Source organism: Neltuma alba, unplaced genomic scaffold (assembly GCF_004799145.2).
Source record: "Neltuma alba isolate B1F8T4 unplaced genomic scaffold, ASM479914v2 tig00011337_pilon, whole genome shotgun sequence".
In the NCBI taxonomy this organism is placed as follows: Eukaryota; Viridiplantae; Streptophyta; class Magnoliopsida; order Fabales; family Fabaceae; genus Neltuma; species Neltuma alba.
This window is the reverse complement of record NW_021636039.1, coordinates 228154-299116: the sequence shown is the minus strand read 5'-3', so window position 1 is coordinate 299116 and position 70963 is coordinate 228154. Positions and strand designations below refer to the sequence as shown.

At 34.1% G+C, this 70963-nt stretch overlaps 7 protein-coding genes and 2 pseudogenes across 8 annotated transcripts; 7 read left to right on the top strand and 2 right to left on the bottom strand.

Moving 5' to 3' along the window:
- LOC114712134 (probable LRR receptor-like serine/threonine-protein kinase At1g56140) overlaps positions 1–1548 on the top strand; it is a 6302-nt pseudogene extending 4754 nt beyond the window's left edge.
- A 672-nt stretch (positions 1549–2220) lies between these two features.
- LOC114712133 (multiple organellar RNA editing factor 2, chloroplastic-like) lies at positions 2221–7239 on the bottom strand. The gene is made up of 4 exons (XM_028896604.1): positions 7109–7239; positions 2573–2899; positions 2377–2474; positions 2221–2258 (listed from the first exon to the last, which is right to left on the bottom strand). Exons 1-4 carry the CDS (start codon positions 7237–7239, stop codon positions 2221–2223), a joined length of 594 nt encoding a protein of 197 aa, XP_028752437.1.
- Positions 7240–14093: 6854 nt separating this feature from the next.
- Positions 14094–27069, top strand: LOC114712131 (probable LRR receptor-like serine/threonine-protein kinase At1g56130). The gene is made up of 14 exons (XM_028896603.1): positions 14094–14154; positions 17582–17825; positions 17924–17995; positions 23244–23315; positions 23633–23704; positions 24045–24116; positions 24722–24793; positions 24882–24953; positions 25523–25594; positions 25666–25737; positions 25858–25929; positions 26684–26755; positions 26849–26914; positions 27030–27069. The coding sequence occupies exons 1-14, from the start codon at positions 14094–14096 to the stop codon at positions 27067–27069; spliced, it is 1131 nt and encodes a 376-aa protein (XP_028752436.1).
- A 4631-nt stretch (positions 27070–31700) lies between these two features.
- On the top strand, positions 31701–34516 carry LOC114712102 (metacaspase-4). The gene is made up of 4 exons (XM_028896570.1): positions 31701–32208; positions 33057–33581; positions 33816–33955; positions 34118–34516. Exons 1-4 carry the CDS (start codon positions 31947–31949, stop codon positions 34400–34402), a joined length of 1212 nt encoding a protein of 403 aa, XP_028752403.1. The 5' UTR covers positions 31701–31946; the 3' UTR covers positions 34403–34516.
- A 1721-nt stretch (positions 34517–36237) lies between these two features.
- LOC114712103 (protein EPIDERMAL PATTERNING FACTOR 2-like) lies at positions 36238–37285 on the bottom strand. Its single transcript, XM_028896571.1, has 3 exons — positions 37156–37285; positions 36904–36950; positions 36238–36526 (listed from the first exon to the last, which is right to left on the bottom strand). Exons 1-3 carry the CDS (start codon positions 37253–37255, stop codon positions 36353–36355), a joined length of 321 nt encoding a protein of 106 aa, XP_028752404.1. The 5' UTR covers positions 37256–37285; the 3' UTR covers positions 36238–36352.
- A 2967-nt stretch (positions 37286–40252) lies between these two features.
- LOC114712121 (cyclin-T1-3-like) lies at positions 40253–48895 on the top strand (annotated as a pseudogene).
- A 2181-nt stretch (positions 48896–51076) lies between these two features.
- On the top strand, positions 51077–53588 carry LOC114712125 (pre-rRNA-processing protein TSR2 homolog). The gene is made up of 4 exons (XM_028896597.1): positions 51077–51332; positions 51640–51728; positions 52367–52480; positions 53244–53588. Exons 1-4 carry the CDS (start codon positions 51155–51157, stop codon positions 53412–53414), a joined length of 552 nt encoding a protein of 183 aa, XP_028752430.1. The 5' UTR covers positions 51077–51154; the 3' UTR covers positions 53415–53588.
- Positions 53589–56386: 2798 nt separating this feature from the next.
- Positions 56387–61699, top strand: LOC114712097 (uncharacterized protein At4g15545). Of its 2 annotated transcripts, XR_003737196.1 has the most exons (11): positions 56387–56825; positions 57433–57501; positions 58144–58197; positions 58301–58361; positions 58474–58548; positions 58810–59067; positions 59857–59902; positions 59995–60073; positions 60204–60338; positions 60662–60730; positions 61123–61699. XR_003737196.1 is itself a non-coding variant. In XM_028896563.1 (10 exons), exons 1-9 carry the CDS (start codon positions 56535–56537, stop codon positions 60294–60296), a joined length of 1026 nt encoding a protein of 341 aa, XP_028752396.1. In that variant the 5' UTR covers positions 56387–56534; the 3' UTR covers positions 60297–60338; positions 61123–61699. The 2 variants fall into 2 exon arrangements, 1 of the variants encoding a protein (XP_028752396.1); XM_028896563.1 differs by lacking the exon at positions 60662–60730.
- A 7361-nt stretch (positions 61700–69060) lies between these two features.
- Positions 69061–70729, top strand: LOC114712130 (uncharacterized). Its single transcript, XM_028896602.1, has 4 exons — positions 69061–69492; positions 69787–69927; positions 70081–70239; positions 70386–70729. Exons 1-4 carry the CDS (start codon positions 69061–69063, stop codon positions 70473–70475), a joined length of 822 nt encoding a protein of 273 aa, XP_028752435.1. The 3' UTR covers positions 70476–70729.
- The last annotated feature ends 234 nt before the right edge of the window (positions 70730–70963 follow it).

Sequence of the window (70963 nt, the reverse complement as noted above, 5' to 3'; positions counted from 1 at the left end):
TTACCTGTGTGTTTCCTATAATTAGGATGGGTTTGGTTTCTATATCATTTCGAGTTTTCATTCTTTATTTACACATGCAAAATTTTATTGTTTGGAAATGTTTTGTTTAGTTAAAAATGTGCCTTATTACAAAATGCCACCACACATTTTATGGAAAATATTTTCTTCTAAATTCTACTCAGCACATTTTTATTCATGTTTTGGTGAACTTGTTTTATCACATGAAAATAGTGGAACCTAAAACATAGGCATGTAAAAAGAATGCAACGAACTTTGGCAATCAAATTCTGAGAATTGTTAAAGCTTGAATTAAAGTTAATGATGAAATATGAAGAAACTTATGGGTAGGTTTGGTTTCCTATTTCATCAATGTTTTTTATTTTAATTTAAAACCAAATAAAAAATGTGTTTTTGGTTATGTGTTCTAAAAAATTAAACAAAAGTTAATTTTTTTTATAAAACCAAAAATGCTCATGGTGTTTTGTTACTTTGTGTTCCACAAAATTAAGGAGAGGTGGAGAGCATTATATTTTTATTAATGATTATCATTTTAATAAAGAAAAAATTCTTTCAATCTTCTCTTCACCATTGTTTTCATGTTTTTCAAAATAATTATTCAAATAGATTTTTTAAATTTTTTGCTTCAATACTTATTCTGAAAAAATTACTCCACAAAATTTTTCTAAAAGCATAAAAATAGAGAATGAAATCAAACAAATCCTATTTTATCTTTTCTTCAAAAAAAAATCTTTTCTCATCATCAACCTAAAAAATTATCATTTATTTATGTATATATAAATAGAATCAATAGTTATTGATAGACTGTTGTTCATGTCATTTTTTTAACAAGTAATAAATTGCATAAAAATTCCCTTGCAATGCAGGAGGTGACTTCTAGTTATGTGTGTGTATATATATATATATAAACTATGAACATGTAACTATTTATTTACTATAATCTAGGTAGTGTTTTTGAAAAATAAATCCCCTTATGCACTGCCCAAAAGGACATTTTAGTCAGCTAAAATATAGAAAGCATAACTGAAAATATAAAATAAAAATAAATAGCTAATGTGGTCATGTTTAGATATATTGATTATTCCTTTTTGATTTTGAGCAAAACACACACACACACACATATGATTTTCGAGTCATCAACAGGTTTGGCAACTGCATGAAGAGAATCGTATAGTTGAAGTGGTAGATCCCAGACTATCATCATATTTCAATGAGAAAGAAATTAAGAGAATGGTGGGGATATCTCTTCTGTGCACTCAAGCATCACTATCTTTAAGGTTGGCAATGTCACGTGTGGCAGTAATGCTTTATGGAGATATGAAAGTGAGCACTGTAACTTCAAAGCCTGGATACGTGACAGACTTGAATTTCGATGATGTGAGCAGCTGCAGGACTAGTCAAGTGACAAAGCGATCAGAAGAAACTCAGTACGACTCAATAACAAGTGCTAGCATTGTCAGCCACCCAAACCAATCACCTGTAGATGCTTCTAAACCCATCCTTCATCAAACTCTCTCTCAAGGTTGTTAAGCATTGATTGATCATGTTTTGTTGTCTAATGGCAGCAAAGGCCCTCTAATGCCCTAACTGCCCAAATAAGTTTTTTTTATTGATTATTAAATTCTACATGTGAAGTTTTGATATTTTATGGACATGAAATGATGTCATTTTAGAGCTTAGACTGTGTTACGATATTATAAGAAAACCAATAGCATAATTTTAGAGTAACGCAATTCTTCTCTTGTCCATGGGTAAATTATAGTCCATGGTAGAGCATGGGGCCATTCAACTCATTTTCTTCCACCTCCCCACACCCCAAATGAGTTTTAAGCTCCTACATATAGGCTTTCTTTGGTCTTTAATATAGATAATTTGTTATTGTCCCATAGTCCAAAATATTCTCTCAGGGTCTTAAATGCAAGTCACATTTAATGACCTCACATATACCATATCCAAGGAAAGAAAACCAAATTGGGGTAAGATTCTACTCCCTTCCATCCAAAATATAGGAATTAGCTAGTTTGAGGATTTTGTTTTGGTATCATGTATAAGATATCAATTTATTTTATTTATTATACGTATTATTTTTCCTAGATTACCAGTCAGAGAAGAAAATGAACCAAATATAGAATTATGAAATTGAACATGACTATTATTCTTTTAGAACATTGGAAAGCTTTTCAATACTTGCCGCCATAATCCTTAGTCTCTTGGGAGGACAAATAGTATGCCGAGCAACCCTATTGACCCAAAAGAACAACAATACACACAAATGTGAGACATAAAGAAAAAAAATAAGGTCCTAAACATGCATGCATACAATGAAAACACAAGTATTGAAGCCAATTGGCAACAAACCTTCTAGCTTAAAAGATGTCTCCTCGTCTATCTCACACCCGAATCCGAAGTACCTCTCACAAGAAACATTATAAATCCTCTTCTTAGCTTCCTCTTCACTGAAAAGTGAGAATTGAAAATCAGGTGCAATGAATAACAAAAAGCCAGGAGGGAAGTTTCATTTTCTCAAGGAATGCAGCAAACAAAATTAGTATACATTCCGACAATCTTAGCAATAGTTTGTAGATAACAATCAATCATCCGTTGTTTGGTAGTACCCTCTCCCCCTGGCTTGTCCATGACAATGAGCCAGTGCTCATAGTCACAATCAGGAAATAGTGGGGCCATCTCTATGTGTGGTCGGCCACTGAAGTTGAAGCCTGAGTTGCCGAACCGATTGATGTGGCATTGGAAGATCGTGAAACAAACCAGAGCAAGCAAGCACAATGCTAGAGAAGGTGGGTTGATAGATCTGCGAGCGAGGAGGATGGTTGGGATAAGAGGGGATTGGGTAATGGACATGGAAGTGGTGGAGAGAAGGCGTCTAGGAAGGAAAATAGGGAAGCAGAAGAAGAGCAAGAAGTTGGAGCTTGGGCGAGTGCCATTCCTAGAGGAAGAGGATGATCAGAGAGGGTTTTGCAATCTTGCCCTTGTCCTGTCTCCTTTTCTCATCTTTATCAGCTATTCACTAGCACACTGAGATTACCAACCCAATCCCAAAATTTAAAAACAAAAAACAAACACGAAGAAAACACTGCTGCATAAATGCATCAAGGAATTAGGAACTAAAACAACATAGGTGCAGCGGGTTCTAGCATAAATGATGGTTAGTCCTCACAACATGGTGAATTACGACTCGAATCTCATTAAAAGAAATACTCATAGTGCCTGATAATATTTTGAATAAAATTGCTTTCCATAAGAAAATACTTATACGTAGCCAAAAAAAAATGAAAAGGGTGATTGCTCAAACACATATTGGTGTTCAGGATGTATCTCCACAAGTAAGGAAGCGGCTGATTCAATCGATCATTCAGCGAGGGAAAAAAAATTGATAGAGGGATGGTCCAGAGGCACAGAACCTCTCCTCTCCCTTACGGTCCTCTTACCATCATTTTCTCTAGTCCTCACCCTCCATTTCATTTTACAGTTATGAAACACTCAATAAAATATTGAGATTTGTAGTAAAATACCATCAAGACAGTGAATCTTCAATTTTAAATCTAACTGCCTTTTTTCCCCCTTTAAAAAAAGCCCATTTTCCCAATTACTCTATGTACTATGTGAGTAACACAACTTGCCTTGAGTTTAATTTAATATGCGAGAATAATTTTCATTCTAATATGAGAGTAAAATGTTGTATTTATATGTGCAAATCTCAATATTTTATTGAGTGTTTCATGAGTGTAGGATGAAATGGAGGGTGAGGATTAGAGAAGAGGATGGTAAGAGAACCACAAGGGAGAGGAGAGGTTCTGTGTCGATTGTCGGACTTTGGGAATTTGTAATTAAATCCCAAATAAATCTAATTAAAATAATCATAACCAAAATCAGGACTATACGTTTTTTCAATTTTCTTTTAGAAAAAACTTAAAGTTAAGTTCATTATATCCAGTATGTCAAGTTCTCTACTAGCACATGTTCATGTGTTTTTTTTTATTTCATGTGAATTTATAATTAAATACCTAATATTTCAAAAATAGGACAGATAATTATATGTTATTGAAAAACTTGATATAATCGATATAAAAAACTTGATTATTGTTCTTTTCCTTTTTAAATTATAGAGAATTATTTTGGTCTCTCAACAATATTCAAAATTTTTTGATGAGTCCTCTTGGCCTATTAAAAAATAGAGGCCTGAATTTGAATTTTGTTATTTCGGATCAATTTAATTAGCATTCACCATAAAAAAGCTTAATAAATAAAATTTATTTATTAATCATCATAAAAAATTATTGTAATAAAAAGGAAAAGGAGACAAAGACAAGCCTAACGCTCTTCTTTTTTGATACAAAAGTGGGCTACCTGGCCAAATTAAAAGAAGCAAACCCCATTACAACCATGATCCCCAAGAGTCTCTAAATTCTCTGGACAAGTGTCCATCAGCAAAGAACGAGGCCATAATTTGGAAGTCCCTTGATATATATTTTAAATCCACTTCCCAGTTGAAACGCAGCAGCTCCCATCTCCTAAGAAACGTGAGGCTATAATTTTCAGCAAATCTCCCAACGCTGCTATCTGCAAGTTTGAGAGTGAAATTTTATGGATTGGGCTTCCTAGCGGGCTGAGTTACAAATTCAAGATGACTGTGGCCCATAATATCTGGGCTTTGATATTCTCCATTTTTTGTTCATTTTGTCCTTTTTTTAAAAAAGAAAAACTAAGTAACCAACGGGGGTTGAATTTAGTAGAAAAAGCTAATTCCTCACAATATGGCAAACCAAGATTCGAATTGCCACTAGGAGAGATGCTTGACAGTGTTTTGAATAGGATTGCTTCTAATAGGAGGATACTTATACTTTAGCAAAAAAAAAAACTAGGTAACATTTGATTCCTTAAAATATTTTTCTATTGTCTTAAAGTACTTTTTGGTATATTTACTACCTTAAAATATTTTTTTTGGTAACACTCAGTATTCCAAATTTATTTCTTTTTGAATTCCAACAAAACTACTTATGCCAAAATACCATTATTGTTTGTCCAGTAAAATACTTTTTAGGAGATGTTTGGATGAAATCAAACCATGATTTGGAGAATAGCTTCTGGATAATAGATTTTGGGAGAATACATTTTGTGAAGAATAGATTTTGTGAAAAAGTTATTCTGATAAAGTGAGAGTGTTTGGATAGTTGTTATCTACAAATTACTAAAAAGGGCATAAGTTAATATGATAACTATATAAAAAAAGAGATGTTATAATATATTTTAGGAAAAATGACATTGAGGTCCCATGAAGAAGAAAATACATCAAATAGGTCCCCTGAAATCTCATAATTATTTTGAAGTCCCAAAGGGACTTAGATGCAATTTTCAGAATGCACAAATTACTCCCTTGCCCTACCCCTGCTATCAGAAAAAAAGACAGGAGAAGTTCATTTGGGTGAGGATTTCCCGTGCAAAATTATCATGGTGAAGCTTTTGTAAATGCGAGGATTTCCATGGGTGAAGAAGATGTTGAAGCTTCTGTAAATGCGAGTAATATGACAAATCTTCAAGTGTGGAACTTTCTTTTCTCTCCTCTCTTACCTTTCTTGACAGATTGTGTATTTGTTTGGGAATGGGAAATCAAAAAATCATTTTTGCCGTTAGTATTTCAAAGCTTTTGTTTTTGGTTTAGGATTCAGAAGTTAATGAATGGAAAAGCTTTGTTTTTGGTTGGTGTGTGTTGTGATTTAAGTTGGGTGTGTAGAATGATAATGGGTGCTTTGTTTTTGGGTGATTTTCCTCTGTTCTGATATTAGTTTAGTGGCAAAGGAAGAAAAAGATGAAGGTTAGTGAGGGTAGAAACCCTTAGCACAAAATGGGATTATGTTGTCAATCAGGCTGTGATTGTTGTCAATGTGTGCCGCAAAACTTGTCAATGTAGCTCCTTAAGTTGTCAATGACAGTCGCATGCTTCTTGATGCAGGTTTAAGTTACTGATGGCGAGTACGTCTGGAAAACATCTATTTTGCTTTGTTCACATAGGGGAAAAGTTTATAAATGATGGAGAAGATAATATGAGATATGTGGGAGGTAGTGTAAGAACAACCAATATAAAGGAGGGCACAAGTTATGAAGAATTGAAAGAAATTTTATCATCAATTACTGGAAAAGAAAGGAACTCATTTCTTCTGAAATTCTTAGTTGTGTTTGATAAAAAAAACTTTTGTGGAGTTGGTAGATGATGATGGGGTGGAACATTTGATAAAGTTCAATGAAGAAAGTGGTCATGTGTGTGTCGAAGAAAATGAAAATGAGGACCACATAGAAGCAACAAGGGATGATATAATGGAGGAGCAAGATGTGTAAGTATAGTTTAACAAAACTGTTATTGTGATTTTTTAGTATGTCAGTTGTTACTGTATTGCTACCAACTTGTCAATGCATGCACCCTGATTTGTCATTTTCTGCAGGAAGGTCAAATTTAGCTGCTTTAATTGTGATTGATGACTTAAGGTGCAATGTTGACAAGAGTCCTAATAAAATTAAAAAGGACTTGTATAAAGAATATGGAGTGCAATTGAACTATACTCAAGCATATAGGGTTAGGAAGAGAGCACTAATGGAATTACATGGTCGAGTAGAAGATTCTTATAAGGTAATCCCTTGGATGTGTGAGAGACTAATGGAAATTGATCCTGACATAGTTGCAAGATGGGAAGGCTCAGATAGCAACCGATTTGAGAGGCTATTCATTGCATATGGATGCTCAATTAAAGGCTTTGTGGACTGTTACATTGTACTGTCATTTTAGTTGTCATTACCTGCACCCTGAGTTGTCACTAGACCTGTTATGACTTGTCAATCATTGCACTACGACTTGTCAATGAATTTGCTGATGTAAGTTGTCAACAACATGAATTCAAGTAATATAACCTTTTTTACCATGAAATGATATTTAGAATCACTCTATCATATTATATTTTGGTTGTATGGTCATATATAATCATTATTAATGAAGTGTCAAAAACTCACCTCTCCCTTGTCCCCTGTCAGTGGTGGCTCTGTGACTTGTCAATGACAACACTGTGACATGTCAACAGAGCACTGTGGCTTGTCAATGACAACATTATCCCTTGTCAATGGTTTATCCGGTGACTTGTTAATGGAGCATTGTGACTTGTCAATACAGTACTGTAACTTGTTAATGGCAACACTGTCTCTTGTCAATGGTTGCATTATGACTTGTCAATGGGGCACTGTGACTTGTCAATATAGTACTGTGACTTGTTAATGGCAACACTGTCCCTTGTCAATGGTTGCACTATGCCTTGTTAATGGGGCATTGTGACTTGTCAATACAGCACTGTGACTTGTTAATGGCAACACTGTCTCTTGTCAATAGTTGCACTATGCCTTGTTAATGGGGCACTGTGACTTGTTTGTGAGAACACTGTCCCTTGTCAATGGTCACTGTCAAGAGAGCACTGTGACTTGTCAATGGAGTACCGTGACTTGTTAATGGCAACACTGTCCCTTGTCAATGGTTGCATATGACTTGTCAATAGGGCACTATGACTTGTCAATGGGGCACTGTGACTTGTCAATGGAGCACTGTGACTTGTTATGAAATTCTCGTATCACTTGTCATTAACTCCTGTTATATTAGTTGTTATTTTGGATAACTCAGGTTGTTAATTTAAACGCAAGGTAACCAACCATAATATCTCTGCACATATAAAATAGAAATATAATTAAAAATGTAATAAAACCCTAACAAATTAGTATTACAATATGTGATGACAAAGGTAATAATACTATAAACATAATCTGATCAGTTTGTTACAAAATGATGTATTTGCTAATCATCTTACAACACATATCATGGGCTAAGAGAACAAAAAATTTATAGACTACTCTATCTCCTCTTCTTGGTCTTGTTGTAGTCCGATGGCATCGACATCACTTCACTCCCATGTTCATTATTTGGATGGGTAACCAACCACCACAAACAGTCAACCTTCAGCTCTTGTAGTTCATCATTAGAGTATCGTGGCATTGTATATCCTGCATCATCTTGAACAGTGCCATCCCACTCTTGTAGCCAAGAGATAACATGAACTCCACATGAATCACTACCAAGTAAATTGAAAATGTTAGCACCTTGCAATTGTTATTGTGAACAAAAACAACATAACACAATCGAATAGAACAACTACACTTACGTATCATTCTGCACATAGACTTTAGCCCATTTCACTTCGTTGTCAATTTTGTCCTCATTGACAAACAATTTTGGCTTAACAGCACGTAGCATCGAATGGAAACAGTTTATCTGGGGAAAAAAACACACACATACATAATGAAAAGGCATCACTAACAACACAGCATCCAGTAACAAGGCACAGAGCATCCAGTAACAAGTAACACAGTATCCAGTGACAAGGGACAGAGCATCCAGTGACAACTAACAAAGCATCCAGTGACAACTACCAGAGCATGCAATGACAACTACCACAACATCTAGTGACAACTAACAGAGCATCCCATGACAACTAGCACAGCATCTAGTGACAACTACCACAGCATGTAGTGACAACGGACAGAGCATCTAATGACAACTAGCATAGCATCCAGTGACAACTAACAGAGCATCTGGTGACAACTAACAGAGCATCCAGTGGCAACTAATATATCATCCAGTGACAAGTAACAGATCATCCAGTGACAAGTAACAGATCATCCAGTGACAACGAGCACAACATCTAGTGACAACTACCAGAGCATGCAATGACAACTAGCACAGCATCCGGTGACAACTATCACAGCATGTAGTGATAAGGGACAGAGCATCCAGTGACAACTAGCATGGCATCCAGTGACAAGTAACAGATCATCCGGTGACAACTAGTACAGCATCCAGTGACAACTACCAGAGCATGCAATGACAACTATGTAGACTGCTAGTAACAATTATAATAGTCATTGACAAGTATAAAAGCTGTAAATAACTACTCACAGTTTGTGTTGCCATGAATTGCTTGGGGTCGAACTGCCCTTTATTTGTCCTCTTTTTCTTCTTCTTTGCATCATGTTGTTGCTCACCCCCTTCTTCTTTGCTTCTTCTTCCTCGGCTTGTAATCTCATGAATGTGATACTATCAACCAACAAGTTAAGGGCATGGAAGGTCATGGTCTTTGTCTAAAAAACATAACAAAACCAATTATCTTCAAATAAAGTAGGACCAAAAATGAAATCGCAATCCCCGATATTGTATCCATTATATTCAGGTAATATTTCTCTTTCATGGTCCTCCCATTTCCACCTTAAAGGATTCGCCACCATTTTCTGCATGAAATCTGCAGAAAATATATGGCGGTTGACTCGCCCATCTTTTTCCTTTTGATCTCCAACGAATGTCTTCCCCACCATAGTCATAAACTGAAATTGCAAATACAAAAAAATTACAACTCTTTAGCATGCAATAACTCATTCTGATATTAACTATCTACGTGTGACTCATCCTGTCGTTTATCTATCTTCTACGTTGGAGACATTGCAACTCACCACGGGTTAGGAAGTATCCATACATCGATACAAAGTATCTAACACAAATGAAACAATTATAAAGTTAGTAAATTCAGTAAATTCTGTAACATAATACAAAATTGGTCACCAAAACATAATACTTACTGCTCTTGCTCCTCTTGATTACACCTTACTATACACATGTCAAATAAAGCTTGCCTGTCATCAATTGTTCTCTTTTTCCCAGCCTTGCTTTTAAATTCCAGAAATGGAGACCTAAGAGCTTTCCCCTTACTTATCACCCTTGTTGATTTCCTCATATGTTCGTTCCCTTCCCCTTGGGTGGCCTCATCCACTTCTTTATCCTCTTCATCCTCTTCTTCTCTTTTATTTTCTTCTTCATCTTTGTTGTCCTCATTTCCCTTCTCTTTTTCCTCTTCATCTTCTTTTTCTTCGTTATGTGATTCTTGTCCACCCATCTCCTTTTCTGACTGAGTTTCTTGCTCTTCTTCTTCATTTCTATCATCTTGTGATTCAGATTCTTCTTCTTCATTTCTATCATCTTCTTCCTCATCCTCTGAATCACTTCCTTTCTCAACTTTTTCCTCTTTTGCTTTAGATTCTTCTTCCTCATCTTTGTCCTCTTCACTTACATTACCACTACCCTCCCTTAGTCTTGATTGAAGGGCCATCATTTCCTCCCCCAGCATAGACACTAATCGAGTATATGTCTTTTTGATCTCCTATACAAATAAAATTCAAAACAGTAAGCAAAAGTAGAAAAACAAAAACAAAAAAAACAAAAAATTAATCATTAAGCCTACAAGTCCACATACCGGGTGAGTTAAATTTTCAGAATCAAATTTGGTGGATGCAAGAGTCCTCGATTGCTTTCCTTCTCCTCTTTAACTCTTTGTTGCACTTTCTTTTCATCCCAATTTGCAACAGCATGCTTTACATGTGTAGTTTTTGTTTCTCCCAGTGAAAAATTTTGTAGACAATATAACTGCAAGTGACATGAATGATAAGTTAACAGCAGCCATTGACAACATTCTGACCATCAAATGACAACAGAAACATACAAATTATTATAGCACTTACGATTAGGAAGTATAGACAACCTGACACATTCTTCTTCTTCTTAGTCAACTTGCCTTTTTCTAATTGTTTCTTGTACACTCCAATCCCCTTATATAGTTCATACAACACATAAGAGGACCAATCAAACTTATCCAATCTATCCGTTGTTGATAGTATTACCTTCAACAAATAATCACCGACACAAATACTTGCATTAGGACATAACAACGTTCCCAATGCATACATGACAAACAGTACCTTAAAATTTTCATCTTGGTTCTCAGTCAACAATGATGCTATCTTCTTGTATGGCATATTGCCATACATAATCCTCCACTGCTTGAACACTTCATCTTCATTATTCACAACTACTTTAATCTCTTCTCCGTTAAATGGTAGCTCCAAAAATTCATGCACATCTTTTGCCCTCATTTCCCTTCTCTTCCCTCTTATTGAAATGTTTTTTGATGCAAGATCAAATGCAGATATAAACTCTCCACACAATTCTCTTTGAATTGTGTGGCAACATACTTCCACTAGCTTGTCAAAACCTATCTTCTTTAGCCTGTCCATTAGATCCATCCTTTCTTTGATTATCTTGTAAACTATATACTTCTTGGACTTTGTGGGAGCTCTTTGTTCCTTAGCTCTTTTACAATACTCCTCTTTTTGCTGTTCAGATAATTTGTCCCAAGCATTTCTCACATGTTCATTCCTAGATTCAAGTTATTTGTATTTCCTTGAGCTTTTCTTATGGAATTCCTCTATGAATAAGGCATACCCAGAAAAATGACAGCTTCTTTGTTGTGCACTTTTGTTGGTTCCATCCTTCCTCATCTACTTAACCTGCAAAACAAGACCAATGCATTGAACTTCAATTCTTTTTGAATTTCTAGTAAACTTTTTAGAGATGCAGAGCTTCCTAGATATAGAAAAGAAAATTGATTTAAAAGCACTATGAAATAAAAAAAAAATTCTAACACTGATTTGATGATGTGGCATGATAACAAATGATGAATCAAATTAAAGGTGATGGATCAAACAGCACTAAATCCATTTCTATAAATAAAACCATCAATCATGCCAAATTATTTCTTTCAAGAGGCTATGTTCAAAGATATCATCAAATAAAAATGAAGCAATTATTTTCCTAGTTTCTTGTTTTAAATCATATACAAACTACATAAAAGCCTTGATGCACTAACACCAAACATTCATATTCTTCTTTTTTGGAGGAGGAATAATGCCATAATTTAAATCAAAATTCCTTCGTTTCCTTTTGATTTGACAAAAGCTTCATGCATGGCAATATTAACATTTCATGTTGTATAAGCTTAAGTCTCTACATGATCCTACTCTTATTCACGAAGCATTAAGGACAAGAGGGTTAAAGGATGACACAACTTGCATAGTCATTGACATAATTCTTCCTGAAAATGCAATGCCACTGCCACCTCCCCCAAAAAAGAAGAACAAGTTGAGGGCTCTGCTTTTCAGGAAGAAGTCTCGTGATGCTGCTGGTAACCTATCAAAGAAGCTTTCGGCTATAAATATAGTGGAGGAACTGTTCGAAGAAGGATCAGCTATGCTTGCTGAAAGGTAATGTCTTCCTTTTTTCAACACTATCAATTCACTAATTAAATGGTATACAAATTTATTGTGTCTGTGCCCTGCATATTGATTGTTGTTGTTCAAAGTGGAGGGTAATATTTGTTTAATACAAGGATCTAAAAACACAGACATAAAGGCGGGTAGGTGAATCATGGCTGGCTTTTCCCTGGTATTTCATCATGGAAGCTAATGCATGTGCCCTGTAATTTGTATCTTAAGGTTACCAAACAACAAAGTTCCACATACGAAGCCATCAAAAACCAAACATATTTTTCTTACTAAAGGGATTCCAAATTACTTTTAAAGTTTTGTCTTACTATTGTCACAAAGGTTCAAATAATCAGTTATCCAATTTGAAGTAATTCTCTTTTTCAATCATTATGGCTCCTGAAAGTTTGAACATTGCCGAACAGAGCTATAATGACAAACAATGACCAAATACCAAACTCAAACACAAAAATCGAGTTCTTCACTGCTTACCGTGACAAGAAATATGAGTCCACTGTAGTTTGAACAATGATGAATAGAGCTATAATGATGAGCTTCACTGCAATGATTCCGACCTCCGACGACGATGCTTTCAGAGACAACCAGAGCTATAACTACTTCGACGATGCTTTCAGATTTCGGTTTCGGTCTTCACTGCAATGATTCTGACCTCCGACGACGAGGATGATTTCAACGATAGCGCACAGTCACCACCCACCACAAGAGAAGAGGCTTTGACCAGAAATCAGAAGAAAATGGAGAAGGAACATGGCTGAAATGCAGAGATATTGAAATAGAACAAGGTACGATTAAAATGGCAATAGAGCTTGGATGAGAGTATGGAGGGTGAGAGCGTGATTTTGAAGTGAAATAGAATAGGGCTTCACACGCGAAGAGGCTTTCAACCAGACATTAGTTTTTTGAATCGCAACAGGGAAGGTTTCAACATTTCGTGCGATTGCTACCCGGGGCAATAAGGTCTTTTCAAATTTCATTAAATTGCACTGAGGTCCCTTTGGGACTTCACAAAAATTATGAGATTTCAGGGGACTTATTTGATGTATTTTGTTCTCCATGGGACCTTAATGTCATTCTCCCTATATTTTAATTTGAAGGAATAAAATTGTTAATAATATATTTTTTACCAACATAATTAATAATATATAAGATAATGTATTTAATAAAAAATTAAGATGTGTATATGTATTTATAAAATGTAAGATTAAATATGTTAATAGAAAAATAATTGAGGGATGTTAAAGTCATATTACCGTTGGGATCTACTCTGACAGGCACAATCATACTCTCTAATTTGAATTAGAAGTTGAATGGATTCACTTCTTCTGAAAACCATGGTCTATTGATTTTTGCCCCTATTTGCCATATATTTGACCCTAACCATGGTTTGAGTCATTTGCCAAACATGCCCTAAGAAGCCAATGTAAGACGTCAGCTCAAAACTTAGTGGGAGCATAACAGAAATAACTAGCAAAGGGGAAAAAAACGTTAATGAAGGACTTAGATGATCTATTATTTGGTTTCTATAAAGGAATTGACCTGAGAATAAAAACAAGCTACAAAAAAAGATTACACTCCACTGGTCCTTAATATAGGATCTAACTATTGAGTTGATATTAGTTTTAAATATAAAATTTATGTTTCATAATTATTATTTTTTTCTAAATTACCTATATTAATACTCTTTTAACTATAATCAAATAGGAGAAAAAAAGATATTAAGAAAATTTATTATGATGTTTTAAAAAAAACATTTACTCCTCCGGTCCTAAATGTAGGACCTATTTTGTAGTACAATTTATACTACAAAATGAATCCTATATTTAGGACCGGAAGGAGTAATAATTTTTATAATTGTCGCAGATACTATGGCAAAGGAAGCTCTCGGCGGGATGCAAGGGATGAACTGCTTCTCTTCACCTTCTCTGGGTATGTTGGATAGCTTGAGGAATGACGCATTGAACTGCCACATTATGTGAGCAGCTAGTGTTGTTGATCCATAAAAAAAAAAAAAAAAACTAACTTATTTTTTTTAATCCAATCAAATTAATTAAATAAGTCTTGCATTAAAAATTGATACAAAATTTTTAAGTAGTAGCGCCTGTCCAAAAACAAGCATTACAAAAGACCACATTGACAGTTTACATTTTCAATTTATTTACGTGTAATTATTGGCCGTATTTATTAGTGCACCCTTAGAAGCATTAAGTGTGTTAAGCAATGAAAACATGTCTCACTTGATGGAAATAATTCTTAAGCTTTAAGCTTTTAAGCACATATCCATAATTAAAAAAAATCATGACTATAGTTAAAATTTAAAAATATTTGCTCTGATATGGTTTGAAAAGTGTCTACTAGATTTTAAGATAGCTATTTTGAATTATATTTTTTTCCAAAAAGTTGATACTGATATTTCTAACTATAATCTTAAATTAAATTATTCCGTGTTTATAAGAAAGTAATTTACACCTAAAAATTTAAATTTATTTTTATCTTTTTAATATCAAATTGTAGGACGAATGGAATGAATATTCCAGTGCTTTTTCGGCAAAAAAAATAAATAAATATCCCAAGTGCTTTTTTTTTTGCCAAACTGTTTCAAACGCATAGATATTAACTTGGTGGGATGTTCACCTTCAATTTTTCAGAGTTCTTTTTTAGTAGAATTGCAGAAAGAGTTCATTTTATCAAGAAAAATTTGGTAAAAGGTACTTGTTTAAAAATTTTGTCGGTCAACAAGGCCTAAACTTGACGAGTCCAACTATTTTTCCTGGGTGTAACTTTTTTTTTTTCCAGCTCTGTGCGGCTTATCTTTAATTATGTGCAATAATTATTAAAACAAAAGTCATTTATACATTGTTGAAAATATGTTACACATAATTTTAAAAAAAAAGTTACACGTGTTGAAGATAGTTACATCGATTCAAATTTAGATTTTTTTAGTCAATATAATTTTCAACCAGATACTTTTTACTAATTTTCCCTTTTATTTTATTAATCACCAAAATAGATATTACATCACTCATTAACTATTTTCAGAGTCCTTGTCAAAAGAAAACAAAGACATGGTTTACAAAGATAATTGAATATGTTAGTTAAAAAAAAAATCAAGAAGACATGGTTTTATATTTAATTCTTACAAATATTAAAAAAAAATCATTGAAATGATTTTATAGCCATAAAGTTTTGCCTAAGTTAATTTCAAAATCCATCTAGATGTTTGTGAATTATTCTTTTTCTTGGACTTTGGGGATCAAAATCCTAAGACTGAAAATAAATAAAAAAATAGAAGAGACTTGGTCTATTCAATTTGATATTATGTAATTAATATCCGTTGGTTCAGATAGCTATGGCTATTGCCTACTAACTTGGTAGTGCATTATTAATTAACCAGTTATTCCCTCAAATCCTTAATTATAAGAACTTCTTAAATAGATAGATTAAAAAATTAAATAAATTAGTTATTATAATAAATACGATATGATCTCTCTAGAATATTTTGGTATAATATTAAATTATATATCAGTTTGTAAATTAGACAAATTAATTTAATAAAAAATAATAAATATGAAAAACATAATAAATTGAGGTCAATAAATTTAATTTTCACCCAACCAGTTTCATTGTGTTAGAAATCGGAGGCGGGAGGGCGGTTTTTGCCGTTTGCCGACGTTGAAATGGACAACTTCCTTGACTACCTGGAGAATTTTCCCACTAGAGGATATTATTGTGTGTGTATATAAAAGTTAATGAGATTGTAATTAGGAAGAATCCTTATAGATCTAATGGTAGTCTTGTGTATACATGAGTGATTGATTTGTCAATAACAGTCAATCACAGAATCTACGATCCAAAAAAAAAAGTCATGCGAAGTTATGTTATTATGGAGTCTTTTTGTTGGCAAAGAAAAGATTATGGATTTTTTTGTACCATAAATCTTAGAACTTGAGATCTAGTTTTTAAAATTTTGCTATCAAGCATTATTGTTGAAATATCACACTTTTTTTTTTTAAGCATTGAAATGGCACACTCTATTAGTAATATAAGCTGGCATTATGTTCATGCAAGTTCAAGTTCAAGTTCATAGTAGAAGTTTACTGTTAAGTGCAAAGAAATTATTTATAGACCTGACTTAAGAATTTTGCAGGATTTTTGTATTCTTTTTCCCTTTAACAATAACTATATTTTTATTTCCTTTTTATTGATTTTTCTAAAAAAAATATTTTATATTTACTCTATCCATTTAGAATTATAATATACTTTTAATTAATCTGCACCCTTTAATAAGTTAGTTAATGATTTTTAAAATTACGTATTTTTTTCATATTTATCCCCATTTAATAGTGTCTTAATTAGAAAAATTATATTAATTACATTCCTAATTAAAAATGTTTTTTTTTTAAATATCTTATTAATTACAACTTAAAAGACAAAAAATGTTTAGTAATTTTAAACATGATATTTCAAAAAACACTTTATATTACTTCTAGTTCTTAATATAAGAGCTAGTTAACTAATTTGAGTTGATTAAAGAAATTTTTTAAATTAATTATTTGTAATAAACAGGTGTTATCTTCCCTAGGATACTCTTGTTATATGTGTATTAGTTAGAACTACTATTTGATGAAATATTAATATGTTCAACTATTACAAAAACTATTTTTAAAAAAATGGATAAATATTATAGATAAAATATATTTAAATTTTATATTTAGGATCAAATTATAAACTAACAATTATATTATATTTACGAGCGGACGTAGTAATTTTGAAAGAGGGAAAAAGTTCTGTTTTTGAAAAAAAAATTACAAGCCTGTTTGTTTTTGTTCTTTGTTTTGTTGTTCTTAAAACAATTTTATAAAATTATTTTTTAGAATAATTTTTGAAAACAAAAAACAAAAGAATTTGTTTGGATAATAATTTTAAAAAATAATGTTTGAAAAAAACCGTAGGAAACCACATTTGATACGTGATAGTTGTCACTCGTAATAATAAGTGGTGGATAGTAAATGAGAAAAGAAGAAGATTTCTCAAAACTTTTCAAAACAAAAAATAAAAAACACAAAAACAAGAACAAAAAAACATATAAAACTTGTTTCGGTTTTTTAATTTTTAAAAACATGTTACTGTTTTTTATTTTTTAAAACAATCAACTAAAAACAAATTAAAAACAAAAAATTGTTTCTAAAACAAGAAACAAGATTACATCTTCCTTATCTTTTTAATCCTCCCAACGGCCTGTCAGTTAATTAGTTAATTCTTCGGCCAAAAAAAAAAAAAGTTAATTCTTCTCCCACTAACCCTACTAGTTAATTTGTGGGATTCGATTTTCTTTTCACGGTGCTTTCCTTGGAAGAATGGAAAACTCAGTCAGAAATTCTATTGCATCTCATGCAATTTATCCAAAATCTGAACTTTTATGTAGCGAGAACGTTGAATTCAATCTTCAACAAATGGGAAATATCGGCGTCAGCAAGCGTATGGAATATAAGCGGTGAACTATGCAGCGGACGAGCTATTGACAACACTACCGCGGTCGAAGACTTCAATCCATTTATCAAATGCGACTGTTCCAATGGCACTTGCCACATTACTGCACTGTATAATATCTGTCTTCTCTCAACTTGATTTATTGATATTGTTTTGTTATATGTATTGTTGATCTTGATCTTGCACTTTTCCCGCTTGTTTCTGGCAGGAGGGTTTATGCATTGGATGTTGTTGGGGAAATCCCAGAAGAGCTATGGACTCTGACTCACCTCACCAATTTGTATGCTTTTTAACTCCTTAAATTTCCAAGCTGGGTGATACATGTTATTTTACAGTATTTCATATTCTGCTGATTATTACTATGACAGAATCTCTAGTAAAGGGTATATCCGTAAAATGGTTATAGAGTTAGTTACGAAGAGAGAGAGAGTGAGTGGGCGCTACGTGCGTGGTAGGAAGTATATGGATTGTATGATGGTCACTCTTACGTTTTGTTGAATGAATTCTGGTTTTTCTCTCTTCTACTCATATCAAAGGTATCAGAGCCTTCTCTCCGGTAATGGCTCCGGAGACGCGATCTAATGGGCGCTTAGGTGAACTGGAGCATCAGCTGGAGCTTCAGCAAGCCGCGATGGCGTCGGTAAATGGCCGTTTGGATCAGCAGGGCCAGGATATTGCTTCCCTGAAAACGTCTGCTGCAAGATTTGAAGACTACTTTAAGGACCTGGTTGCGAAGGTCTCGGCTCTGTCAACTGAGCATGGGAAGCGCGCAGAAGATGGTTCCTCTTCTTTAACTCCTCCTCGCTTCCCCGCCTTCGGGTCTTTTGCAAAAGCTTCCCATTCCTCTCCTACTTATTCCGTTCCAACGAAACAGAGTCGTGTGGAATTTCCCAGATTCGACGGCTCCGATTTCCGTGGGTGGGCCTATCGTGTTCGACAATTTTTTGAAGTTGACGGTACTCCACCGGATCAACGCATCCGTATACTGAGTATCCACCTGGAGGGTCATGCCCTTCGCTGGCATCAGACTTTTATCCGTCACCGGGCATTCTCGGAGGTTAGCTGGTCCGAATACTTCCATCAAATGGAGCTGAAGTTCGCTGATGTCAGAGAGGAGAGTCCTACAATTGGCCTTAAGAAACTACAGCAACTCGACGGTACTGTTCTCGAATACGAGCAGAAGTTTGATGAACTGCTCTCTGAGATCGACATTCCAGAGGAGGTTGCGATAAGTTTATTTGTTGGTGGCCTGCGTCCAGACATCCAGAAATGTGTTCTTAATTTCCAACCTACATCTCTTTCGAGCACGATGAGCTGTGCCCGGCGACAAGAAGGGACGATCCGAGCTTTACATGAAAATGCTCCGTCGGCAGCTGTGTGGGGTCGAAGGACGGCTCCGTCATCATCCAGGGGGCCAGGAGATTTCGTTGGGCCTCGAGCATCTGCTCCTTTGGGTTTTAACATGAGCCCAATGTCAAATTCGTCCTCCTTCTCAAAGCCCAAATCGCCCGAGTCGCTGTCCGTGCCCAAGAACTCAGCTCCCTCATTTGCAGCATCATCACCGTCGACCTCTGGGTCTCCCAAACCTTCTCGGCAATTATCAAAAAAAGAGATGGATGAGAGGAGACGTAAAGGATTGTGCTATTGGTGCCCGGAGAAGTACTCTAGCAGCCATAGATGCAAAGAGTCGCATCTTTTTATGCTGGTAGTAGATGACGATGAAGAACATTTCGAAGATGCTTTGGAGGACCCTCCTTCGGATTCTGTAGGGACTATTAACGCCATTGAAGGGAAAGAAGGAGCATCCACCTTGAAGCTCTTGGGCCGAATTAAGAACCAACAGGTTGTTATACTGGTGGATACCGGCAGCACACATAACGTGCTAGACACATCCATTGCTAAGCGTCTCCAGCTGAAACCTCAAGAACGAAGTGATGTCTTCCTCACAGTAGCCGATAATCGCCAGGTAACGGTTAATAAGTGTTGTTCGAACCTGGAATGGGAAATGGGCAATCATACATTCTCGACTGATTTCCTAGTTATGAAAATAGGAAGCTATGACATGATTTTGGGCACTCAGTGGCTGCGTACCATTGGGAAATTTTCTATGGATATGGAAGCCAAGCTTTTTGAATTCAAGATTGATGGGGCATTACTTGAGTTGCATGGGATTGGGTATAGAGAACTTCCGAAAACTGAAGAGATTAATTCTGTACGTGATCTGGTAGTTGCAGCACATGTTTTCTTAATCCAGGATTCAACTCACCTACACTTGGGTCTCAAGATTCCTTCCCCTCTGTCTGAATGCCAGCAACGTGAGTTGAAGCATCTCTTAGAGACTTTTACAGATGTGTTTGATGAACCCAAAGGCCTGCCTCCTTCCCGCCAATTTGATCACTCTATTCACCTTCATCATGACAAACCTATAAGTTGTAGACCCTACAGATACGGCCCTGCTCAAAAGTCTGAAATTGAAAGACAAGTCCAGGAAATGCTGTCGTCTGGGATTATAAGGGAAAGCTCTAGTTCTTTTGCTGCACCGGTTGTCTTGGTTCAAAAGAAGGAAGGAACGTGGCGCTTCTGTGTTGATTACCGAAGGTTGAACGAGGCCACCATCAAGAACAAATTCCCTATTCCTGTAATTGAAGAATTGCTGAAAGAATTAACTGGAGCTACTTATTTTTCGAAGCTGGATTTGAGGGCAGGGTACCATCAAATTCGAATGAGGGTAGATGACGTTCATAAAACAGCTTTCAAGACACATGAGGGGCTTTATGAGTTTCTGGTTATGCCTTTTGGGCTGACAAATGCCCCAGCCACCTTCCAAGGTCTTATGAATTCAGTTTTCAAAGCATTTTTGAGGAAATTCATCTTAGTTTTCTTTGATGACATACTGGTCTACAGTAGAGATTGGAGCTCTCATCTTAAACACCTAGAGATTGTTTTATCAACCTTGCGACAGCATCAACTATACGCCAAGTCCTCCAAATGTATTTTTGCTGCCACTCAAATCGATTATTTGGGACATATTATCTCTGTAAATGGGGTCCAAGCAGATCCTAAAAAACTAGATGCTATTAACTCATGGCCCATACCAACTACCTTGAAGGAGTTGAGAGGATTCCTGGGCCTTACGGGCTATTATAGAAGGTTTATAAGGCATTATGGCCTTATCAGTCAGCCTTTGACAAAGCTACTTAAGAAGAATACACCCTTTCGTTGGTCATCTGCTGCTCAGGATGCCTTTAGTAAGCTAAAGCAGATTATGACATCACCACCGGTCTTAATCCTTCCTAATTTTGATGACACCTTTGTGGTCGAGACTGATGCTTCTGGCCGTGGATTGGGAGCTGTACTATCTCAGAAGGGGCACCCTGTAGCTTTTGCTAGCAAAGCATTGGCCCCTAACAAGAAGCCCTTATCAGCATATGAAAGGGAATTACTTGCCATCATTTTTGCTGTTAAGCAGTGGCGTTCTTACCTCTGTGGTCGTAAATTTATCATTAAAACTGACCATTTGCCCCTCAAACATCTTCTGGAACAACAGAACTTGAACCCGGACCAGTTTAAATGGCTCCATAAGTTATGGGGTTTACATTACGAGATCGTATATAGGAAGGGTAGTGACAACACAGCAGCAGATGCACTATCTCGGAAGGATGAAGGAGGCTGTTTTGCAATCACAATTCCGGTTTCCCCTCTTTATGACCGAGTGCGGGACTCGTGGTTACTTGATGACCAGCTTCAACAGTTAATTAAGGATCTGGAGCAGGACTCTTTGTCTCATTCTAAATATACTTGGCAGCACCAGTTATTAAAGCGCAATGGGAAACTCGTAGTGGGGGCTGATAAAGGACTTCGCCAGGATTTACTCCATTATTTCCATGCTACCGGAATTGGGGGTCATTCAGGTATACATGCTACCTTTAAACGTCTCTCTTCTTTTTTCTACTGGAAGGGCATGGAAAGGGATGTTAGGAACTATGTACGGGAATGCACTATCTGCCAAAGGTTCAAACCTGAGTTGGTGGCTTCACCAGGATTAATCCAACCCTTGCCTATACCGGAGCATGTTTGGACAGAATTATCTATGGATTTCATTAGCGGGCTGCCCAATTCCTACTCTAAGACTACCATCCTCGTGGTAGTGGATCGATTGTCTAAAGCTGCCCATTTTTTTCCACTAAAGCATCCTTTCACAGCAGTACAGGTCGCCCAATTGTTCCTGGACAATGTGGTTAAGTTGCATGGCTTCCCTAAATCCATAGTGACAGATCGGGATCCAGTCTTCTGTGGGAAGTTCTGGAAGGAATTATTCCGTCTCTATGGGGTCAACCTACAATACTCTTCTGCATATCATCCACAAACGGATGGACAAACAGAAGTTCTCAATCGCTGCTTGGAGTGTTACCTTCGTTGCATGACCGGTGATTTCCCTAAACAATGGGTCAAGTGGTTGCCTCTTGCTGAACTCTGGTACAATACGACCTATCATTCTTCTATTGGCATGACCCCTTTTGAAGCTGTATATGGGGTTCCTCCTCCGGTTCATTTACCTTACATAGCAGGAGATTCTCCTAATGATATGGTTGATCGGACTTGTCTTGCAAGGGAGTTGGTGCTGCAAATTCTCAAACAGCACTTGTTGAAGGCTCAACATAGAATGATTCAACAAGCAAATAAACATCGAACTGAACGACACTTTGAGGTTGGTGACATGGTTTACCTCAAGCTCCACCCATTTAGGAGGAATTTAATCAATAACTCCTCACTGCATAAGCTGGCTGCTAGATATTTTGGGCCCTTCACGGTCATAAAAAAGGTGGGGCCTGTTGCTTATGAATTGCAGTTACCCCCTCACACAAGGGTGCATCCAGTTTTCCATGTTTCTCTTCTTAAGAAACACGCCGGCTCTCTTACACCAGTGACTACCACTCTGCCTCCCATTGATGATCAGGGCCATTTTATGTTGGAACCAGAAGAAATCTTGGGCCGGAAAATTGTCAAGCGACATGATCTGCCAGTAACACAAATACTGGTCCGTTGGAAGTTTGCTAATGCTGAGGATGCGACTTGGGAAGACCTTTCAGCAATTCAACAGCAATTTCCTCACTTTCCGACGGTGGCTCCTCCAACCAATACCATCCTTGTGGACAAGGATCCTTTTTAGGGGGGGAGTATTGATACATGTTATTTTACAGTATTTCATATTCTGCTGATTATTACTATGACAGAATCTCTAGTAAAGGGTATATCCGTAAAATGGTTATAGAGTTAGTTACGAAGAGAGAGAGAGTGAGTGGGCGCTACGTGCGTGGTAGGAAGTATATGGATTGTATGATGGTCACTCTTACGTTTTGTTGAATGAATTCTGGTTTTTCTCTCTTCTACTCATATCACTGGGTTTTACTAAAATTTCTTGCAAAACATCCTCGAAAGAGTTCTTATTTATTTATTTTTTAAATGAATGGAATTTTTTTCTTTTTAATTTTTTTGGCTTTCATAAAGTTTCCTCTAATTGCAATCAGGAACCTCAGTCAGAATTATTTGACGGGTTCTCTACCTCCAGCCATTGGAAATCTCACTCGTATGCAGTACATGTAAGGCTGACTAGATAGCGGTTGTAAATCCTTCTTGTACCTAAGGATCCTCTCAATTTCTTATGGGAAAAAGATGGTCATTGCGAGCAAATTGATACTGTTCAGTTGATTTGGATAGTTCAAATATGTTAACATCAGTTTTGTGTATTTCAAATGGCAAAAGATAAGTTTCACACTGTTCAGGTTGATATGATGGTAGAGTTTATTCGAAATGACTAATTTTTTTTCCCATCTTATTAGAGAGAATTTGGATTTGCTTATTATGCCTTGTGCTCACTACTCATGGACTCACTTTATTGTAAATTTATCCTAATTAGGACCTTAGGCATCAACTCCTTATCAGGGGAGCTTCCCAAGGAATTGGGAAATCTTACTGAGTTAATTGTATTGTAAGTCATCTACTTCCCCTTGAAGCAATTTCTTTCTTCCTTCTTTTTTGCTCTGTCCTTTCATTTTGTTTCTCTGTTTTTGCGGGTGATTTAACTGGCAATTTTGATATTTTTACTTTTCCATGTACCCAAGTTATATCACATTATTCAAAAGTGATATTTCGTTTCTTTTCTTTTTTGTTTTCAATGGGCTTTTTTAATATCTGGAATTGATAATGAAGGATGCTGAATAATTATGTAGCTTAATTAAAGACCATTTTGTTTTATTAGAATTATGATTCCATGAGACATATATCATGATGATACTATCCATCCACTTAATTATTTGTTAATTCTGCAGGGGTCTTGGATCAAACAACTTCTCTGGGTCTATCCCCTCTGAACTAGGGAAACTCGTGAAATTGGAACAACTGTAAGCTCCAGTGCACTCTGCGTCTGTAGGTTTTGTTATGATCAAATTGAAAGAGTCCCGCATTGGAAGCATGAGATTCTGTTTCTAATGACGGGCTTATGAAAAATATATTCTCTCAACTCCATGAATATTAATCTTTCAGATGACATGTATACGTTTAATTTATGTTTGATTATCATATAGAAGATATCTAACAGCATGCTGTCTAGTAATTTGTTGGCAATTTTCGGGAAATAGTTATGATCAAAGAATTAATGTCTGAGACTTGTAGGTTATAGTAACACTTATGGACATGAACAACTTGCATTATATTTTGCTTCTCAAATATGTGTTTGTCATATTATTTTTAATTAATAAAAAATAATGAATCATTTCTTCCTATGTTTGGAATTTATATACTGCATTTCAAATATATTTGATGGTAGCATTGGCAATTTATTTTCGCAACATTCCTGACATTCCTCTTTCATTTCAATGTAGTGAGGCTCCTTATATGCCAAAAAAGTTACAATTATTCACTTTGTTTTGGAATCTGGATTATGTTAGTTTATTGATTTTTGTGTGATCAGCAGATGATATCAATTTCAATAAAAATTTCTATGCAGTTATTTAGATAGTTCGGGACTTAGTGGCCAGATTCCTCCTACTTTTGCTAGTCTTAAAAACCCGGCGACAGTGTAAGAGTTTGTTACTTTTTCTTGTCTGTTACATGATAATTATAATATTAAAAATGAAATAACTTTGAAAGTTTTCCTGGTTGTCCAGATGGGCTTCAGACATGGAACTCACGGGCAGGATACCAGACTTCATAGGAAGTTGGTCTAAGCTTATAGTCTTGTAAGACAATATTGTCAATACTGTTTTCTTTTTCCTTGAAATTAGGACGTTGGATCTCTTAGACATTTTAAAGTGGTATGCGTAATTTTGAATAGAGTGTTTGATGTTTAATGAGCATTGATTTTATCCAGCTACTCTGCATGAAGTCCTTTAACTCTGTGCGTCATTTCAAGGAATGTAATGACTTTGGTTAGAATGAAACTTGAGAAGCATTAATTAGAAGTATCTACTGTCTCATCATCAGAGATAATTAGTTTACAGCCTCCTTATGATCAATTTCAGGCTTCTCCCCTAGTGGGTTTACAAAGGGGTTGGAAAGCACTTATGAGCTAACAAGTCTTTAGTTAAAATATGGTTTTGCTACGACTATTTGTGCTAATGGATTGATTTTTTTTTCTCATCACTAAATTCCTTTCCTATTTATAAAATGTAGTTAAATCTTTCCTTATAAAAACTTGTGTGCAAAAAAATTCTTTCAGATATGAAATATAAATACTTGTTTTGTTACTTGGTATTTTCTGTTCCAAAAGTTTGTGCTCACTGAGTAGAATTTCTGTACTTTTTGATAGGAGGTTCCAGGGGAATTCTTTTGAAGGTCCAATACCATCATCATTTAGCAATCTGACTTCTCTTACAGAGTTGTAAGTGTCATCACTACTTACTTGTATGCATTTTTGCGGATTGATAAGAACTAAGCATAATTCTAATGCAGGAGAATAAGTGAAATATCTAATGGGAGCTCATCACTGGCATTTATAAGGAATATGAAATCTTTGACTGTCTTGTAAGTTGGAAGGCAATGACTTCCCTCATAATTCATAGCCTTCCTGATACATCGATATATTTCCTTTTATTTATTTTTTTCCTAGAATGTAGCATGACAACTTGGTTAACAATCTTGCAGAGTTCTGAGAAATAACAATATTTCTGATCCAATTCCATCAAATATCGGTGAATTTCTAAATTTGACCCAGCTGTGAGTATTCCCTATTCATGTAGTTCTTCAGATAAGCATAAACTATCCAGATATCTTAATTTGTGTTGGATATATAGGCCAATCAATACTAGCCATTAGTCCTTTTGTCCTAGAAATCAGAGGTGGAAGTTCGGGGGATCTAGTCAACCTATTACTTGATTTCTTAGTTTCTTAGTCATGTTGCCCTTTTATGAAAATTTATTTCTCGTAATGCTCTTGTTTTATGGGATTCTAGTAGCTGGTATGTAGCCATGGTCTCAAATAGTGGCCTATGGCAATGATGTAATGAAAAGAACAAAAGCACAGACTGCGATTGTTCTTCAACTTGCTTCCCAGGAAAAAGCAAATCAGACAATGGTTTCCATTGGATATCTCCAACCTGAATAAATACCTTAGTTTTTGTATAGTAGTTATACTGCTTAACTATAGGGCAACCCTTAGTGCTAATTCGTTCAAATTGAAATGTTCATCAAGCTGAGTGATTTGTCATTAGAACTCAATGTGTGTGCTACTGGCAACTGGATCTGAAATGACTTGCTCGTTTACCAAGGATTCTTCACTAATTTTCTATAATCAATTCTCTTTTATTATTTTCCCTATTATGTGCTTTATGTGGCAGAAAACGGTTGGAGTCAACTAACCATCCATCTTATCTTTCATACTCATATTATTATTTCCAATGAGGAAAAAGATCAATGGTCTTCAGTTGTGTTTGTGTTCCACATCCGGATGATTATATAGCTGGTTCTTGCAGGGATCTGAGCTTCAATAACATCATAGGACAGGTTCCGGGATCACTTTTCAATCTGAGTTTGCTAACACACTTGTAATATATATGCTGTCCTAAGTAATTGAATTATGGATTTCCTGCATGCCTTCATGATTGGATTAAAGCATGATTTGTTTTTCACCAACTCAGGTTTCTGGGAAATAACAAACTCACTGGTGCAATCCCTACTCAGATAAGCCCAACTCTTCTCAATATGTGAGTATTCTTGACATATTTTATCTCTGTTTGTTGTTATGATTGATTATTTGATTGATTATTTGAGGTTGAATCATCTTCAGGCTTCTATGTACTCCTTTTATAATGTTTACAGAAATTTAACAGAAAGAATTGCTGAGTTCTGTGCTATATGAATTTTGAAGCTTCAGGTTAATGTTGTTGTTCGAATCATAAGGAGTATTTGTGTTTTATAAAATAGTGATCTGTATTTAGTACAAAATAGCTGTTTTAATAAATCTTATTGATCATCTAGTATGGAAATGGCTATATTTATAACTTTTTTTCCAAATTCATAATCATGTTAAATTTAAGATTAATTTCTGTAAAGGCGTTAAAATTAAAATTCCTCATCTAACAAGAGAACAAGTGGTTGATGGCAGTGATATGCTCAAACTTATAATTTATTAGCAGATTTTTAATAAGAAAGTGATTGTTCCGTTGATTATTAAATTCAACAGTCGTTGAAGACAAGTAAGCCTAAAATCAAATGTCTAGGTGGTAAATATGAGGTTGAAAGAACTGTAGATGATGAATCCTTTAGAAGAACTATAGGTGAGGGAACATTTGCAATAGAATGAAATAGGAATTATGAAATTCAATGGGAGAGATAGACTTTATATAATTTAAATAGATAAAAAGAATTTTAACAATCATGATCAATGTAAATCATCAATTGATATTAATATAAATTTATCAATATCATATATAAAAAGAAAACTTAAGTTGATGTTGTATATTTACAGGTATCATTCAATCATTCCAAATTTTTCAGTCAACTTGTTTTCACTAAAAAATCTCTTAAAAGGGTATTTAAATAACTCAAATTTTTATTTCAATTATTAAATTTATCAAACTCTTACTTAGGTCACATAATTTAAAAAGAGATTTTCAAATTGTATGAAATGACTTTAATGCTAGTTTCATTAGAAAATAAAACAAAATTTTAAATTAACACGTTTTTGTCTTGGGATTTCTTCTTAATTTTAAATTTGCTTCTGTTAGTCTTATCTCTATTATTTTCCACCTAGAAATCGACACCAATAAAGGAAAAGCGACTTGGGATCCCTACATGATGAAAATTCCAATAGATATTTGAGCCGAGCAAATAGTGCACAATGAACGCCAAGGAACATCATTTACAAGGCTCGGTTGAAGCAAAATTGAAAAGAATTTTCAGGAAAGAAGCAAGAAAATGTATGACAAGAAGCAACTTAAGAATAGATTTGACATTTTAAGAAAGGATTGGAAGTTGTAGGAAAAACTTATGTCTGGGGAGACTGGCATTGGTTATGATGCAGCGACAAATAGGGTGTTGGCCTCCGATGAGTAGTGGCAACGAAAATTAATGGTAACTATTTGCGTTGGTTGAGTTTTAATTTTGAATATCAGTTTAGTCATCGCTTACACTTGCCTAATTACGTTAATGTAGGTGAACCCCAATTGCAAGAAATTTAGACATTAGGGGTTGATGTTTGCATCAGATTTGATGAAAATATTCAAAGATGTTGTGGCTTCGGGAGAATATATGTACACACCATCAGCCTCACAGCCTCAGCCAGCATTTGCTCCACAGCCTGACACAGAAGAGGAGGGGGATGTTTATAGAGTCGGGCTCGACCAACAGGAAGGGTTGAGGGACAGTGAGGATGAAAATTTCGGTGTTGACCCAACAACCAATGCAGGGGTCACAGATGACTTCGCCGGTTGCAACTTAAACAACCCCGCGAGTACTGGACCAAGTGGCTCAGGAAGCTATGGAAAGAGGAAGAGGGGTGAGACGTCTAATGCAAAGACGAAGAAAAAAGTTGTTACGTCTATTAAAATTTCTGATAGCCTTAGTGTCATAGCAGCTGCTTCTGACAAGCGAGCAGCAACATTGGTTGAAGATCCCCAATTAGTTGACAAGGTTTTGGCACACCTAGCTAGCCTTGAGAAGCTTAATGATGACCCTCAACTATATTATGCATGTGCCAAGATACTTACACGGTTGAGGTGGGCTAGGCGAGCCTATTTGGGGTTTATGCATGATAGACACAAGTTGTTGGGGTGGTTGATACCGGCAGCACAAGACCCAGACACATGGAAGGGACTTGCAGATTAGGATTTAGTTTAGGACTTAGTTGTTTCACTGTTGTTATTGCACTTACTAACTTGAACTGATTACTGTTTTAACCTGAACTGATATGGCCTGTTGTAGGAACTTTATTAATGACTGTAATATATTTATGCTAATTTTTACTTGTCATCTATGTGTGTTGGTTTTTCTGTTTGCAGTATGAAAATTATTTACACTTTGTTTATTTTAGTCTTTATAATGCTTACACTTTGTTGTCATCACAGTTACAGGGTTAATTCCAAAAATGGCTAATTAGAATGATGATTCACCATGGAATGAAGATACTTTGTGGAATTGGAATGATGATTCACGGTGGAATGAAGATGACCATTCAACACGGTTATTCATGATTAATGATGAATTAACACAATATGAAGCAGTAGGTGCATTGGTTGTGAAATGTATATGTTTAAACAACCCTGCAGAACTAGTGAACAGACAGGAAACTTATGGGTACAAGGTATTATGGAGAGGCATTATGATCGATGTCAAGAAATGTTTAGAGTGGATAAATATGTTTTCCACCTCTTATGTACTAAATTGGAGGAATATGGTTTACGAAAGTCTAAGTACTTAGGAATTGAAGAAATGGTCGTGATGTTTTTAAACACGGTTGCACATAGACAACACAATAGGATGATCCAGGAATGATTTCAACATTCAGGGGAAACTGTAAGTAGGCACTTTCACAATATACTGCAAGCTTGCCTTAGCCTATCGAGTAAACTTATTCGACCCACATATCATACATTTCGTGGAACTCAGAAAAATTGAGAACGATCCACGTTATTATCTATTTTTTAAGGACGCAATTAGAGCAATTGATGGCACTCATATACAGTGTGTTGTCCCCACTACAAAACGAGACAAATTTATTGGCAGAAAGGGAAATCCATCACAAAATGTCATGGTTGTATGTGATTGGGATATGTGTTTCACTTTTGTCTTGGCAGGATGGGAGGGATCTGCACATGATGCTTGTATATTTGACAGTACTATTACAAATTCATCTCTTAATTTCCCTCATCCACGTCCAGGTATATGTTTATATATTCCAATCACACATGTTTTTTAATTATTTTATATTTTTATTCATTTCACAATCTCTCAAATTGTTTCATGAATCATTAGGGAAATATTACTTGGTTGATGCGGGATATCCAACACCAAATAGATATCTAGGTCCATACAGATCTGAGCGCTATCACCTTCTAGACTTCTGATGACAAGTAGGATTCCGAAATAGTAACGAAGCCTTCAATTATTATCATTTCAGTTTAAGATGCATAATAGAAAGAACATTCGGTGTTTGGAAGAATAGATTTCAAATCTTACGAAACATGCGTAGTTACGACTTCCAAACACAAGTATACGTGATTTGTGCAACAATGGCCATTCATAACCTTATAAGGAGACATTCAAGCTCCGACTTCTTTTTTGAACAAGCTAAAAATGGTAATATAGTTGGCAAACATGATCAGGCTGAAACTAGTCAACAATCATCTTCAAATGTTACATCACAGTCTTCATCGCATATGAATTGCGTTCGTGATGCAATCAAAAACCAAATTATCCATAGCTTATCAATTAATTAATTATGTAATATTATTTCGTTTCACTTTGTCGCAATATTGCAAATTGGAGTTCAAAACATTTTGATCCATTCAAATTATGTTTCGCTTTATATTTGCAATATTTTTTTCATTTCTCTAATGTTTTTAAATTTAATTCACTCAATCAATTTCATTTTTCATATTAAATTAATTTAAATTCATTTTATTATGTCAATTCATTTTTTTATCATGTTTCACTTTATATTTAAAATATTTTTTATGATTTCTACAAAGTTTTCAATTTTAATTCACTCTATAAATTTCACTTCTTCATTATATTATCTCAATTCTTTTTTTTTATCATCTTTCACTTTATATTTAAAATATTTTTTATTATTTCTCTGAAATTTTAAAATTTCATTCACTTATTAAATTTGACTTCTTCATATTAAATTATTTTAATTTCATTGGATTATGTGAAATCATTTTTTTTATCATGTTTTATTATTTATTAAAACTCATACCCATTTTGGTCATTTTATAACCAAACTTATTTTTACTCAATCATAATTCAAATAACTTTTTACTAATCTCACTTTTACAAACTAGCTTTTTTGAATTCCAATCCAAACACAATTCAACTTATCCAATTTAGCTTTTACCTAACTTCATTTTTTTATAAACTACTTTTTTAATAAACTACTTTTCTAATCCCTGATTCAAACGGACCCAGTATTTTGCTTCAGCTTTAAGACTGTCCAAGTTGTCATTAAGCCTTCTCCTCTTCCGCCCATACATCTGTTCCCCACATGCATTGCAACTTTCTAATATTATTATATATCATCACTTTAATTATATATATGTATAAATTATTCTGTATCGGTAAAATATAGAGATGTGTTGCATAATAAAATAATAAACGTAAAATAGCTTTATACTGTGTATCATCAACAACCAGCAACAACTACACAGGTCTCATGAGCTCACTCTCGCCTCACTAAAGTAAAATTACAAAATACAATATATATTTCCATTAATATATTTTCTTTTTCTCTGTTTTTTGGTGGCCAACTTCCATTAATATATTTTCATTTCCATTACAATAAGAGGAATTTAACTAATTAATGACGTTTTGCTGTTAGGTATCGAATAAAACATACCAGAGGATCAGAGGTCAACGCACAGAAACAGAGGAGGCCAGAGAGAAACAGAGTTACGTAACGGGCGAGGAAGTACTTGATCGTGCTTTCTGTGTGGCACGGCGAAGAAAGCAGTGTTGATCGGATGCAACTACCCAGGGACGAAGATCGAGCTGAGAGGCTGCGTCAACGATGTGAGGAGGATGAACAATTGCCTGATTGAGCGTTACGGATTCTCCGATAACGATATCACCGTCTTGATCGACACCGATCCCTCCTGCATCCAGCCAACCGGGAAGAACATACGATCGGCAATCAAGAAGATGGTACGGTCGGCGGAGCTAGGGGACGCTTTGTTCATACACTACAGCGGCCACGGCACGCGCCTCCCCGCCGAGACAGGGGAAGCCGATGACACCGGTTACGATGAGTGCATTGTTCCTTGCGATATGAATCTCATCATCGGTAACCTTACCTTTCCTTCCTTTTCCGATCATAATTTTCGGTGACAACAAAAAATAAACTATACAATGAACAATTTTGGCCAGGTCTCATCATCTTACTTAATATGATGATTTATATTGATGTTTTAAAATTATGGACATATACTCTGGCAAAAAAAAAAAAAGTACATATGCACATAATTTTCAATAATATTTATTAATGTAAATTAAACAATTAGATTATGAAGAAAAGATAAATAAAAAATAAAATAGCTACTTTTACATTTTAGATCAAAGATTTGAATTGATGCAATATATTTTCATTATTGTGCACAATATTGCATAACTATTTCTACCAGAAACAGGCATAAATATCATTACATTACATAAGTTTTGCCGCTTGCATATAAATAACAAAAGAAATATGTAAATGTATTCTATCTTATATGACCAATACAGCAACCGAGGTATTAAAAACGGAGAAAGAAAAAACAGGGGGGAAAAGGGCAGAGACAGAGCTACCCATTAGCTTCAAGACAGAAACAGAAGCATCAGAATTTCAGACGGAATCCTTAGATTTAATCATGTTAAGGGTGCAATGGCTTATTTCAAAGTAATCACCAGAAAAAAAAAGTCCCAATACTCGAGTCAGAATGGGGGGGGGGGGAATTGATTCTTATATTGAAAGAGTTATTTCTACTCACAGTAAAGTTACCTGCAGTTGGATTTAGAAATGCTTAAATCTGACCAATATGATATGGTTGTGAAAGGGAGGGGGGGGGGGAAGAGTAATCACAAAGAGAATCGGTTTGTGGCCAGCTTTACACAGATTCAAATGTCAAAATGCTAAATGAATGTTTGTATAACCAGATGATGATTTCAGAGAATTTGTGAAAGAAGTCCCAGAAGGTTGCAGAATCACAATTGTAGCAGATTCATGCCACAGTGGTGGCCTCATAAGAGATGCGAAGGAACAGATTGGAGACAGCACCAACACAAAGATACAAGAACAAGGCAATTATCACCAAGATTCAGGCTCTAGTTTTGGATTCAGAAGATTTCTTCTTCAAAGAATGGAGCAAGAAATTGAGTCTCGTGGAATCCACATCCCTTCTGCATTTCGTCACCGTAGAAGACGACATCATGAGGAAGAAGACAAGGAGGAGGAAGAAGAAGAAGATGACGAGGAAGGAAGGGATATGGAGGATGGCACTGTGAAAAACAGGTCACTGCCTCTCTCAACGCTGATTGAAATGCTCAAGCAGAAAACCGGGAAAGATGATATAGATGTTGGGAAAGTGAGACTCACCCTTTTCGATATCTTTAAGGAAGACGCTAGCCCTAAAGTGAAGAAGTTCATCAAGTTTGTCTTCAACAAACTCCAACACCATGGAGGTATGTAAAACCATAACAGAGAGAGAAAAGTTATTTCTTTTATCTTTTATGGGGTCATTTAGGTATTTAGTCCTCTAGTACTGGACAAAAATCAAGTACTTACGTACAATTCCCAAGCATTTATTAAGTTTTTTTCTAAAATAAAAATATGACTATTCAATTTTTGTACTGATTCAGCACTATATGTTTGAGAACTGTGATTTCCCCTTACCATTTCCGTATTTTACTAATCAGGAGGTGAAAGTGAAAAACAAGAGGGTGGATTCTCGGAGATGGTAGGAAGTCTTGCCATAAAGTTTCTGAAACAAAAGCTGAATGAGAATGAAGAGTATGCAGAACCTGCCATGGAAACAAATGTAGCCAATAATCAGGAGGTAGTCTCAACACTCACTATCAACTTATCCATTATTGGTCTTTAAATTAGATTAGATGGCAGCCCTATGCATTACATGGAGTATACTGTTTATATGAACTGTGCTATTTCCTATGGATTTATAGTATGATCTGAACATATGATGAGTTTGGTTATTTACAAGGTATATGCTGGAGCTGGAAAGGATAGTGTTGTAGGTGGGGGAATTCTGATGAGTGGGTGTCAGAGTGATCAAAAATCAGCAGATGCGAGTCCTCCTGGGAATCCTGGAAAAGCGTATGGAGCTTTCAGCAACGCAATTCAGTTAATCATTCAGGAGACTGATGCTCAAGTCACTAATCAAGAACTGGTTTTGAAGGCTACGAAGCTGCTCAAGAGTCAGGGTTTTGCTCAGGAGCCTGGACTCTATTGCAGTGATCACCATCTTCATCGTACTTTTGTGTGCTAATTGGTGTTGGATCCTCAAGATTTTTCTACATAATCTGATATTATCAATTACGAAGAAAATTAGCTGCTATATGTGGGCTAACACTTGATTAATTAGGGCGTTTTTCCTGTGTAATTCTGTGCTAAGTCCTGCATGTCCCTACGGGGCGTGTGTGAGTGTTTCTTTCTTTTCTGTTAAATACGCACCTCGCTGGGGGGGGGAGGTCTCTCATTCTATTCGTTCATTAGGCGAAAAGTGGCTTGAATATATATATATATATATAAATAATAGTGAAAAGTTCAATCTTCTAAAAAATAAAATAAAACTCTACCCAATCGTCAATTTCATAAGTATACCAAAAACGAAACCATAGTCCTAAACCGATTGAAACATATATAACCTCCGATCCTAAATATAAAAACTAGCTGAGAATTCAATTTGGTCTTAAATATAATATTATAATTTACTTTGTCTTTCATATTTGTTTATCTTTTCTCCAAACTGGTCTCGTGGTGATTACACGTGTGAAAAAGTTTTTATTCTAATTTATATAATTAACAAAATTATTTTTTAAAAAATAAGACATATTTATTACAAATAACTAACTTAATTAATTTTATTAATATTTTACAAATTAGTTATCTAACTCTTATAGTTATAGTAAGGACCGAAAGTAGTACATTAACAATGAATTGTAAAGGTAGTATATAGTTCAAAGTATTGGTTTGCATCTACTACGAGCATGCAATGTGTCAGACACTCGAAGTTACTGTATTTAACGGATTGCAAAACTGGCTTTGATTTGTAAATGCAAGTTTTCTTCCTTATCATAAACCTATTAATTATATCTTTATAATTATCTGTTTATAATTTGTCATTTTATTTAGAGCATTAAATATATAAACATTTACAAGAAGAAAGGTTGATCTCCCGATTACTTTTTGAGAAGAAAAATGCATAACAGTTGCCTTAATACGTTATGATTTCTGCATCTTCTGGGTAGCTTTATTTCTTATTTTAGAAAATGAAAAAAGAAAAAGATGATGATACAAGTTTCATGGAAATTAACAAGGGAAGAAAATCTCACCAAAGGAACATGAAAACTACAAAATATCAATTCAGGATTATTTCATATTTTAACAGGTTTTGACTAGACTTGTAATAATAACACATTGTTGTATAAATTTCTGATTTGGGATTTAGTAATTTACAGTTTCTTTTGCTGAGATTTTCTCAATTAACAAACTCAGAAGAAAAGACAAAAAGAAACCAGTATAGGATATATCTTCGTCAATGGCTTCTTTTAATTGCCCAACATAGAGAAAACATGGCAATATGAACATACGTGCAGGTTATTTTCCATATTACGAGTAGTTCTTAAATCGGGTACACTATGATCTTGGCCTCATATTGTGTTTGTGGTGAAGTTAATCTTCATTCTTTAATGACTTGCAGAAGTTTTCTTGTTTCAGAATGTCTAAAGGATAGCCATTACCTTTTCGCTGGTCCAAGTGAGACAGATTGAGCTGTCTTGGTCTTAGTAGAATGATATTGCATATGCTCTCACTTTTTAGCCAAAATATCACCCTCATCTCATTTTATTTTTTGGCCTAACATCTCATTTTGTTTTAAAAAATGAGTGAATTAGCAATTGATTGGCTAATTTAGTTTTCAGTACTCCAAGATCAGCAAATGTGCAGGTTAAGAAATTTGTACTCGTTGACTTTAGAATACTTATGCTAGATTGGCACGACCATGAAGAACCAAATTGTTAGTTTACTCTTTGGAAATGCTACTGTGAACTGAAACTCTAACTCTGTTGTTTCATACACACAATGAAGATTGTTACGTGGAGAAGAGACCAAATGTGAGTTTAACTGATCTAAGCATCTCAAAATAGTCAAAAGCTAACATTACAATAAGCTGAGGCTTGGGAATAAGAACGGATGCTACAGCAGTGAGTAGGCATGATCAATTGGAAGGGACATGGTAGTATTTGCCTTTACACATGCACCTGTAAACAATAGGGCAGGATTCTGCAGAAGAGCATTTGAAGCTCACTATCACTCTCTTGCAAGGAAAGCATGCCCCGCATGCATGGGAGCAGTCCGGCAAGCTCGAACCATACGGGTACATCATCTGTCCCTACAAATTACAAGGGATTTATCTTTGTTAAGTGACATACATATAAATAGTCTCATGGAAAATCACTGTGAGGTCCCAGGAAAGAAATGTAATGACAAGGAAATGGTTATAGGTCCATGCTGCTCACTTATTATAAGACTTTTTGGTGATTACATTTCTTTCTTAGAACCTCAGTGATTTTCCCTAGTATTATTGTGATTTCTATTAGTGTTATGGAGTTCATCAGTAAATTGAGTTAAACACACCCTCTAGAATGAAGATTACTGCAACTTTGAAAGCTTGTACTATCAAGAAATTATTCTGAACAAAGACTGTTGTTCAGGAGATCAATGACTTCAGATGCATTTAGATAAATAAACAAACAGTTGGAAACAAACCTCATCTCCAGTTGCAGCTTTCTCTTCTTGCAGGCTTACTAATGAGTCTGTAGAATGGAAATAAAGGAAGGATATATGATATAAAATTGAAGTGGCAATACTGTTATGGCATTAATATTTATTTGCATGTACGCATAAGCTTGCTTAACTATTGATGTAGGTAGCATTTAGTATGCATGCAGTTACGTCAAAGGGAAAAAAAAACTAGGGTAGCTGAGGTACTAAGTTAAAACTGAAGGAGATGACACTTACCATGATCACCTATCTCTCTGAGGCTCCAACCATGGGAAAATAACACAAAGATAATCAGAAGTAGGAACGATTTGTGGATTCCAAGCCATAAAAACTTCATATTTTGCAGCAGTTAGACAGAAGCGATGTGAAAGATAATGGTGTTGAAGAAGAGAAGAGGTTCTTATAAATGTGAGCTGATGGCCACATCTGCAGTATTTCACATGATCCACGGCCATGTTTTGAAAGTTTCACATGTTTTGTTTGAGTCATGGGAAATTAAATGGAACTAGGCATTATGACTCGGAAAGGTATTTATGAACTTCAATTATAACTAGCTGCTTTATTTGATAATTATTGCACTCAAACTATAGATGTCTTATTGGCAAAGTATGCTGGCTTGCTTACTGCCACTCTTTCACAGTCTCACCTGTCATATGCAGAAAGATGAGTTAAAAGGACGTGGTGAAGAGGTTAATTTTAAATGAGAGCATTCAATGAAATTTATTTGGAACCTCTCATAAGGGAAAAATAGTGCCAAGAATTAGTGTTAAGTGTGAATGAGTTCACAAGTAGTTTTTGATTAAAATTTTCTTCAGTTCTAAGGGAAGTTGTACTTGGTATTTCCTTCGCTTCTTGATATAATATCTCATTCACTTTGTTTTTCATGATTATTATGTTTCTCTAAACTAATTTATTTAACGTATAAAATAATATATAATCTAATATTACACATGAGTAGTTTAAAGAGATTAAGTCACATTTATTATAATTAACTAATTTATCTTTTTTTTTAATCTACTCAAATTAATTAAAAAGTTTTTATATTAAACACTGAAAGGAGGGCCACTGAATTGTTTTCAAGAGACACTTTTGTAGATTTTGAATATTACAAAGAAAATATGGAATAATTCACTCTGACTTTTTATAATATGAAAGCAAGTTCACATTGATATGATATAAGTGGACAAAATGAGGGACGAAGATTTAAAGCGGAGTTGTTGTGCGATGAGCAGCAAGAGAGGGGGCAAAGCATTGAAGAGGGTGTCTGACATAGGCGTGAAGATGGGGTGTTCGGAATGAATGAACTTGTTGCTTGCTTGCGTACTATTTTTTCTTTTTCTTTCTTTCTTTGTTTTTTTCTTTTTGGCAGACTTTTTGCCCTCTTTAATTGGATTCACAACTCTTACGTACGTTATTCAAAATCTAAGTCATCACTTACTGTTTATTAGTAATATTCTGTTGACTCTCTACTTAAGTGTCTTCCATAATTTAGTACGAGATTTTATCTTTGTTCCATGATTTTTCTGGTACTTAATATCTTCCGGTCCTTAATATAAGATCTAATTGTTGAGTTGGTTTTGGTCCTAAAGATAAGACCATTTCTCATATTTATCAATTTTCTCTAAATTACCCCTATAGATAGTCCCTCAACTATAATCAAGTACAAGAAGGAAATGAGATATTAAGAAAGATGATTATGGTGTTTTAGAAAAGATGTGTCACATTTTTATAATTAACTAACTTACCTAACTTTCTTAATCTAATCAAATTAGTTAAATGGCTCTTATATTAAGAACCGGAAGAGTAGTATCATTATCATTTTTTGTTAGGTCCTTTTGTAATTCTATTTATACTTTATCTTGATGTGTTTTGACCAATAAAAGTTGGTCTAGTTAGTGAGTCAAGAATCAGTTCGTAACTCACAAAAACATGAGTTTGAATTGTCTACATTTAAATTTAAAATTAGTATATTTAGTATGCGTAAAATTTGAAATAAATTGTTAATCTTTTATAACTGGTATCATAAAAAAGAATTTATTATTTTAAAAATTTAAATTAAAAAAATTAAATTTGAAATATTAAAAATATAATTTAGTCTCTCTGTTTTTTCCCCCCTTTTATGATCAATGGGACAATACGCCCATAAAGTTTATTAATTAAACTTGTTCATTAGCTCTTTACACTCAACAAGACGAAAATCAAATTCAAAACTAACAAAATAAAAATTCTGGATTTGAGCTAAGGATAGCGAAAGAATCTGCCAACCTATTACTATTTTCTCTATGCCTGTGTCTGAACTTTACCTATAAGAACAAAAACCAATTGTCTCTGAGGTCTTCCACCATAAAAAAGACCTCTCGGCATATTAATTTCAACAGCAAAATCTCTCAATTTCACCTTTTTGCATCAATACAAAAACTCTCAAGTGAGATTCAGAATTCCCCACACATACTTCTGACTCAGCGTTGCAGGTTGAGGAGGCAGAATATATAAAATCGGCCTCAACCAAAACCTTGTTCCTACAATGACTGAGGAAAAGGGTGAAACAATTTCCACCGCTCCATGACAGGGTAACATTTTTGCAATATTTGATTTTTTTTTTTTTGGTGCGTGTTTAAAAATTCAGTTTTATGTGACTCATGATGGTATTAGCGAAGGCTCGTTTAATTTAACTAAAGTCTTCTTAAATTTATCTCTTTGGATCCTCTCTTCACTTTTTTTTTTAAATGAGAATTTATTATTAATGTTATCATATTCACGAGTTTAAACAAACTCGTGATGAAGTTATAAACACGGATCATAAGCTCAATTCGTAGATTAATAAAAGTTTACGTTTATTAATAAATTGATATTAAAAGCATATAATGAAGTAATTAAAATAAAAATATTTGACAACAATTTCATTTAAATATATTTTAAATCCAAATAATTAAAAAAATTCATTAATCCTCACAATTTTCATGTTCAACAAAAATATTTTTTTATAAAATTTATATATAAAGTTACTAAACTAAATATAATTAAATCTTGAAATTTAGTATGAGTTTAAAAGTAAATTGACATTATTTTATAAGTTAGAAATATAAAAACAGTAAACTTAATGAGTTAACTCATAGGTTTAACCTAACTTATACCTAATATGAGTTTAAAAACAAATCAACACAATTTTATAAGTTAAAAATACAAAAATCTTAAACCCAGAGAATCAACTTATGAGTTTAACGTTAATGCTTCTCACCAAAAATAAAACAAAATGCAAAAGAACAATTATATGGGAGGAAAGGAAAACGGAAATATGGAAATCCGTATAATTAGAAAAATCCTTCCTCTTCTTGCTTTTCCTTTGCCACGCTGACGCCTGACGGTGCTGTGAACCCTAATTTGAACATCCATGTAATGCTTCTTGTTCTTCGATTATCTGCTTCGTCAGTCTCCCCTCTTCGATAAAGGTAGCTTCTTGATTTTGGATCTTGGATCAGTGCTTGCCGTTTGAATTTGCATCGCGCTCATTGAATTCTTCTCGGATGTTGAAAGGTAAGTTTTTTATTTATATCATTGTCGTTGTACTCGTTGATCTTCCTTTTTTGTCCCCTTCATTTTTAATTCCATCTGGGAGGCTATGAGTTTTGGACTTCTATTCATACCTTACTCGGTTTTAACCACCTGAGTGTCGTGGCGTTTTACTTGAGTTACATGTCGAAGACCAATGTGAGGGAAATTAGGGTTTCAATTGATGGTTAAATTTACTGTATGTAAGAAAAGATATTCCTTGGGAAGGAGTTTGAAATGTGTAACAGGCATGAGATAGTAAATTTTGTTTTTTTTTTGGGGTACAATGACATAGTGAATTTGAAGCTGTTTTGTAGGCAAGGTAAATACTTTGAACGTTATCAAAAAAAAAAAAAAATACTTTGAACGTTGATGACACGCAACGATAGGGGTTTTTCTTTTCAATATTCATTATTAGTTTCACACCCTTTCGCCAACAAGTGCCGGTGCCGATATTGGGCTGAAAAGGAGAAATAGTGTATAAACGGAAGTTTTTCATTTCTTGTGGCGTTTCTACGTAATATAGGAATAAAAAAAGGGTTAAGAAAATTAGTCAGTGAATGAGTACTTTTAATTTCTTTCTTCTGTCTTGTTTTATACCATGTAACAAATTCCTCATGTTACCATGGGCTGATATGACCTATGAAATTGGGATAATAGGTCAGTATTGTCAGATTCCTAAGTAATTAGCAGCCTCTCATGCTTGCTTTCCATAGTAATAATAGTTTGAAGAGAAAATCTCATTGGAGTTTAATTTTTGGTGGAAGTAAAAATGATCTTCTTCTTTAGCTTTCTTTCATTTTTTATATGAATAAACGTGTTATAATAATGATTTTAGATGTTATTTCTAATCTTTTTGTCCCAGTCAGTTTCATGTTGTTATTGTTTTTTGACATGAAATAAAGTGATGGTATTCTGAAGCAACTTATTTAATCTACCCAAGACATCAGCTTCAATGATCGGCATTTGCCAGTGATGCATTTGTTACATTTTGGGATGGAAAAAAATAGTTGTATTAGTGTGGCTTTGATAGGAACTAGCGCCCTTTACTAGTATTGTGTTTTATGTTTTATGTCTATTACGTGATTTTGTATTAGCCATCATAAGTGTCTTATGTCAGTTATTTTAAGTTAGTGTCAGTTTTACAAATTTCCTATATCAGTTATTTTAAGATAATGTCAGTTAATGTCAGTTGTATATGTTTAGGAAAGAGTAGTTATCTGCAGTTACTGTATTAGGCTATAAATATTAGGCATGTATTCTATCAATGACATGGATGGATGAATGAATGATTATACAGTTTCCTAACTTTCTCCTCTGTATCCCTAGAACTAGATTCTGGTTCTAGTCTGTCCCTTTTCTCTCTCCCTTCGTTTCTTCTTTTCTTTCTATTTCTTTCATTCTTCTTCTCTCTTCTCTCTCTTCCCCTTTCCCCCTATTTCTACTTCTATTTTCCCGATTCTAACAGGCTTGGATAAGATGGTTTACATAGTGCATTCACTTTGTCATAAATGTTATTATGCATATATGCAATAAAATCTTGAAGTCCTGTTGTAACATTTAGGAATAAATTTGTTATGCCATTCATGTGGCTTTTCTTTCTCTTCTGGGATGATTCAGTGGTTCAAACCCTTGTCTTTCTTGATTGAAGATTAAGTTATGTTTTCCTTGGGTTCTGCTACTAACTTTCCATTGATTGTGGAACGCTTGCACTAATTACCAGTGACCTTACATATGAGAACTAAACCAGGAATGTCATTTTTCATTGTGACTTTGTTTCTGTACATATTTATAGAGCCATTATGTGAATAATTTAATTATGAAGAGACTTAAGTCAAGCAGAGATGCAAATATTAAAGTGCATAGAATTTTCATGGGTTAGAAATTGAAGGGTGCTCAGGCTGGCTGGGAAAGTTTACTGTATTTGTTTTTGAAATTATTTTTCCTAATCCTTAGAGATTTGGTGGGACAATCTGATTGTTTCTATATTCTGTTGGTGAATATGAGCTAATTCTTTTTGGGGACTATGGAGGACTGGGTGTGAGAGAGAGTTGTAATGTAAAATTCTGGAATTTTCTATTTCAAAGGGAACATTTGTGCAGGTTTTTAAATTAGATGTTGTTTTCACAACTTTTTTCACATTTGATGCTATGTTTTTCCATTTGCCTTTTTGGTTCTGTATTGCTAGAATTTAGTGTTTTCTCCAGTATTTTGTCTGGTATGGCTATGCTGTGTGCTGAAGTGATTGAGTTCTGAGAAATATTATGCTCTGCTGACATTACTAGTTGGGAACTTTTTCTTACTTAATAATTAATAATACTTATCACTTGATCTTCATTCTTGTTAATCCTTATCTAGTATGCTTAGTGAATTCTTTATTACCTGTTTTCATTCTTGTTAACCCTTATCAAGTTATGCTTGACTTCAATTAGGTTAAAACTTTCTAATGTTGAGACTTGAGAGTGTTTGATGTGGACATTTAATGGGAGCCAATAATAATGGTTTTAAGAGATCATATTGGGATGGTCATTCAAACAGGACTGCCAATTTCTTATGCTAAAAGTGGCTGTCTGAGAACTGACCATGTATGAACTTGATATTTTTCAAATTGCCTTCAACTCTTGATGGTGAGAAAATTCTTGAAGTTAATCAGCTATAATTTTATGTCAAAATGTCTGCTTATAAAAGAAGATGATAATAAAGAAATGTGAGGGATTGTATGCTAGCATTTCGTTTAACTGACATCATTTTTCCTTGCTGCGTATGAATTGTGTCTCACCAATCTAAGAATTGGACAGGGAACGACTGGATCTTTGTTCTTGATCATCACATTGTGGCACCACATACATATACAACAGTCTGAACAAATTTTAGTCATTTGTGAACTCATGGCTATGTTTTTGCCTGGTGATGCCCCTTGTAATGGAACACATGGTTTCCAAAAACACCCTGAGATGTCAGAGGACGGCCCTGGTTGGTATTTTACTAGGAAGGAGATTGAAGAAAATTCACCATCCAAACGAGATGGTATTGATTGGAAGAAAGAGACGCACTTACGCAAATCATACTGCACATTCCTACAAGATTTAGGCATGAGACTTAAAGTGTGAGCTTTTTAATATTTTTGGCAATATTTAGGTGTCTATCTCAATTGCATTGGGTACTCTTTTTCTTCGTTTATGATTTATATTTATAATACCTAACTTTCTTTTCTCTTTTTGGTCAACATAGATATTGGCAGTGGCACCCTTTATTTTAAGTGCTTGGCAAAACTTATGTAATTTATTGAAAAAGATTCGTTGATGAGAATTGAAAAGAAAAGAAAATATTTACAACTGTGGAAAACAGATGGCTTTTTAATTACTTATCAAGCCATATTTTTTCTACCTAACAGAAGTTGGATGTGCTCTGATTTAACTATTGCTTTTTCTTAGTAATCCAATAATTAGAAAGATTGTGGCAATACCTTGTTCTGTTTGGAGCGAGCTAGTTTGTCCACTGCACTGATTAGTTGTCTAGGGGACACCATTTTTTCTACCAAGAGTCCAATTGAAGCCTTAATTATGATGAAGGTGGGGCTAGGAGCTGTAGAGAGCCAACGCATTGCATATCCAAAATTGTCTTCAATTCTGTATATGTCTATGATGCCAATAAATTAGCTGAGATATGTCATGTTTATTGCTAATCATGCCCCAAAAAAAAAAAAGTAGTAACAATCTGTAATTTAATTCATCTTGATATTTATCACTGGGCTCGGTCCTGATTTTATTGTGATGCAGACCTCAGGTAACCATTGCTACGGCAATAATTTTTTGTCATCGATTCTTCCTTCGTCATTCCCTTGGAAGGAACGATAGGAGGGTGAGTCTGAATTTTGTTTTAGTAACTTAACTTGCATGCTGTCATTGTTGCATCTGTGCGTACTGTAAAGTGTAAGTCTCTTCTTTTGTTGTGACCAGATAGATACATTTCCTCATGTGAACAGAAGCAGCAAGAATGGAAACTGTATCACATTCAATGAAATATGTCAATAAAGATTGTTAGCGAAAAAGATTTGTACGGAGCCAGTGAAAGGTGTGAAGAAAAATCATAAGAATAAATAAAAAACATTAGAGATACACATGGATAGTGTTGCTCCTTATATTCAATATCAGATATTGATTAAATTAGCACAGGCATGAAATACATTGATTGGCAGGTACAGCATCATAGATACACACTTCATCAGAGTCAAGGAGCTTGTTTATGGAACCTTGTGCTTTGAGAAATCCACATTATAAGCAATCTACCCTTAAAATCATTGACATTCTTGAAAAAAATAAAATATCTCTTTGGATCCATATCTATTATTTAGATAAGGTTGTATGTTTTTCATAGCAAAACTATGTCATCCATATGTGAGAAGAATATATGTATATAAATATATATATAACTATCAAAACTAGTTGGAGCTCCAAGGGCCCATTTGGTATGTTGGAAGAGATTTGAAAATGGATGTGGAAGTGGAGTGAATATAGGGTATAAAAACATGTTTGTGCTTTCTTGGCTAATTTAGGTATCTTAATCATAGCCATACTATGATGGTAACAATCTTTCCATGATCTGATGTTTATAACTTGTCAAGATTGTTAGGATATTTCTATTTATGCTTTATTAATATGTTTAGCAATTTGATGTGTTTGGAGTCTTTTGGACTGTTGGTATTTCTATTTATGCTCATGTGTCTGCGTTTGTGTTCATGCACACATATTGAACCTTAGTAGCATTTAAGATTGTAACTGACTCATGAGATTTAATCGAGTAGGACTTGAGTGGGTTGACTTTAATTTGTATTAAAGTTGCTCTTATGACGCAGATGGTATTTTGTGAAGGTCTGGTTTTATATTTTGGGCTCTACTTTTGTCTTAAAAAAAATTATCTTGCCACTTGTTTGAGCTCTTGGTGCGTTATACTCTTGGTGCTTTATCCAACCAAGAAAGAGATTAGATGGTATTTTGTGAAGGTCTGGTTTTATATTTTGGGCTCTACTTTTGTCTTAAAAAAAATTATCTTGCCACTTGTTTGAGCTCTTGGTGCGTTATACTCTTGGTGCTTTATCCAACCAAGAAAGAGATTATTAATCTTATGGTTTACTTCTCAAATGAGTTTCAAACAATCCATTGTCTGGTTTCCACCGTTTGCAATTGAAGTTTTCTGTTGGTGTTATTTTATTTTCCCATGTTAAAATTCTGCATTAAAGATTACCGTGTTCTCTTAATCTCTTCAACTCCTGCTCTGCCCCCACCCTGCACTTGTTGTTTTACCCAGAGATTGTATGATTTATTTCTCATATCCTTTCTTGTTTTATCTATGTCTGTGTACTTTGTCATAGCAATCATTGTTCTTCTTCTTGCTATTTCATTTTTTGCGCTTGTGGTTTGAGGAGATAGTATAATACATGAGATATAATATTTATTGGAATAATGATGCTAACTTATAACTTGTTCTACAGCTCATTGCAACAGTGTGCATGTTTCTTGCTGGGAAAGTTGAAGAAACTCCTCGGCCTTTGAAAGATGTAATTCTTGTCTCGTATGAAATTATAAACAAGAAGGACCCTGTAGCAGCTCAAAGAATCAAACAAAAGGTATTATCTTGAAGACCCTTAAGTCTGCCTTGTGCTTTTTATCTGGCAATCTATTCTTTTATTATTGGATTCTTTTATTGTTGAATTGCCTATTTGAAAATTATGTTTAAGTAAATTTGTTTGATTTAACTGCCTGTCTCTTTTTGCTAATAACTGTATGCTCTTATCTTTTTCTTCAATTTCCATTTGAGGGTTCCTAATAGGGAGCTTAGTGCCTTCCAAAGTAGACTGATGGATGCATTGATTTTGACATGCGAGTTAAAAAAAAATTGAAATGACTGGATTGTCTTTGTCCTTCACTGTATGTTTCTCAATTTAGTTTTCTGGTTATTTCTTCCAATTTATTATGATTTGTTTTCTTGTTTTCAGTGATGTGGCTCTATATATTATTGTTTTCTTGTGCAATTATGCAATTTCTTTGTACTTCCAATTATGGTTGCAGGAGGTATATGAACAGCAGAAAGAAAGAATTGTTAGCTGGAGAGAGGATTGTTCTTCAAACTCTTGGCTTGATCTTAATCTGGCACCATCCATAAGCCTCTTGTTGAGGCTATTAAAAAATTTAAAGTCGCTCAAAAATGCCCTTGCTCAAGTTGCGTGAATTTTGTTAATGATGGGTATGTAATTACTCCTCTTTGTTATGCTCTGTCTTTTATTTTCCTTCCTGAAATTAGGATGGGTATGCAGACTTCGGACATGTCTTTCCTGCAATTCCACCCCCATCATTATTCGGCAGGAGCTTATTTTTCTTGCTGCCAAGTTCCTTAAGGTGAAGCTCCCATCAGATGGGGAGAAGGTCTGGTGGCAAGAAGAGTTTGATGTTACCCCCCGGCAATTGGAGGGTTGGTTGCCCTTTTTTTTAGTGTCTAAAGAAATGAAAAAACAGTACTACTACCTCTCTCTATCTTTCTTTGGCTCTTCTCTTATTTTCTGTTGCTTGCCTCCCTTCTCTTGATTGTGGTTGTATTCAAGGGAGAATTTTAATGTTCAATTAAAGGGCTTGGATAAGTTTTGCCAGTAAAAAGCAAAGTTTGTAACAGATGCCATCAGCTATTGTTTATGCATTTTTATTATCATGAAAGATCAAACATCATGAAAGATCCAATTGTGTTGATTTTCTTTCTGCAGAAGTTAGTAATCAAATGTTGGAGCTATACGAACAAAAACCGGTGTGCACTTTCGAATGAAATTGAAGGTTCTACGGGAAGTGGAGCCACCAATTGGGCTGCTGCAAAGGTCCCTGCTAGCAATGATGAAAATGCAACCACAAACAGTAATTCCCATACTGGAGCTACGAGTTCAAAACTTGAAACCTCAAGGCCTGGAGCTTCTAAGACGGTGTTTGAGCCATCTGCTAATCATGATGGGCATTCAGTGCTGAATTATGGTAGAAGTACTGATTATGGGAGCACAGAAATGAAGCACAGAGCAGATGAAGTCAAGGGTGATTATCATCTTGAGGGTGAAACCCTGCCACACAAGGAAAACTTGCAGGAAGCTCAAGACATGAGGTCTCAATCAGTTTACAGGGAAGACCAAGAAACCAGTGTTGGGAGAAGTGAAAAGAAGGAGGCTGCTGAGATGAATGTGAAACATGCCAACAGAGATCCTGATCACAGAGATGGTATGATAGGGCGGCCACCTCAGGAAACTATTAAAAAAATTGACAGAGACAAGGTAAAGGCTGCTCTAGAGAAACGGAGGAAAGCATCTGGTCATATAACTAAGAAAACAGAGGTTATGGATGATGACGATCTCATTGAGAGGGAACTGGAGGATGGAATTGAACTGGCTGCTCAGAGTGAAAAGGGCAAGCAGGATAGGAGGCAGAACCGGCCTAAGCCATCAGATAGATCAGATAATGGAAATATGCTGCATGGAAGGCACCAAGATTACGCAGATGAGCATCGTCATGGGGTAAAGAGCCTGCCATCATCTGAACCTGATCTAAATACCGTTGAGGAAGGGGAGGTATCAGCACTCGATGACTTTGGCTCTGGACTCAAGTCACCCAAGTCAGGTAACCGCAAGAGAAAAGCTGGAAGCTCACCTGACAAGGAATTGGAAGGGAGACCTCATAACCCTCATAATCGCTTTGACCATATGGAAGATCGAAACAAGGTCAGTCAGCCTGGTCATTCTGAGAGGGACAAAAAAAGGCATTTACAGGAAAATCGTGCTTGAGGCCTCATTAACTGTTGCTTAGTATGCGGCAGTTGTAGTCGTGCTGAAATCTCTTGGCTAAATGAATTCACTTTTGTAACTGGACTATAAGACTCCTCCAACTTGGTTGGTTGGACCATCAGTAGTCTTGTTCTATTATTTTACCTATTCCTCTCTTATGGGTGGATAAGAAATTTTGTATAGTGAGGTATATATGGATTGAAGAGGAAGGCCATTTTTTGAATGTTTTTGTTGATTACTTATTTGAAATGATAATCAATGTGGTGGTGGTGGTGGTGGTGGTGATGATGCAATTTTGAAGTCCCTTGAATTGAGGAATGATGGTTGCCTGCTGATTTACTGGATCTTTGTCTTTTGCCTATCTGTGTTCACCTGTCAGGGGGAAGTTAGCGATGGAGGGATGGGATTTTTCCAATATCATTCTTATCCGAGAAGTTTGTCCAAACGGATAACGTGGCTTTACGACCCTAATGAAGCTAGCCAGATCAACTATGTCTTAGCGCTGCAAATTGTGATTAATATCACTAAATATTTATTAGAATTTGCATGCTTTGATGGCCGGATTGTGGAATTAATTCATGCTTGCAATGGATGATATGGTTTATGATCGCCTTGTAATGATCGTCGTGTCGTCAGGTATTCCGTTTAGATTTTGGTATATCATGCTGCCTTGCGTTGCTCTGTTTCTTTTTTTGGAACCCCATCAAGAATGAACAGAAGTCTTGTACCCTAGGGAGATCCGTTTATTGTATGTTTCTTTTATTGAAATGGATTGTAAAAAAGAAAAAGAAAAAGAAATCGAAAGAAGAACGAGAATGGAGCCGAATGATGCTACCTAAATTTTGTTTGGTATGTTACGTAAAATTTGAAGAGAATTATAATCAAGTCTCATATAAGAGAAATAATTACTAAAAAATTTTAATAACAACCTGACAAGTCTTACAGTAGAGAATGATAATATTTGGAACTTGTTTTGTAAATTTTTTCTTTTTATAGGACTTGATTGTAATTCTCTCAATTTGAAAGGTGGGAATAAATAAGCTTCTCCGCTGTTTCTTTTCTCTTTCCTTCCTCCCCAGCTCGTTTCTCTTTCCTTTCTAATTTTTTTTTTCCACGCATACATTTTGATTGGAGGCAATTTTGTTTAAGATGTTGTCAACTATTAAATGTGGATATCTAAACCATGTTAATTTTTTCTTTTCCTATGACAAGTTTGGATTGCAGTTTGAAACTGTAGTTATGTCTTGGAATCTGTAAAACTGATGTTACAAACTGAATTGGATAAAAACTGTTGTTTGGTTGGATTAACTTTTCCAACCAACTTCTGACTTTCAACCTCAGTTGAACTCAATAGAGAAAAATCTGACTTTTTAAACTGTAATTTCAAACGGTGATTATTAAAAATGAATATCCCAGATTTACTCTCATATTTTCTTCTCTGCCTTCGTTAGCATAATAAGCTTTTATATAAATTTTAATTTACATTCATGTTTGCCCATTACGTATTTTTTAAACTATTATCACATTAAAAACATAAAATTTTAAACAGTACTATTCAATAAAGTCTATACTCTTTTCAGTCATTTTACAATTAAACTAATTTTTCTATTAATCATCCAAACAATTTTCAACTGACTTTTTAAAAACATCTATCCAAACATATCCTAACTGACTTTTATTTTAAATTAAGTTACAAAAATCAGTTGAGTTAGAAATTAGTTTTGTCCAATACCAATCCAAACATTCTCACACTCTTCTCTGCCTTTTGCTCGAATGAACACGAGGAAACTCAGGGAACATTGGTGATCAAGGGAAAAAGACCATTAGCGATTGGGGTTGTGGCTGCACCACTAACGGTTGAAGAACTTGCTGTTTTCTACGTTCAGACTTCAGTCATATATCGCCGAAACAGAATCGCTAGGTAAGGTACTTATGCTCTGCTTGGATGGGAAGAAAAGCTGAGAGGAAAGAAAATAAGAGGAGAGAAAATAGAGAGAAGAAAAAATTAGAGGAAAGTTGTGATCATCCCTCTTGCTTGGATGGAAGAGAGAAAATAGAGAGGAAAGAAAATTAACATATATCTAAATGACTAAAATGTCTTTATCAAAATATATCATATTTACAATTAAATTAAATTAAATTAAATTAAATATTACAATAAAAAAATTATACTAACATTACCATCATCAAATAATTTAAAATCAAGTTATTTGATTTGTATATATTTTCAGATTATTATATTTTAAAACCAAATTATTTAATAAAAATATTGTTTTAAGATGAAAAAAAAGTGAATAACTTTTTTAATATAATAAAAGAAAATAAATATGGAGAGGAAGAGAGATGAGGGGCACTCATGGAAGTCTTGTTTTCCTTTCCAAATCTCTCCATATATGGAGAGAAAATGAGGCATGGAACCTACCTTATTTTCTCCTCCCCTTTTCTTTCCTCCCACATTTTCTCTCCTATCCAAACAAGAGAAAACTTGTTTCCCCTCATGTTTTTCTCTCTAGTTTTCTTTCCTCTCTAATTTTCTCTCAATCCAAGCAAGGGGTTAAAGTGAAGGCAACAAGCCTGCCTCCTACTTTACCTAGGTAAGTTAGGCTAAATCTTATCTATTAATTCAGATATGATAAAGATAAGATAAAAACAGATTCTGTTTTGAAATACATTAACTTAAAAAAGAATAAAACAAGAATAATACTACTACTGTAAATTATTTTAAGAGATAATAAGCTGCAGTGGGCCGAACCTGTAGAGAGCCTTTATTGGCCTAGGGTTTGCGCTGCATATTAGAACAGCAGGAAATACTTTCACGCAAATCAAAACAAAATTTTTCCTCAAAATTCGAAGTTGACATAATATTCAAAGAAAACGATGGAGAGAAGATTACCAGCAGATTCAATCCCTATTTTCAACGAAGGGATAGCTCTGGCTCTCTATCTCTGGCGACCTCTCCGTATTGCTGTTGAGAGCCAATTGGGAGGTCGAGAGTCTCGCCAGAAGGCTGACAGACTTGGCAGCGACATACTATACTGGTTCACCCAATGTAAAGGTTAACTTCTTTTTCTATTGGAACACAAAACTGCCTGGTTTGTATGATCAAAAGCAGAATCCTGTGGTAGTTGCCGACGCTTAAGTGAGAAGGATTTGGTAGAGTCTGTTTATAATTAAGTAATATTAAGAGATGGAATTGGTAGAATTTTATACACATATATATGTTGCATTGAAAGTCAGATTGAAGTTGATTGCTGTTTGATTCAGAGAGGGGTGATAATTTAGGGGAGGAAAATCTTTTAATATGTTGGATGTGGTATTACTCTTGAATTCAATTACTGATTCTAATACCTTTTATTCCCTAGAGCCTCTGTTTATTGATGACTTGGAAGAAATGCTCTATCATGGTATGCGTTCTCTCAACATGGTGATTCAAGATGGCAGTGAAGAAGAGGTTTTTGGATATATATAATTAAGATATCTTGCAATAGTTGCTTTCAGATTCTCATATAATTATTTGTTGTCCTAATATGTTATAAATTTCAATACTGGGCTTCATGGCATTAACTAATTTTTATTTCATTATATTGCCAGCATTTGAATGTGAAAACAAACTTGTGCTGACAGAGCTTTTGTTCTTTTCATGTTTATAATAGATCATGCTCTTTTGAGAATGAGTCTCATGATCAACTTCGTGGGTTTTGCATAAATATTCCGAAGACCTATATTGGCCTATTGGGTTGTTGGAACCCTTATTCTTTATTATGAGTTTATTAATAGTCAATACCACATTTTTTGGCCAGGTTATGTCTAACTACATTTTTTAGGAAGGCTCAAATTCTTATTCTTAAATGCATGTCAAGTGCATGTGTGTTTTATTTTCATTGGCCAAATTCCTGCGAGAACTCTTCTATCTCAACGAGCTACTCATTAAATTGAACTATTGCTAAGATGCCTATGATGGGGGTTTTTTGTCAATAAATTTATATCTGCCTGGGTTATAATTTGAACACATAGATGCATTGGTGGTATGCAATAGCTGTTCTTATTTTTTTCTTTTATCCCATCATTTTCGTGTTGGTGATTTTGCAGGTAGCTGAGAAACTGATGGTTCTGCATGAAGAATGTCTTGAAGGTAATTTTAGGTCCATTGAGATTCTAAGGGAAGCCAGTCTTAAACAAGCTGCTCGCCCTGATCCTAAAGAGGTATATTATAGTATCATGTTTTTAAAAACTGAAGTACTGTTTTATAATTATATTGGTTGTATAAAGTATATTTATTGTTGGGATGTATATAACAAATTTAGCTTTTACAACTGAAAACTTGATGTCCAATGGAGTATGTTGGGAGGGAGGAGCAACGAGTTATCATTTGTAATGTTGCTGGAAATTAAAAGATGTGGCCTTCACTCATATATACAAGAACTAAGACTAGAAACTCTTGTTTGATTTAGAGCTGGCATGCCATACTATTCTAGTGGCAGTCATTTGTGTGATCTGAAAATCTCGGAATTTGAATCTTAGTTGCTTGAATCAATACTCCCACTTCTCACATCCTTGTGGGTGGCTTTGGCATTTGCATTCCTTTTTTCCACGGCAAATATCATTGGATAGAACGACCATTTATTCAAAATAAGCAAAGAATCGCCAAATTTAATTTAAATATGAATATACATGAATTACCATGCTGAACCGGACGAAAGTAATGATCTTATTGCACGAGGCATAAAAATTAGGAAAGAAATGGCATTGCTCTCTCCCTTGTGAAAGATTTATATTCATGGGCGGCATGCTGATTCTCATAATCTGATTTTTGTCAGTTGCCATTTATGTTTGTTGACTGAGTATGGTTAAGATCGTACACACAATGTTTTTGGCTATCATCAATGATATGTGAACAGAAACAATCTGATTATCATCTGCTTGACTTTGACTGATGTTATAATTTTTGACATATTTGCCTTGTTAGCTTGTGAATAATGATGAGGACGACGACGAAGACGATGACAGTGATGAAGATTCTGATATGGCGGTGGAAATGGAAGTGCCAGCTATGGAGTCCATGCCCAAGGCTGCAGCTGAGGCAGAAGGCGATGGATGGACTGTGGTCTCAAGAAGAAGGAATAAGGGTAGAAATTAGAGAACAGTGGGGGAATTCATTTAAATATCCATTAAATTACGTTTAGTTTTTTGTTTACTTTTGTCTGTTTGGTTTTTTTTTTAATTCAAAAGGAAACATTATTCAATAATGGTGGAAAAATATTTGTGGTTTGAGTTGGTCAAACTTATTTCATGAATCAACAGTGTTGGATATCGTCGGGGCTTAAAATGAATTCAATTTTACCTGTAAATTGTCATTAAAAATAATACTTAAAAACGTATATGAAAAATAAGTACTCCTCATTTTGGCCAGCATGAATATGTACTCAATTCTTCAGCTCAAAAAAAAAAAAAAAAGAATATGTACTCAATTCTGATTTACAATGTTACACGGGTACATTAAAAAGGAAAAAGAAAATTTACCAAGAGTGCAGTCAAAATATGGAAAATATAATAACTGAATTAAATTATCATGTGTATATTGCTATGAAGGAAATTGTTGCAAGTAATTTTCTTTATATACTTTAAAGACCATTCATATGATATTTAGATTTTTTTATACTCCTTTAAGTATGTTTACAACAACAAAAAGAGGGGCAATAAACTCAATTTGACTATAGCATTGGCATGGACATGGTTATACTATCCCCCCTGTACCTAAAAGGCAAAAAGTGCTTGTTTTGTTCAAAAATCACTTTTAAAAAATATTTTTATACAAATCAAGACAAAATTTTTCTTACATACTTACTTTATACTATAAAATCACTCTTAAAATCATGTTTGGTTTTCACCTAAACACCTCCAAACATCAAATAAGTTTAATTTTGTATTAATACTCATATGATCCTTAATATAAGACTAATTATTGAGTTAATATTAATCCTAAATATAAGACTTATTTCTTATATTTATCAATTTTTTTAAATTATCCCTATTAATATTTTCTTACCCATAATCAAGTAAGAGAATAAGGGAGGATATTAAAAAAAATGATTATATTGTTTTAGAAAAAAAAAACATGTCATTTTTTTAATAATTAACTAACTTACCTATCTTCCTTAATCTAATCAAATTAGTTTATTAGGTATTACATTAAAACCAGAAGAGTATTACTTTTAGTTTTTAAAAGTTGATTTTATTTTAGTTTTGATGCCTATAATTTGAAATGAGTAGTTTTACTTCTTAAAACCTTATTTCAATTATTGAAAATACTGTTCTAAAGACTGAAAATTTTCAAGCAAATTAAAATGATATCAAATTTCATAAACCAAAACTACTTGTTTTAAATTTTAGAAATCAAAACCAAAAGAAAGTTAAGTTTTTAAGGATTAAAAATGATACTAAGCCTTTAATGTTTTTAATGGTTCGTTACATAACCTGGTTAACATTTAGATTGTTTGGGCTTTACATTTTAAAAACTTCACGTGAAATTATTTTGTAGATGAAATAAATAATACTCCTCTTATTTTTAATATAAAACTTAATTATTGAGTTGATTTAAGTCTTAAATATAAGACATATTTCTTACATTTATTAATTTTTTCTAAATTATCCCTATGAATACTCTCTCAATCATAATCAAGTAGAAGAACGAAGGAGGATATTAAAGAAGATGATCATGGTGTTTTAAAAAAAACATATCATATTTCTTATAATTAACTAACTTACTTAACTTTCTTAATCTAATCAAATTAGTTAAATAAGTTTTATATTAAGGACCGAAGGAGTAATAATTTGGTAGATAAAAATGCTTCTGGTGTTTGGAGAAAAAATAGTAATCTCCCGGTCCTTAATATAAAATCCATTTAACTAATTTGATTAGATTAAGGAAGTTAGGTAAATTAGTTAATTATAAAAAAATGATATATTTTTTCTAAAACATCATAATCATTTTCCTTAATATCCTCTCTCCCTTTACTAGTTGATTATAGTTAAAGGAGATCCATAGAGATAATTTAGAAAAAAAATGATAAATATAATAAGTAAATTTTATATTTATGACCAAAATTAACTCAATAATTAAGTCTTATATTAAGAATCAGAAGAATAATACATAAGAGAAATGATTGTATCGATAAATTTTGAACCGTTGACTGTTTAGAAGGGAAGTAAGATGATGAAAGGAAAAAAGAGAGTGCTGGGAACTGCCTCGCGTGAGATTGCAACTTCCGGGCGGGAAAAATAAATCAAATTTTTTCCCCATCCAGAATGAATAATTCGGGTACGCAAACGCATACTATATTTTATATTAGTTTTCTTTGCGCGCGTGTGTGTGTTTTTTTTTTAAAATTTAAGATCCAGTCCCTAGCTTGCTCTTGATGTTTTTTTTTTTTTTAAAAAGTCCATTTATCCCAATTTAATTGAGAAAAATTATGTTATCTATGTAATTAAGTGCTGGCCAAAAAAAGTATATAATCAAGTGCCTAAAAACTCAGTCCAAACTTGATTTGGAAACATGTTAATTTTGTTTGAAACCATGTTTTGACTTTAACTACTTCGGGCTTGTTTGGAGTTCCGTTCAAAATAAACTTTTAAGTAAGTTCATGTAAATCGAAACAAAACTCTCTATATATACTTACCTCGTATTTCACAAATCACGTTTAAAAAATTATTTATAAATCAATCTAAACAAACTCTTCCTCATTCCTTTTCATAAAATCCCAATGTAAAAGAAAAATATGGTTAAAATCTTTTTTTTTTTTTGTCATCGGTTAAAATTTACTTCTTATCCTATTTATAATTCATTTTTAATATTTCATAGTAAAATTAAACCTATATTAAATATATCATCAAACATTTTTCTTACTACTTTTTTACGTCAATACTGAATAGTGGTGAGAAAAAAGAAAAATTATAATAAATAATTAATGTGATGCCTTTGGGGGGAAAAACATCACGAAACCCCTCTTCCAAGCCCCTTGTTTGTTGATTCATTGTAATGGCAATATTTAACTCACTGTCAAACAATTCAAATGCGGTACTACCACTGTATATCAACTATCAAAAGCGGAAGAGGGCATTTTTGGTTCAAAAGTCCAAACCCTGCAACAACCTCTCCCATCTTCGAATTCATCGAAAAACCTAAATCCCCACCTCCATCAAACAGGAAGCTGAAATCTTTCTCGTTTGCGGGGAGGAGGGAAGAAGGTGGTTATTACGTATGTCGCAGGTTAACGGGCTCAGCAATGCGGTTGGTCCCGATTTCCATCTGCCCGACGAGATACTATCGGTGATACCCACCGACCCTTATGAGCAGCTCGATCTGGCTCGCAAGATTACCTCGATGGCGATCGCTTCGCGGGTTTCGAAGCTCGAGTTGGAAATGGGTCGGGTCAAAGAGAGGCTTTATGAGAAGGACCGAATAATATTCGCGCTCGAGGAGAAGGTCTCCGGTCTTAATCATGCATGCCAGGAAGCTGAGTCCAGATTGAAGGTCGCTCTCGATGAGAATGTAAGTTGATGTCCCCCCCTTTTTTAATTTAAAAGAAAGAAAGAAAGAAACTCTGATTATGTTCTGAGTAGAGCGGGATATTCCTTGTATTTCCATTAATACTGCCGCCTGCGGTTAAGCAAATGACTGTGTTCACCTCGCATAATCGGTATTTGCGCAAGACTATAAGAAAAAAAAAGGAAATGCTGGGAACTGAAGTAAGTATATGATGGAACTATTTATCATAATAATTAACAATTAACTTTAGTAACGAACCTGACATGGTGGAAGTAAAGGCTGTACGCTGAAGGTAAGGAGTAGTTACACGATAGAATTAATTATTTTCACTGCTAATCCGTGGCAATACTCACACAGACACTCTACGCTAGCATTTTGTTCTTACTTATTTAGTGCAAAACATAAACATTAGGAGGCTTTAATTTTTACAAGGAACTAAAGGTGGAATGACCACTGTGGGACGAGAAGCCTGACATATGTCAGTCTGGAATTGTCTTTCTATTTATTGAGTGGTATATGTAAAATAAAACATTTGTTGGAATTAAATAAAATATTATTCATTTGAAAGTTTAGAATTGATGGTAGATGCTTTTTATTATGTATATTGCAGATAAAGCTTACACAGGAGAGGGAGCAATTGGCAGTGACAGCAAAAAAGCTCAGTCGAGACTTATCAAAGGTGAGAGTTGAAGATATGTTGGCTGACATTGCAAATCACAAAATTATTTCTTGAACAAAATATGATAACATGGAAAGATTTTGTACAAATTAGCCCATAACTATAGAAAAGTATGATATATAGGGAAAAAAGTTTACATTTGGTTAAAGAAAGCCCCTTGCATGGTCATCACCAGGAACGTTGTTTTGTCCACTAAATCTTGCTCTCGTGGCTTTAAGAACTAATTAGCTTACAAATGCCTTTTCTTTTGTTGATAATACTCAATATGGCTGTCACTGTCGAGATGGAGTGTCTGTGTTCCATGGTGCATGTTTGTGCATATTTTTTCCCTTCTGGCAAGAAAAATTCTGTTATCTTTTATGATGGAAATCTTTCCTTGTGAACACAATTTGACTTTTATTGAGATTTTGTCCTTCATGCATAGTTGCATACTTATTTTCTTGACTAGTGTGCCCTGTATTTACTTTTCTCTACTTCTATATTCTTACTAGTTCAGATATATTAGCTTCTTCTAAATTTCCACATTTCTTTCCTTTTATATATGCACAAATCACTGGTTAGATTGTCAGATGATGTTCTAATTTTTTTTCTTTTTCTTTCTTTTTTCCCGAGACCTGACTGTTTTTCCACGCTATTTGATAGTTGGAAGCATTTAAGAGACAGCTGATGCAGTCTTTAAATGATGATAATCAATCTGTAAGACATTTTTAGTTGTTGCAATTGAGACTGGTTTTGAAAATGACCTGTATATTCCTCCTGAAGAAGTTTATATTCTGTTCTCCCTACTGTTGTGCAACAGACTGAAACTGTTGATATTGGAACTTGTGACCAGTCTGTTCCAAAGGCATATCCTGATAAGGGTACTTTCAATCTCAATGACTATCCATTTCGTAAATTTTCTAGTGAATATTCATAGTATTAATTGTCTTGCTTTTGAAGGCTAATGTACATTTCTCTTTTTATTGCTTGCAGATGAAAATGGCAGTGGCTATGCGGCACATCATTCATATAATAGCTCTACTACTGTGGGTACCACTATTGATGAAGGTAGATAAAGTTTTCCAGTGTAAATAGTAACCGTAGCTCATGTTACTCTGCAATTCTATAGTTTACCATGTTATTGGATGCAAGTACTACGGTTCATGACAATATACTATAGTTCATGGGTGTTTCCTGTTTCAAAATCTGAAATTTCTGCTAAATGCTTTTAATGTGTAATTTCATTTTCTATAAATATAATGCAGGAAATATCAATGTCTTCTAATCTTCTGTGACTTGAATATTTTTGTTTTTTAAATGGTTTTATAGGTTCAAGATATGCTGGAAATAGATTTTCTATAACTCCTTATATCACACCACGTCTTACTCCACAAGGAACTCCAAAAGTGATCTCAACAGCTGGATCTCCGAGAGGGTATTCTGCAGCTGGATCTCCTAAGCAAACTTCTGGCGCCACTTCTCCCACTAAGCTTCCATATGAAGGACGGCAATCACTATCTTCATGGTATCCATCAAGTCAGCAGTCGTCTGCAGCAAACTCTCCTCCTCGTGCACGATCTCTTTCAGGTTTGGAATATTTATTGTTGTTCCACTATTAATATTTTTTCCCCTCAACATCTTGATAAGATTGGTTATTGAAATCCATTAAACTTAGTTATTTGCTCCTAGTACCCGGTGGATGCTATCATTTTAAAAGCTACCAGTTAAGATATTGAAATATTGTTTTGGTTTTGGAAGATATAGTTGGTAAAAGATGCTGGTTACACACTGAATGGCATGTACCTCATTATTATAAATGTAGGAGTTACTAGTAAATCTATAATTATATTTTGGCATATTATTATTAAAATCAGAGCATGGTGGAGAAAAAAAACGATGGTTTTTTAATGCTGTTTCTGCCAACAAGTGAAGAGATCTATGCTAAATGGTTATTTCACACATATAGAGAACTAAACTTTGGTCAATATAATGGATTTTATCACCCTTCTGGAAGTATATTTACTGTTTGATAGAGTTTGTCTAAAAGGGAATTGACATCAATTCACTGGGTAAAAAACAAGGGCAGAAGACACTTCATGTATTACTGTACTGCGTTAATTCCCTAAAATCTTCCCCTGCGTGAGTAATTGAATAGGTCTGATTGGAAGAGCACTTGTTTTACCTCTTGCCTAATGGAGTACTGGAGTTAAAATGACATTTAAAGATAATCTCTCCTCTCTTCAACTTGGAAAAGAAAACCTTTTTCATTTGGGTGGGGTGGGGTGGGGTGTAACATTGACTCTTTCATCGGTTTGATAAACTGCTTAATGCTTAATGTTGTCCATCTCTGATGATTTATACTAAAAATATCTATAGGCCGTACTCCAAGAATTGATGGAAAGGAGTTTTTCCGCCAAGCTAGGTAGCATCCTTTTTCCTTCTCTTGTAAAATGATTGTTTTTTTCCGATATTCTCTTAAAAGCTGATTGTATATTTTACATACATCTTTTCCAGGAGTCGCCTTTCCTATGAGCAGTTTAGTGCATTTCTTGCTAACATCAAGGAATTGAATGCTCAGAAGCAAACACGAGAGGTAAATACTTCTTTCAGTCTTGAAATGCTGTATGCAGTACTGGGTGCTATTACTATTTTTTTCCTTTTATTGAATGCTGGGTCCTGCCCTGGTCCTTAATTGTTAAACAACTTGTTCTTTCCTCTTTTAGGAAACTTTAAGAAAAGCAGAAGAGATATTTGGGACAGACAACAAAGATCTTTTCCTATCTTTTCAAGGATTGCTCGGTCGCAATGCACACTAGTACTGAAAGCATCATTACCTTCATTTTTATATATTCAAGTTGGTATGCCCCTTAAGCTCCATTTCTCTCGGTCAGTTTTCCCCTCTCACACTCGCACAGATACACTTGCATGCGTGCGCGTGCACAAACTTGCATGCATGTAGACAGAGCCTTGCACTGTGAATGTGTTTGCATCTGGTTGGCGTTGCACTTATTGATACGCCATTAGTTAGGCTGGCCTTTTGTCTCTACAATATATCTTTGGCATCACATTATCAGATTTCTTTTCTTTTTTTTGTTTTTTTTTTTTTTTGGGTTGGCAGACTGTTATCATGAGCCTTCTTTCAACGATCCTAATCTATCTATTAATATAACTTTACCTGCAGATTTTCATAGACTTTTTGTGAGTAACATTTTTCTACATTTCTGGTGCATATTTATTGCCTACATGGGAGGTATGTGTTCCCATTAATACGTGGACCATATAAACACTATAACTGAGACCAAATTGATTAACAAGATGCATGGGACAATGTAAAGCTTTTGATGTTTGGTTTGAGACCAAGATTCAAAAACCCATTTTAAAGATTAATGTGAAAGCTCACATTCAATATTTCAATTACTGAACAAAAAAGAGTCGCATAAAAAGGGATAAACCAAATACTTTTTTTTTTGGTGAGAATAAACCAAATATTTCCGCTGATGTAATTATGCTCCTTTGAATTTATTTGTGGTTTATAGTCACTCTGTTCCCAATTAGTAACTGGCAATGCTAAGATCTCTGGATAATTACCCGACCTTGAACTGCAGTGATTAATTCCTATTTACTTGATAATTTATTTGGCAGCTTATGGATCAACCTTGACTTCCAGTGGATGTTCTATGACCTGCTTCTTACTGTGATCAGAATCCAAGATAGCATTGATCTGAGTCATGAATTTGCGATGACTGTATGTTTCATTCGTCTAGGCTTCATTGTTGAATGCTATGTAGATATATCATCTGCCGCATGACATGCTCACTGCTTAGCAGGCTAAACTGCTATTTGACTGTTTTCAAAATGTACGTGAAGGGAAACGCTCTTGGTTCAATCCGTAAACTTTCTTTTCCTTCTATTTGGTGGCCAATTGACGAGAGTATTGTCTTCCATTTGTCATGGCTGAATCTGAGTGTGCAGTAAAATTGCATAGCCTACAAGATTCAGGCGTTAAATGTTGCTGATCTTGTGCTTCGGAATCCATAGTTGTCATGACTGGAAGTTCTTCTGTCTTCCAAAAATAGGTTGACCAAACTACTTACAACTAAGACTTTAGCATGTCATGCACACTTTCTGGTACAGAGTGTTACATGATATGTATGATCGTTTGATGTATTATCTTTTGATAGATTGAATCTAAGAATCTAATGAAGTGTGGTTTCTCTTATCTCAAGTGTGGTTTAAAGATAATCTGAGATTTTAAGTGGTGGAATTGAAGCTAGCCTTCATTTTGGAGGTTAGAGGTCTAACAAGGAGATGATAATCAAATAAGTTATAGTAGTCTTCCCTCCTGGCTACCGAGCAGTAAAACATGAAGTGAAATGATTTTATAACTGGAGTTCAAATGGTACAGAAAGCATTCTAATGCTCAATTTTATTTGCTTATAAGGGCATGTAGGAGCAATATTTTGGTCTCTGGACAGTTGGGTTATTCCAGCTGAACTAATCTTCTCATGTACAGTTCAAAAAGAGTGAAGAATAAAAGTATTCTGATAGCCTTTAGACAAAGGTTGCATGCCTTTTCTGAGTCGCCTGAGAAAGTTGATCCTGTAAATGAAAAGAATGACAAATCTCTGGGCAGAGGGATCTCGGGTTGAAGAGGAAGAGAGGCAGGGAGAGAGATACAAAGAAAGTGTTGTAATATGGAACAGAATAATATTGGGATTGGAAAAATGAGGGAAAACAGGAAAAGGTGCCGTGGTGATCTTATGCTCCAAAATCAGCTCTAGATTCACTTGCAACACCCACCATTGCACCAACATGATCTTGCTGGCTCCTCACCCACTTGGGGAAAAGATATTCATTAAGATTTGAATTGTTCGTCACCTAATTTTAGATATGGTTTCCTTTTTCTCCATAGGTTCTGGTCAATCCTACATCTTATCATTGTGGAAAATTTATAACGAAGGATCTAAACTGGACAGGCATTACATTGAAGGGTATTAAAAATTACTACTACTCTAAAGGACTAAAGGTTATTATCAGATTTTTAATAATCTGCGTATGATTTTATCTAAACTCTTTATCAAAGTTGTTTAAAGTTTTAATTTTCATAAATTTGACTATGATTTTTCTAAAACTTTACAATTCATGTTTAAAGCTCCCCCATTACCTGTAATTTATAAGGAAATTATAATTTCTCAAAATTTGTATTATAACTGCTATCAAGGTGAATTCCTCAATCATCATTTTTTTTATTTTCACAATCATTATTCGTTTGTTTAGTTTAATTTTGACACTCAACCATGTTGCCTTGGTCTGTTGGATTATTGGTAATCAGTATGTCTTTTCCAATAATCGACAAAAGCAAATTCTCATCTTTTCCAGTAATCTAACATCATATCAACAATATTGCGTGGTTTTAAAGCAAGTACATGATCTGTATGTATGTATGTATGTATGTATGTATGTATGTATAAAGATAACATATGAATCAGTTCATTTTTGTGGTATATAATTAATTCGTGCCAGAATTTTAGACTTGGACAATTACTATCTTATAGGAATAATTTATATCAGAAGGTTAATCCATCGCATTAGAGGGGATAATTTAAGGGCATAAAAATAATTGTGCATATTCATTTATGTTTTGTTTGATGGGGAACTGGGAACACACGAGTTGGTGATCCAAATATTTATCCATTAAGATAAGATTTAGGATGAATCAGATCAGAAAAGATGAAGTTGAATGAATCTTAACGTAAATTTAAATAATGAAAGCTGAGCATAGTGATATTTGTTACCAAAGGTGGAACAGAAGCAAGTGGGAAACGAGAAACAATGATAAAAAAAAGGTTTGATGAGTTATTTTGTGGGATGCGAGTTGGAAAGAAAAAGAAGCAGAGGCACCTGATACTACGTACTGTCGCGAACTTCATCTTCTTCCTTTTTCCCTTTCTCTACCTCTTACTTTTTTCTTTGTCCCCATTACCTTCCTCACTCCTCAGATTTTCCCTCAAGCTTATTCTCCAAGTTTATCCTCATCAAGACTAAATTTAGACAATTCATCCCAAAAAAGGTTAAACATGTTTCATCATGCATTATACTATTTGTTTCATGTCCTTGATATGTATAAACCACTTTTTAACTTTTAACTATATCACCAAAAAAATTTAAAAAAAATGGTTTCATTATTAAAAATTATTTGGTTTCTACGATTACCCCTAATCTATATATATCATAAATTTGAAAAAACACATCTCTCTCTAATTCCTCATTATATATTAACAAGAAGGATAATTTTGAAATAAAATAATTAATGTTCTACAAGCTCTCTTGCAAAGTGTCATGAATCTTGGATTGTTAAACTTTTTTTAGAAAAATGACTAACATATATAAGACCAGAGGAATATGAAGTTTAAAGAGTAAGTTATACTTCTTCTGGTCGTGTCCTAAATATAGGATTTTTTCAGCTAATTCATTAGGATTAAAAAAAAATTAGTTATGTTAATTATTTATAAAAAGGGCCAGACCTATTTAAAAAACTGTAACTTACTGAAAAGACCTGTGACAATATGTTTTATCTATCGAAAGCAGTATATTTTATATAATTTTGCATGTATTGTATTGATCATTGATGATGATGATGATAGGGTTTGAAAACATTGATGATGTGCATATAACTTATACAGATGGTGTTTGGAACTTTATAGAATTGTCCAAAAATGTGGGTGACCAAGTTGATGTTGTTTTGCTTTAGAGACGGCTGTGAATTGAGGCAGGAAGGCAAGCCAGGAATCTTTTCAAATAACAACATTAAACATCGATCATGCATAGCATATGCATATGTTTTCTTATTGTATATATACCTTTTGAATTGAACCTGATACCCTTTTATCTTATAAAGTTTTCCCCTTGATTTATTAACGGAAATCAAGTCTTTCTTTGACTATTTTCCAGTTTTATTATTTTATTATCACCTACTTGCATGGGGGGGGGGGAAAACAATGATCCATCCCGTTATTTTTTTTAGTAATTAATATGGATATGGATAAGCAATCTGCTAGTCTGCTACCGGACTTCAAGACACCTTATAAAATTAATTAAAAGATTCACCAATGTTTATTAGAGCTATGTGCATATAACTTTTTAATTTTACTTCATCAAATTAAAATAGCCATATACGCAAACTTTAATATATGAAACTAATTAAAGAAAAATGAAAAGCAGAAGCAAAGATGAAAGATGTGTGATTTGTGTAGGTGACAGGAAGATATGCAAAAAACCGCACCTTGAAATTAAAGATACAATTAAAGATTTTGATTCATTATTTCAATCAATCAATTAGTCATTATTTGGACAAACATATATATGACAATATTCTGTTACAGATGCTTTTTCCATTATATTTGTGTGTGTGTGTGTCTATATATTCTGCGTGTGTATATATATATATATATATATATATATATGTAGCTAACTAATTACATTACTTGTAATTAATATACCACCACCACTTCTATACATATCATCTTAGTCAAAAAGAATTTTAAAATGATTGCTATATAGATTCACAACTTATTCACCTATTTTTGTCCTTATTATTTACAAGATGTATATGTTGAAAATACATACTTGGCCTCTATAATGTAGAAAAATTATATTTGAAAATCTAGATGTTAATTAGTTAGATAAAAGTATCCTTGAAATTAGAATTATTTTTACAAATAAGTGTTTTATGTAACACTCATTTATGAAAATACTTACAAACTTCGTATTACAAAGTTTCATAGATTTAAGACTAGATTCTAAGAAAACTACTAATAATAAATTTAAGAACATATTATTCTCAAAATGTTTTAATACCTTACTAATATATTAGGCTGAAATAGTTTTTCCGTTTTTGAACTGAAGGCTCAAATAATATTTGAATATGATCCAATAACATTTTATATCAAACATGGTATAAAACACCTACAATTTTTATAAAAAAAATTTTGAGCTTTTAAAATAGAATTATATGGTCAGCCCCGTGCACTGTACGGTTTGTCTCGCGAACAAAAATTTGGAGGTAAATAGTGTAAAATTTACCCCTATCTTATTTTTCAAGTATCCCAATCTTTTTAAGATGCTAAAAAAAAATTATGAGTAAAATTGCACTGCTAAAAAGATCAGAATATTGGGTGTATATCAGAAATAAGATTATGACTAAATTTGTACCTAAATCAAAATTAAAAACAAAACCTATGTGTTCACCAACAAAGATAGAAAGCATGATTAGAATATTGTATCATCTACTAAAACTTATCAGTTAGATGATCCATATATTAGAGAAGACATCTTCAGCTTTACATCCAAATAAAAATTCATATTCATCATTCAACAGGATAAAAAATGACATTAGCTATATTGTTGTAGTTGCAGACAATTGTAAACCCCATAACGTGAAGAATGATGTGATTTCAATTTGGATTATGGCAATTAGAAGTGGGACTTATAGGATGAACTCAAATAAATCGTTCCATGATTTGAGCTTCCCGTAATAAATCCCATAAAATTTAAAGGGAGAAAGTAATTAATTGAAATTAAGTTTCAATGATCAAAAGAATTCATATTGAGCACATGCAAAACAACAACATGAATATGTCCCACAAGATATATATAGTACACATGAAGTGTCCATCTAACCGTCCTTCGAAGACACAGTTTGGGACGAATTGTTGTATACGCCAAAGCTAAAACTTTCTTTTTCTTTTGTTTGGACATATATAAATAAATGGTGGGTATTATACATATAACACATATAAATATAGGGGAAATAAATGATTTGATGAAAACTTTGGGTCGAGAAGGGTTAGATATCATGTACTTGATTTGCTAACCGAAAATATAACAATCGCATGTGCTTGATTCTGAGGCTATGAGTAGCTAGGTTGTATCTTTTCAAGTATTTATCGATACAAAGCTTTAATTGAAACACGTAAACTCTATAATTATTAGGAATATATATACAGTATATATGCACATGACCCTGACTACAATATACTTTTTCAGGTCTCTTCAGCCCTTTTTCCTCTACTGAGTTCTTTAGTTGGCTCTGAAAATAAAATAAAATTCCCGGTTGCATTCAATGTCCGTAGTTATAGTATATTTTTTCTTTTCAAGTTATAACTTTTGATAAGATTGAATTTTGACTTTAAGGGCTTCATAGTGGCTCGGTAACATCATGTCCTGTACGTATATATACACTTTTTGAAAAGGAGACATTATTATAAGTGTACAAACTTGTAATTTTCATTAATAAAATAGAATCGATCCAAATATTTTTGGGGGCTGATTGGGATTGAATTGATGTACAATTTAAATTATGAGAAATAAAGACAAAGGTATATAACGACATTCTAATTACTGATCAACTTGATGCTAATTATCCGAAAAAGTCTCTTTTTGATAAACTTCATTTTTTTTACAAAATTTGAACTGTTGATTAGTTAATTAATAGGAAACTAAGAAAGAATGATCTTTGAACTTTTCATAGCCCTCAAATACGCACTAGTTAATTAGTTGATTAATGCTCACTTTGCTTTACGCGTCATGAGGGAAAAAATAATAACAACAATAAACATTAGTATTAAAGTATGTCCAGTATCTTAAAATATTTTGCTAAATACGATCAATATCCTAAATTATTTTGTGATTTACCCAACATCTTGAACTATTTTGTTTTAGGTGTGTCTAGTACTTTGAAGTATTTTGTAGTGCAGCTAGTACTCTGAAATATTTTTTTAGGTACATCCACAACCTGAAAAATGCTTCATGGTACTTAATATGCATTCATTTAATGGACTTTTTGAGGAACTAATGATGAATTTAAAATTATTCATGAAATAATTAATACTTTAAGAGCAAAATTATACCACAAAATATTTTAGAATGCTGGATGCACCTAAAAAATATTTCAGGATACTGGACACACTACAAAATATTTCGGAGTACTGGACGTACTAAACAAAATATTTTGAGGTATTGAATACACCTTACTCCTAAACATTATCCTATTAGGTGGGAGTTAGATGATGAATGAAGATCTTGCACTATTGAATTTACATGTATCATTTACCAAAAAAATATCGTTCACTAACTTTTTTAAATGTTCTTTTCGATCTTTGTCTACTTATTTTTATAAGAATCATGTTCTTTTCGATCTTTGTCTACTTATTTTTATAAGAATCAAAACCATTTTACCACTCTAGTCATAAATACAAGTCATCTGTAGGAAAAATTGTGGACCTAAGTGTGAGTCACTTGTAATATATTTAATGATCTTGTATTCTAATTTTACTTTTATTTAATTCTCATTAAAAAAAGTAATAAATATGTATTTAATTCTCACTGAAAAGTAAAAAAAAAGAAATGATAAATATGAGAATGATTTGTAAATATAGAGAGATAAAAAAAACTTTAATAAGAATAAAATTGGACGTTTTTATCAATTTAATGCATTTCTTCATAAATCTAAAATCCCCGCCAATTGTTCCTCGTATGTAATCATTTTTTTGCGCTTGTATATAACCACTATGAATCTCATTTTCTTATATGGACTATCTTTGTCCTAATTATAAGATCTCATTTGTAAACTACAAATGAGATCTTATCATTAGGACAGGAGGTAGTAAAATATACAATCATCACAACATCTTAATTTCTGACCCAAATTTGTTATTCATGTAGCTGATTTAATGGTTAGCATTTTCTATCATATATATAGCATCACCGCTCTTATAACAATTTTAATATTTCCTATAAGTTTATCAGATACTTTCAGATTATGTATAACTTCTGATATCATTCTCCGCTTTAAAAATTTAAACTCTAAGTTAAAAAATTGATGGATTTTTTTATATTCAATTTAAAAAATTGATGGATTTTTCTATATTAAAAATACTATTATACACCAAAAAACACAGAATATAGCTAAAGTGGCACCTCTCCTGTACTGAAGTTCAAGGGATACTTAAAAGTATTTGGTTTGATTCCTATATTTTTTTCCTTCATAATATAAAAAGAAAAAAAATTAATTAAAATATAATATTCAGATGAAGTCATTACCGTGTATTATATTGAGCTAAATACTAGCTAATTAAACTAAATTATCTCTTGTTTAAAAAAAGGAATTAAGTTGATTGTGTTAATTCAATATATTGCTTCGATCGAAGTTGTCAGTGGCATTGTGGCAACAACTTGTCAATTAAAATGCATAAGTGTACCTAAAAAAGGTGATGATGATTAAGTTTATTTTGTATCCAAACTTTTTTTAATTTCACACAGTGAATGAAGAGAAGAATTAGCATAAAATAAAACTTAAAAGAGTGATAGTTAAGGTCATTAAGTATCCAAGCTGTCTGACTAGCTATTTTTAGTCTAAGCCACTCGGTCACGTGCTTCTTCCTCAACAACTTGGCCTAATCAACCCACCGTACTACCCCGACTTTTCTATATATATAATTGAAAGCACCACGCTAAAGAAAGGCTAAAAAATTAACTCAAAAGAGTCATAAAGATATTTTCCTCATGCCTCTGTCTCCTTCAATGGCTGCTTTTCCTCAATTCTATTCAAACTACACAATATTCCCCAGTGATTACCCAGAGTTTCCAACCCAAGCTGCAGCCATTAATGGAAACGTTAATAATTTCTCGGTTATAGAGAATAGAATGTGCGGTCACCACGATAGCTTCAGCAATATTCCCAATGGTGCAGCGCTCGATCATGCTTCTTCAGTATTGGACTGTGATACTATGGCTTCGTCTTGGCTTCCAACGTTTTCTGATCAGCTAGGGTGCTTATCGGACTTGGCCACCATTCCGGTGATTTATGGCGGCGCTGATGGCGGTTTTCAGAGCCTGAACGGTGGCGGATACAAACCCTCTCACCATCTGGGTGATTTTGGGGAAGAATGTTGCGGGTTTGTGGAGGATATTATGAAGCCACCTTCCTATCCAAATTCTGCAGCAGAAAAGTGGGTGCGTGCTTAATTTTATATTCATTCTGAACTCATAATTAATCAGGAACCGATTTTTTAATTTTATTAGCATATGATGAGCTAATCACTCTGAAAAGGAAGAGGAACTGAACAACAGAAAATTGTCGTGCAATATGGATGTATCATCCGTCCTTCTCTACTTCCTTCTAACACACAAACAGAATTTCGTTGCATATTTTTCACGATTGTTTTATTTTATTTTGGTTTTATATGAGTAAATCTTATGGGGGTTATTGAAATTGATTTCATTTGAAATGACCTGTTATAAATATAGGGATCATATCAAGGAAATCAGATAGCAGCAGTCGAGGAACCAAACATAAAGGTAGGACGATACTCAGAAGAAGAAAGGAAGGAGAGAATTCTCCGATATTTGAAGAAGAGGAACCAAAGAAACTTTAACAAAACCATCAAGGTCTTTCTCATCTCTCTCTCTCTCTCTCTCTCTCTCTCGCTCGCTCGCTCGCGGTTAATATCACCTCTTTAATTACACACACACGCCAACTGATATTGTTTTTATATAAAACATGAGTTCGTAATAATTAATAATATTGTACAATACATGCAGTATGCTTGTCGGAAAACTCTAGCTGATCGGAGAGTCAGGGTTAGAGGAAGGTTTGCTAGAAACAACGACCTCTGTGAAGATGAAATCACCATGAAGAAGAACGAGAGTATTGCTCACAAGCAGGACCTTTACGGTGGCGATGATTCCGTCCAATTTCAGGTCACTATATTTTATGGTTGCGTGTGTGTAAACATTATGTCCGATGACAAAAGATTTTATACCAGATCGGATGATATTATTTATGAGAGCTGAATGCAAAATAATACATAATAGACTTATTGTTCGAATGATATTATAATTTGCAGTTAAAGAACAATGATGAGGAGGACGATTGGTTGCAAGAGGCAATGGCAAGCTTGGTGTGTCTATCTCATTCTTCGTCTGAAGATATGTAGAGCGTCGACGAAGGTGGATCGAGTAAAAGCTGATGATAAACTATAGTGGGCTGCTATCTCTCTCTCTCTCTCCCCCTCTTCTCTCTCTCTCTGTTTTTTTTTTTCGCCAAATGATAGTGTGAAGTAGGGTTTGAATATGTAGGAAGATGATGGAGGCTAAGAGAGTTCACTAATTAGTCAATAGTGTTTAATTTTGACAATTAAGCACGTAGATGTAACTTTTAATTGCATGGCGGTGCAACCAACTGCTGTCCATTAATGATCTGGGGATATAATTTTACTTCATATGATGATCTGATGATCTGTAGGAGGCATCTTAATTTTGTTAAGGAATTCTAATGTGCCTAGCTAAGCTACTTTGACTGGATACTTGGGTTTGATTGACTTAAAGTTAAAAATATATACGCGAAAGGATGGCTTTGATGATGTTTGAGTTGACAGAAATATTCCGATATATATAGCTCATAGGTCACTGTTAATAGATCTCT

Coding starts and splice junctions, on each gene's coding strand:
- LOC114712097 (XM_028896563.1), top strand. CDS start 56,535: ATGTCGCAGGTTAACGGGCTCAGCAATGCGGTTGGTCCCGATTTCCAT. Junction 58,198..58,300: donor TAAATGATGATAATCAATCT/GTAAGACATTTT, acceptor GTTGTGCAACAG/ACTGAAACTGTTGATATTGG. Junction 59,903..59,994: donor GAGTTTTTCCGCCAAGCTAG/GTAGCATCCTTT, acceptor CATCTTTTCCAG/GAGTCGCCTTTCCTATGAGC.
- LOC114712130 (XM_028896602.1), top strand. CDS start 69,061: ATGGCTGCTTTTCCTCAATTCTATTCAAACTACACAATATTCCCCAGT. Junction 69,928..70,080: donor ACTTTAACAAAACCATCAAG/GTCTTTCTCATC, acceptor CAATACATGCAG/TATGCTTGTCGGAAAACTCT. Junction 70,240..70,385: donor ATGATTCCGTCCAATTTCAG/GTCACTATATTT, acceptor TATAATTTGCAG/TTAAAGAACAATGATGAGGA.
- LOC114712133 (XM_028896604.1), bottom strand. CDS start 7,239: ATGCAACCATTGACAAGAGACAGTGTTGCCATTAACAAGTTACAGTAC. Junction 2,900..7,108: donor GTTGTCATTGACAAGCCACA/GTGCTCTGTTGA, acceptor TTTCCTTCCTAG/ACGCCTTCTCTCCACCACTT. Junction 2,259..2,376: donor GACATCTTTTAAGCTAGAAG/GTTTGTTGCCAA, acceptor TTGGGTCAATAG/GGTTGCTCGGCATACTATTT.
- LOC114712131 (XM_028896603.1), top strand. CDS start 14,094: ATGGCAAAGGAAGCTCTCGGCGGGATGCAAGGGATGAACTGCTTCTCT. Junction 17,826..17,923: donor ACTTGCCACATTACTGCACT/GTATAATATCTG, acceptor TGTTTCTGGCAG/GAGGGTTTATGCATTGGATG. Junction 24,794..24,881: donor CTTAAAAACCCGGCGACAGT/GTAAGAGTTTGT, acceptor CTGGTTGTCCAG/ATGGGCTTCAGACATGGAAC.
- LOC114712103 (XM_028896571.1), bottom strand. CDS start 37,255: ATGAAGTTTTTATGGCTTGGAATCCACAAATCGTTCCTACTTCTGATT. Junction 36,951..37,155: donor CAGAGAGATAGGTGATCATG/GTAAGTGTCATC, acceptor TCCATTCTACAG/ACTCATTAGTAAGCCTGCAA. Junction 36,527..36,903: donor AAGCTGCAACTGGAGATGAG/GTTTGTTTCCAA, acceptor TGTAATTTGTAG/GGACAGATGATGTACCCGTA.
- LOC114712102 (XM_028896570.1), top strand. CDS start 31,947: ATGAACAATTGCCTGATTGAGCGTTACGGATTCTCCGATAACGATATC. Junction 32,209..33,056: donor CGATATGAATCTCATCATCG/GTAACCTTACCT, acceptor TTGTATAACCAG/ATGATGATTTCAGAGAATTT. Junction 33,582..33,815: donor CAAACTCCAACACCATGGAG/GTATGTAAAACC, acceptor TTTACTAATCAG/GAGGTGAAAGTGAAAAACAA.
- LOC114712125 (XM_028896597.1), top strand. CDS start 51,155: ATGGAGAGAAGATTACCAGCAGATTCAATCCCTATTTTCAACGAAGGG. Junction 51,729..52,366: donor AAGATGGCAGTGAAGAAGAG/GTTTTTGGATAT, acceptor GTGATTTTGCAG/GTAGCTGAGAAACTGATGGT. Junction 52,481..53,243: donor CTCGCCCTGATCCTAAAGAG/GTATATTATAGT, acceptor TTGCCTTGTTAG/CTTGTGAATAATGATGAGGA.